This window comes from Rhineura floridana, chromosome 3 (genome assembly GCF_030035675.1).
Source record: "Rhineura floridana isolate rRhiFlo1 chromosome 3, rRhiFlo1.hap2, whole genome shotgun sequence".
Classification (NCBI taxonomy): Eukaryota; Metazoa; Chordata; class Lepidosauria; order Squamata; family Rhineuridae; genus Rhineura; species Rhineura floridana.
Window position 1 is genome coordinate 91,492,101 of NC_084482.1, and position 72,089 is coordinate 91,564,189.

A 72,089-nucleotide genomic window follows, 5' to 3' on the forward strand; every position below is an offset into this window, starting at 1 on the left:
TGTTGCAGTAATGTTAACAACAGGTGTTAGATGTTGTGGTGTATGTGATGCTGTCATACCACGACGCTGTGCCACCCTGGGCTCCTGCTGGGAGGAAGGGAGAGATATAAATAAAATACATAAATAAATAAATAAATAAATACTAAGCCCTCTTCATAATGTGTTATATGTGTGAAGGGATGCTCATGCGATGACTGGGGAGCAAGGCTGTGGTCCCACTTGCTGGATGTCTTGACTGGGATGTCTGCAGGGAGGAAACCTATGCATGAGCAGCTGCTTGCACAAAAGCTTCTATGAAATTGCAACCCCTGTGTGATCTGGAGTCCGGTTTCCATTGAAACCTACACATGAGCAGCTGTGCATTTGCAAACTTCTTCTCTCCACATCAACACATGGCCATCCAGGAGGGCAGGACCAGTGGCATGCTTGATGCTACAGGCAAACCAGCAGCATGGCCCCAGTCATCCATCCATCCATCCATCCATCCATCCATCCATCCATCCATCCATCCATCCATCCATCCATCCATCCATCCATCCATCCATCCATCTATCTATCTAATCTTCCACCCTTCCTCCTAGAAGGAGCCATGGGCAGCAAACAAAAACACTAAAAACATTCTAAAACAGCTTGAAAACAAAAGACTTTAAAATATATTAAAATAAAACAGCTTGAAAATATCTTTAAAAAAAAAAAGTTTTAAAAACATCTAAAAAAGTAATTCCAACACAGACACAGACTGAAGTAAGATCTCTACTTAAAAGGCTCGTTGAAAGAGGAAGGTCTTCAGTAGGCACTGAAAAGATAACAGAGATGGCGCCTGTCTAATATTTAAGGGGAGGGAATTTAAAAGCAAGTAAGAAGGAATTCAGAAGGGTAGGTGCCACGACATTAAAGCACTGCTTCACTGCTTCACACCCTCAAGGAAAGGGAATGCCAAATACACTGCTGTCCTGTACTGCTGCTTTGTTACTTTGCTGTTGGTTGTTTTGTGGTTTTATGCTGTGATTTCATGTAAATTGTACTTGACAAGTGTCTGTGACAGTTTTGTAACCCATCCTGGGACCACTTGGTGAAGGAAGGAAGCCGCCATGAGTTCCAGTTTTGGAAAAATGGTGGGGTATAAATAAAGATAGTAATAATAATAATAAGTACAAATAAATAAGTAAATGTGTGACTGGCATGTATGCTACGCCTACAGCTACTTATAGTATATCCCACCCCAGCCCATACTGCTCTAAGGAAGAAAGAGCATACAAAATCAAGTGTCTTTGATCATCACTTGCAATATGCTACATTTGTGGTGGTGTTACTACTATGTGTTTGGAGGAACTATTTCTCTTCATTTACTTTCATGGAATTTCATACTTATGATCAGTGAAGGGAGGGACGAGAGCATTGATGCTATTTCTGTGGTTGCATATGGCAACCCGGCTAGCCTACTTTTACTATTAATAGTACTGACATAGTGGAAGAGGTAACCACTGTTTGCATCTCCCCCCACTTTCTGCTAGAGACCAGAAATATAGAATGGTAAATATGGTAGAATAGTAGGGAGGATCTTTGGGTTGCAGCCTGGCAACCCTAACTATTTCTCTACTGCTTGTGACATTTGGTCCCCCTCACACACAGTGGGCCTTCGACTGAGCACCTATTTTGTTTGGCAAGGCATTAATGTTGTCACTCTAGGTTCAGTACTGAAGCAGGGCTGGAGAAAGAAGGAAAACGGATGTGCCTCTCACTGCCTTGACACCAATCCAAGGGAACTGTTTAATCAAAGTGAGCTGACATTGGCCTATTGAATCCTTATCAGGGCTGCTTAGTCATTTGTGTGCCATCATGTTTCAGTATTTGGGAGCAAAGTGTACATTCAGCCTGACATGAGCCGTTTCTATTCATTAGCATTTCCCTGACATTTGACTGACATCTCCATTTCACCATGGTAAACAAGTCACCTTCAGACTGAGGTGACAGTGACCTCTTCAGCACCCTGGAAGACCCAATGAGAAAATTTTGTCTGTGTTTTTCCCTGAGGGACAGTTGCTTCCTGGGTAGAAGTGGCATTTCCCCTCTCACTTTGGTTTCATGCCAATGCAAACAATAATCAAGATTACCCTTAAAGTTGACTGGATTAACTCTGAGCTGCTAAATATAGGGCTCAGGACTCTCAAAAGGGGAGGTTCAGAACTGTTGACATTTGAAATTATTCCAGACTAAAGCATCTGTCCTCCTTTTGTCTTAGGTCTGAGGGAAGGACCCTCTCTCTAAGTAACAGTCTGAATATAGCATAAATAGGTTTCAGCAGCTAGGAAGAGGAGGCTGCGTCCATTAGCAATGAACACGGAGGTGTTTTGTGCGCAGAGCAGCAGACTGGGGAGCATTTCTTTGTGAATGTTGACAGACATTACATGTGCAAATTCATATATGGTCATAAAACACTAATGCATTCTGCAGTAATGGTTCAGATCATGTTTCTGAGGTCCTCAGGGAGCCACTCCTGTGGGCTTCTGGAATAATTATTAAAGATACGGGTATGCCTATGCCAATATCATATTACTCCTGTCATTAGGACGGGGTTTGTTGGTTTATTTATTAAAATATTTATATACTGCTTTTCACTTTAAAAGCACCAAAGCAGTGTACAAGGATAAAATAACAATACAATAAATTACATTGAACAGTACAAACACACAATAAAAGAACAAGCAGAGGACAATTAAGCCAACATTAATGACCAGTAAAAGCTTGTGTAAATCAAAATGTTTTTAACTCCTGGCATAAAGCAATGAACACGGAGGTGTTTTGTGCGCAGAGCAGCAGACTGGGGAGCATTTCTTTGTGAATGTTGACAGACATTACATGTGCAAATTCATATATGGTCATCAAAGGTGCTTTCCATATCTCAGAAGAGAGACTGTTCCATAAGACAGATGCCACAGAGGATGCCACCACAGAGAATGTCCTCTCTCTGGTTGCCACTAGATGGGCAGATGCAGATATGATACTACCAGGAGGAGCTCCCCTGAAGATCTTAGTGAGCACTGCAAGCAGGTTCATATGGGAAAAGGCATTCTCTGAGATAATAAAACCTTCAACTGGACACATTGATCGCTTATTGGCAAGCAGTGCAGCTCCTTCAGGAGAGGTGTCACATGCATGTGGTAGGGTGCTACAATTAGCAGCCCAGCTGCAGCATTCTGCACTAGTTGCAGCTTGTGAATCAAGCCTATCAACAGGGCAGCACACATAAAATGTATCACACTGACCCAATCTTGAGGTTACCAACACATGGCTCAAGTTATCCCGACCCAGGAATGGTCATAATTGGCATACCAGCCAAAACAAAGTCACTCGTAGCCATTATGGTCATTCAGGTCTCCAGTGACAGTGATGGTTCCAGGAGCACCACGAACTATACACCTGTTCCTTCAAGAAGAGTGCAACCCTGTCCAGACAGGCAACTCATGTGATTCCTGGATCCAGGAACACTCAGTCACAGGGCCTCCATCTTGTTGGAATTCAGCTTTAGTTTATTGGTCTTCGTCCAGCCTAATACTGCATTGGTCTAGGGTCTGTACGGCCTCACCTGACTCAGATGAAACAGAGCTGATGACACTGTGCTCCAAATCCCCCAATGACCACTCCTGATGGCCTCATATAGATGTAGATCTATTGTTCAGCGTGAGCAGTAAGTGAGAACGGGAAACAAGCAGCAGATGTTACAAAGGCCTCTCCTTGATCTTTTGCTATCAGTGAAGAGCCATGGCGGGTCTCTTTTTAGGAACCTGGAACTTGGATGGTGATTGGTGTCCCAGAGACCACTCTCCTCCACTCAGGTGGTGGGATCAGAGTTTGTGCAAGAATTTGCAAGCATGTTTACATACAAGTGCGTGATGCTGTACATGGGTGAGATAATAGAACCAAGAGACCACACTGAGAGGCTGAGAATAAAAAAAAAAAGCCTGGATTCTGTTAGAAAGGTATAAATGTGTATAAATTGCTCTAAAGACCAGCGAGCTAAACAGGTACGTCTTCAGAAAACTTTGTTATTGTTATTAATTGTTTCAATAAGGTTCTTCAGTGTACAGAATTTGTTTTCATTCAGTCTTATTTATTCATACATGCAATAGCTCTGTGAGACAAGAGAGCTGAAGCAGAGCAAGCACTCGGCAGGAGGTAAACGTGGTCTGATAGGAGAGGAGGAAGATGGCCTCCATGGGGTGAGGAGCGTTCTTTGCCTTCTCCTCTAACAAATCATCAAAAGTCCGTCTAATAGCGGTCTAATAGCGGCCAACAGATTTCCTAATTTGCTGCTTGCTAGTTTGAAGTATTTCAAGGTCATCACAAGAGCTGGGCATTCTAACTTCTGTTTCCAGACAACAATAATTCCATGATTTACTGAATGGGACTCTGATAGCCACTCAGAGGGAGGTAAGGTACTCCCACCAAATGTTTATGTTTCTGCAGCTCTCAAGTCCTGCTTAAGACGAGAAAGTGCTTTTTATGTTGGTCGAAGCTTTCATTCATTTTTCTTCTCTACCATCAAAGAAATCCTGGAGTCTCTTTCTTTAAGAAGCCGTGCTAGCTATTTATCTGTCGACCTTCTTTCTTTAAAGCCACCTCCCCCAGAAAATGGTTTACACAAGGAAAATGTGTAAAGACCAGGGTATAGTGCTAGAAGGGGAAACAGGAATACCTGCAGGTGGTGTGAAGCAACTAAAAATTACTCATTTTTTCCCTCACACACGGAGGAGAGGAAATCCGATTCACTATCGCCCCCAGATGCAGGTCTAAGGCCTGAAGGCAATGCCCATTCAGTCAACCTGTCTCAAAATGCTGCCCCCAATATTGCTACCAATGAGATTCTGGATTGGTCTATAGACACAAAAGTTATGAATGGAACATTGGGCTTACCTCCTTTTTCCGCACAAAATCTGGCTCTGGAGTTGGAGCAGGCTGAAAATCTATCAAGTCCCCCCCACTGTACTTCCTCTGATGCCACAGCCCCCATTGAGATTAACCATGAGGCTTTGAGTTTACCATGTCTGTTAAATCCATTTTCAACTCGGCACTTACTAGCCACCCCTTTGGGAAATGCAGGCAAACACCTAGCTTATCACCCTGTTGATTTTCAACGGTTGAATTCTCAGCTGCTGGTAATCTCAAGAGAAATGGTCTGCGTTAAAAACTTTATTATGGAGGCTAATGGACTTTTAACGACTCTCACAGGGGAATTTAAAACATTGAATACGCTTCAGATGATGGGTGACTATGCAGGCAAGCACCCCTCAGTTCAGTCATGCGAACGCAGACCTAAATCTAAAGTGGCTCCAAATATGAAAAAATCTAAAAACATCAAAAAGTACAAGTTACCGAGGGCCAAAAAAATGAACTTCAGCTAACTTTTTAAAATCCTGGAGGAGTTATTAAAATCTAGGACCTTCCATAGGGAAGGTCCTGAGACGATGCCCTCAACCTCGAGCCTGCCAACTCCAGCTCGCGTGAGTTCTGCTCATGCACAGTGTCTAGAACGCCAGGATTGCCTGGAGCAGAACCCAATGGTCCTATCTCCCCCTAGCTTTCCAACCAAAGAGAAGCGTTGGATTCTAAAATACAGTCAAAATAAAATAGCTCTGCTAAACTACTCTGGGATTAATGTTAGAGTCTCTTGCCATGAGGAAACTACATGTCTTTACATTTTTACAGTCAATGAATCCGTTGCAGATTAAGGTATCGGACATTATCAAAGTGGATTGCCTTTACAGCGTTTCCACAAAATCAACGGTTCTGCTTACCTCCTGCGTGCAAACAGGCAACTACTGCTTATGCACGAAATATTTATTCAAAGACATTTTCATAACATAGCAAGCCCGCATCCGCTCTTTCAGAGCCAGACTTTATTAAACTCACCTCCAACTGCTTCCTCTGCTGATTTGGGGACAAAATCTTTGGTTAAGGATATGACTCTCTTGCCCACTAAGCCCTCAAAAAAGATTAGAACATCTGGCATGGTCCCTCCGCGATGCGACTCTACTGTCATAGGCGAAGTTGAGTTTAGCTCCCAACCTCCATCCTGTTAGCATGATACCTCCACCGAATCAAGAGTGCAGACCTATCATCGAAAACAAGGATGAACCCCTTAGCTTCTTTTGCGAAGAAGAGGAGGACCTCCTTACAAATTTTACCACTCTTCCGGTACATGCTCAACGGGATATTATTATTAGATTACAGAACCTTTCCATTTGTCTGCAGGACAGGATGTCCTCAGTTGCACCTTCTACTCATCCAAGGACGGAAACGCAAATTGTTACAGATGCGGAGGTCTCTCTCCAACTTGCCCATGAGGCACAGATCATGGTACCCATGGAGGACTCACCCCATCTTCAACATCTACACGCTGATACTGAGCATCCCTCTCCACCCCCGATTAGCATTCACCCAAACAAGGTGTTTTTGAACACCCACTCAATTCCATCTTGGACTGACGTAAGATTTTTGGAGAACGCTGAGCTGGGGTCCCCGTCTAGATGCCAAGCAATGGTCCCGTCATCTCCCTTAAAGCATCCTCTTTCCAATGTCTGCAGGCCAGCATATACCTGCGAAGCAATTATCCATCTTGGGGAAACGCAAAATCTGTCTCCTGCTTGGGACCTATCGTTGGCTCTCTCTCCACCTTGACTGCCTTTGCCTCGTTCCATTAGGGCTCAGACCCCTACCAAGGTAGTATCCTGAAATGTAGCAGGATGGTCATCTAAATTTGCAGACAGAGCCTTCAATGAATTCTGTACCCAATTCCAAATCATTTGCATTCAAGAATCCTGGGTCACCTTAACACCTTTCCCCTCACTCCCTGGTTATGCTGCCTACTCTCTCCCTGCTATCAAGTCAACCCATGGTGGTAGACCGCGAGGAGAGTTGGCTACCTTTATTTCGGTAGATCGGAATCCGTCACCCAGGTTATTGTGATGCCTTCCAGTAATATTTTAGTTACACAAATCTCCTGGCCAGCGAACTTAAAAATATTTGTGATAAATGTTTATGTCCCTCCTCAGAAAGCCAAGCATTCGGGTCCCTCGATTTGGCTAGATTTAGATCAGGTTTTGACTTTTCTCTACCAGACGTTTCAAGATCCTTTAATTCTGATGACTGGGGATTTTAATGCCAGACTGGGTTCAAACAACCTAGACATAGGCGGAAAATTGGGATTGCTCCCGGAAGATTTATCCTCTCTCCCCACCAGGAAATCAAAGGACCCAGTTATAAATTCAGCGGGTTGCTCCCTTTTTAACCTTATTTACAAATACAATTTTTTTATATGTAATGGATCCTCTATAAACCCGGCCACAGATTTACATACCTATTTAGACCCTAGAGGACAGAGTGTGATCGATTTTATGCTCCTCTCTCCGCCCTTAATTCCTTACATAGAGTCCTTTGCCGTGCTGGCTAGACCAGAGAGCGACCACATGCCCATTTACTCACTGTTTACTGTCCCCATGAGCCCCCCTTCCACCACATCCATACCCCCTGAGAAACTTTCTGCTCAGGGAGGTAAAAGGATCCGCTGGAATGGGCAGACTCAAGATGTTGTAAATGCTCTTTTAAACTCACCTGTGTTTTTAAAATTACGGGATCAACTCTTATCCTCGTCAGATCCTTTTAAGCATTACAATTCTATTATCACGAATCTAAGGCCCTTGTTGACTAGTACTCGATCCTCTTCTCCGAGGAACAAAGGCTGGTTTGATAACCAATGTGTAATACTTAAACGTAAGCTATTACGAGCTATAAGGAACCTAAGGCAGGATGATTCACAAGAAAAATTTAACACCTACATTCAGCTCTGTCGGTCTTATAAAAATCTCTTATGCACAAAAAAAGCTAACTATAATTGAAAGCAATGGATGGAGTTGGGCCTTGCCTCCCTGGAGAGAAATCTGGCCAGGTTTTGGGAACTAGTGACCAGAGGTATGAATGAGGATCACACTTTCCTCGATAACCAAATAATGTCGGACCAATGGTGTTCCCATTTCTCTGATCTTTTTAGACATGCTACGCTCCCCTATCAAATAGACTCTGAAATAAAACACCATCCATTACATTTCTGTCCTGAGTGGGATCCAGTTACACCACATGAAGTCGCCACTTTGGTCAACTCTCTGCCCCCAAAAAAGGCACCTGGTGAGGACATCTCCCAACAGAATTATTTAAATCTAATTCCAACTGGTGGGCTACTGCGCTGGCCAAAATGTTTACTTTTATCAACCACCATGGTAAAGTTCCTGGGGGCTGGGGGGTTAGCATAGTGATCCCTCTGCACAAAAGGGGCTCTAAGGCTGACCCAAAAAATTTTAGGCCGATTAGCCTCCTTGATGTAGCGGCCAAAATTTATGCTAAATACCTACTAGCCAAACTGGAACTCTGGGCCACCAAGAACACGATTATTGCGGAGGAGCAGGCAGGATTTGTCAGGGGAAAGTCCGCTATAGATCAATGTTTTGTATTATCTCATCTAATTCAGAAATACTCATTCTATAACAGAAAAGAGCTATTTGTCTCTTTCATTGATTTTACATCTGCTTTCAATCTTATAGATAGAGAGCGCCTTTGGCAAAAATTATCCATCACAAATATAGACAGACGGCTACTTTTTCTGTTACAAATGCTCCATACTGACACCTCTCTCAGGGTGAGGCTTGGTGCTAATGGACTCCTATCAGAAGCGATTCCCACCAATAGAGGGGTTCGACAGGGTTGTCTCCTGGCCCCGTTCCTTTTTAATTTTTACATCAATAATATCGTCCAGGAACTATCCGGTTTAAAGTACTTCCCCGCTTCAATCTTAAACGTTAAGCTCTCGGTGTTGCTTTATGCTGATGACTTAGCCCTGATTTCCACCACCCAAATTGACATGAGGAGACTATTAAGAAGTCTGGGTTTGTTTTGCTCTAAGGAACATCTACTAATTAACCATTCTAAAACAAAGGTGGTAGTATTTGGGAAAAAACAGGTAACCCATGCCTGGAAACGTAATGATAAGTCCATCAAACAACAACGTACTTTCCGTTACCTGGGACTCAATTTTAAATCTAATCTCTCCTGGAACTCCCACTTTGAATCAGTCACGCTGAAAGCCACCCACTCCTCCCAACTGCTTTGCCGTTTTTTTAAACTCAAAGGAGGTAGTTTGGTTCCCCCTGCCATAGAAGTTTTTCGTAAGAAAATAATCTCGCAGCTTCTTTATGGCGCAGAGATATGGGGTCACGCCAACATTGCCCCTCTAGAGAAAGTTCAAAATGCTTTCATCCGATTTATCCTGGCAATTCCTCGAGGCACGCCTGTATCTTTTCTAAGGTTAGAGACAGGCCTCTATCCTATAGAGTCCCTGGTTCATGCGGCTCTGGCCACGTATTGGCTAAGACTCGCATGCATGAGCGATGCCCGCCTCCCCAAAAAATGCTTTATTGAACAATCACAGACTTCTTCCTACATTACCTGGCTAAACCGGACTAAATCCATCATGGCCGTTTATGGGATTAACATAGATTTTCCACCCTCCCATCCCTCTATGCAGGCGAAACAACTACTGAAGGAAAGAATTTATCTGTACTCCAAAAGATGGGTCCTCTACTCTTCCACTAAATCGTCTCCCTCTTTCTGGTACCCCTTGTTCAAAACGACTTTTATCATGGAGCAATATCTTACTTTTTTATCTGCCCCCCTATTGAGAAGATCGTTCACGGCCTTGTGCCTCCAAACTATGCCTTCAGCTATGCTAGAAGGGAGATACAATAACACTCCAATTCTGGTCCGCGTTTGTATTTGCAAATCAGGAGAAGTTGAGGACATCATCCATTATCTATTGAGATGTCCCCTCTATAAAGAACCGAGGTTGAAATTTCTTCTCCCTATTATCCATTCCATGTCAAACAGGCCCCCCCTGGAACAAATATGTATCCTCCTAGTTGGCAGTGATGCCTTTCTAACGCAACAAGTGGCCAACTTTGCTTTGGCCGCAGGGAAAATTAGAGCCAAATATGCAAAACAATTAGTGGCGGCAAAGGAGTTGTCCTAACTTCCGATGCTTTTTAATCTTTTTATCCTGGGTTGGGAGGTGACCTTATTAACTGCCCTATGTCATGCCCCATCACACTTTTTAACGTTTATATATGTTCCTAGAATCTGTATTTGTATCTGTACTTGTATTTGCACTTTATTGCGGCGGCCTATGGCTTTGAGCAATTAAATTAAAGTTTCAAGTTTCAAGTGGTCTGATAGGAGCTGGGCCTTCTCTCTAAAGACAAGTTGATTGGATTGAGGTCCAGATCGAAGGACTAAGGGCAGGAATGGGGCACCTCAGGCCCCGGGACCAAATATAGCCCTCCAGACCTCTCTGCGTGGCTCTTGTGACTCTCCCCAGGCCACACCTTCACCTGAGCCACACTCCTCACCAGTCCTGTCTGAAAGTTTTTTGCTGGATGGAATATGCCTTGAACTCTGATCATGCTTGTTGCTTGCCTGGATGGAGAATAGAAAGGGATTTATTTATTTTATTTTATTTTATTTATATACCGCCCTAAGCCCGAAGAAATGTGTCCTTCAGGCTAAAAAATATCCCACCCCTGATATAGGGTGAAGTGAAACCACACTGGCCCTTTGAGTCACTTGGCAGCCAATGACTCATCTGGTGCAGGGTCTCTTTCTGGCCAGACGCATTGGGGGTGCCCAAGCACAGCAGGCCAGGAGCTCCCCCTTTGGGTCATGATAGAAAGAGGGAAAGGCACTTAGATCCAGCTGACAGAGCCACTGGGGCCTTGCATTGAGTATCATGGCTGGGCAGGGGGTTGACTTTCAGTCTCTTTCATCCAAATCAACCACACTATCCTGAGTTTGCTCTATGTACTTTGGGGGCCAAATCTGTAGCACTCATGTGCTAGAGTATTTTTAGTGTTTTTGTTTGCTGCACGAAATAAATAAATAAATAATGCAAAAGATGCTTTGAAATGTCATTGTAATTGCTTCAAATGAGATTGGGTTGTTGTGTTTTTACTACATACAGCACAACCTCAAATGATAATCGCTTAGTCACATGCCTGGAAGACAGATTACACTGAAATGAGCTCCCCCATTATCTAAAATCTTGCCTAAATGTAGGGCTTCTTCTCATATTTAGCTGCACAGAGCTTGCCCCCTTAGACTCATTCTCTGGGGAGGGAAAGTTCAAGGGTATCTGTTATCTGATTCCATGTACTGTTTCATAAACTATTTCCATGGTCAATGGATTAACCCACCAGCAGCCAGTTTCTAAAGCCACTATATACTTTAGCCTCAAGCTAAAGGGAGCTACTCTCTTCCTGGCCCATGGCAGCAATTTCCATTTATGGATAGGGATTGAAATGTCTGTCAATTTCAGGTCTCTCCAATCTGAAATTCAGTTCCCCACATTTCTGCAGCAACTTGCAATTTTTTTTAAAAAAATCCTCCTGAAAATTCAGCAATTTCTTCCAGTAAACAATTTTTTGTATGCCGTTTTGACTGCTGTACACATTTTTGCAAGCAATTTCTCCTAATATAATGCATTTTATGTTATTTTTACTGGTATGTTTATTTTTATGCACGCTTTCCCCTAATGTATACATTTTTGTAAACGTTGGTTGGAGAACTGCATTGCAAAAGTCAGATAAGTGTGAGTTTCGAAGGATGGCTGTGTTTTGGTTCTTGTATTGTTTCAAAGTGCAGATTTGATAGGTTTCAGCTTTAAATGCGAGCCAAATTGGATTTCTCCCCCATCCCTATTTATGGATGAGCAGTGGCTTCCTTGCATGTCCCCACAGCGCCTGGAGATGTCTAGCCTATCCTCTTAGGGTACTCTATGCCCAGGATTTAATTATTGGGATTCACTCCTTTCTGTTTTGATGAAGAGATAGACATTTGGCCTAAATAAAGGAAATCCTCCCTTCTGGGTGGTTTGACAGTAGTACAGTAAGCTTTGCTGTCCTGGGATGTGTTTCATTTGATGTTTGTTGTGGTAGAGATGGTGACTACAAGATATCCATCAATTGTTGCAATATATAAATCAATTGTTGAGAGATGGTCTTATTCCACTTTTAGTGTTAGGTCATGCTCTGTAAAAAAGCCTTATATCTCTTGAATAGTTCAAAGATGTGATACAGCGATCCAGAAAGAGATGATTCTACACTGGTATTTTGGAGCCAATGTTTCTTGTTTGCAGATTACTGTTTGCAGAAGTTTGGATCATTCAACACAGAGACATCTGTTTGAATGTTGATGCTGCGCCCCAATCTCTCTTTGTCTTTCCTTCCAAACTATGGAAGAATTATGGCACATGCCAACATCTGAGCTCTGTGATTCCTTCTCATACTACCATTTTCAGATGTTTGGGTTGAGATCTGAATTTGAATTTTGATGCTGAAGCTGAACCCTAAAAGCCTGCCTACTCACCAGCTGCCAAACTTTGGGAGATCTATGGCTCACATAAACATCTAACCCAAAAGCAGCCTTAGTGAAATTAATTTATTTGAAGCATTTTTAATCCCATGCTTCTTCAGCCAAAAAAGGCTCCTAGAGCAGCTTACAATGGTTAATAATAGTGTTATGAGTATGGGGGTTGGAATGGATGATCCCTGTGAGTCCCCTTCCAGCCTCTGAATTGGAATCCTGTGCCTTGGGGCTGGCTCTGCTGGCCAGATGAATTTCTTTTGTTAAGCTAATAGCGTGGCCAGGTAGTTAATGGGCCTATTAGGTGCCCAGCAACTGGTGAATGAGCCAGGAAGATCCTTTTGTCATTGAAACTCATCAGGAGAGCCTCCCCCCTTCCTGGCGGCTAGCAGAAGTTTGTGCTTTGACTGTTTTGAGAGTGTCTAGAGAAAGGCTGGGGACTGGAGGCAGGCAGAGAGGCTATCTCTCTGCACAATAGCTTTAGGATGCCTCCTGTGACACTGATGGAAAAGCTGGATATTGGACTGCTGATGCCTTGAACCCCTCCATCCTAAGCTCAGGTTGGAATGCGTGTAAATAAATAAACCATATTTCATAAAGACACCACAGTCTCTGCTGACCTTCTTCCCAAGGAAACCAAACCCTGGATGAGTGCAGGGACCTCGGAAATCTCACTGCTTGGAGATTGGGGAGGCACGCAACACTGGTGTTAGCAGTGGGACTGAGTTTCCTGGGAGAAGCATTGGGAGCAAGGTGTGCCTGAGTTAAAATGGAGGGAGAAATAGCAACCCTCCTGGAACATATGAGATTGATGTTCCATCAGCATAGGCAGGAGGACCGACAGCAAAGGTAAAGAAAGCATGAGGAGGACCAGCAACAAAGGCAACGAGAGTGCCAGGAGGAACAGGAGCACTGGCAACAAATGGGGGAGATCATTGGAAGCTTCCTGGGAGAGGAAAAGGAGACCCCATTTGAGGAGGTGAGAGCCCTGCCTGATCAGCCGCTACAAGGGGTCAAGAATGACCCAGGAGTCCAGTTGCAGAGCACCCAGACTGGGGTGGCTAAAGAGATCCAGAAAGTGGATGGGCAGCTGGAGGGTTTGGACTAAGGCGTTGCAGTCAGTAGCAGAGGAAGAAGAAGCAGCTTTGATTGTCCAGGAGCCTGCCAGGGGGGAAGACAGAAGAAAGCTGGAAGTAAAGCCCGAAGAGTTGAAGATGGGCAGGCTGGAAAATGAGGAGGAAGATGCCTCGGAAGAAAGTGGGGTAGAGGCTGGAGAAGAGATGCTGCTGACAGATTTCTCTGCTCCCATGTGTGCCTGCTGTTGAAGAAGTAGTACAGGAGGAAGAAAAGGCCTTGGAAAAAGGTGAACTAGAGGCTAGAGAAGAACAGCTGTTAATGGATTTCTTCACCTCTTCTGTGCCAGCTGTGGAAGAGAAAGTGCAGGAGGAAAAGTTGGAGGCATGTGTGCGAGAGGAGCTGCCAGCACCTGGAAAAGTGGCTATGCAAGAAAAAGTGTAGGAGGAGAAGCCTGAAGTGGAAGTGCAAGTCCAAGAGGAGCTACCAGCACCTGGAGAGATGGGTGAGATAAAAACCTCAAGTGACTTGGCCCCTTGGGTGCCCCATAATGGTCTTATAGGGTGGGATGCTGTTCCTTATAGGATGGGTGCAGTCCCAGAGCAAATTCCAGCAGTGAGAGGCACCAGTGGAGGGCAAGAGACACTGGGAGGGTTACCTGCCTCTGTTTGGGCCCATGATTTACACTGGAGATGGTGAGGGAGAACAGAGAAGATTTCTTTCTGCCAACCTGGGTGGGCTAGGCCAGCTAGTCCTGAAGAAGATGCCCCCAGATAAAGACTTGTGGCAGGACTTTGATTTGGAGTTTGGGGCAGGAGATGAAGTGGACTGGCTTAAAGACTTTTCCCAGGGCAGAGAATGGGAAGAAAATGGCTACAGCCTGCCGTGTGCTGATGAGGAAACAAATCTGTTCCTGGAGATGAGTCCCAAGACCTTGCAGGCAGCAGCAGGGATCAGCTTGGACTGGGAACTCCATGAAGCCCCAAGACAAAGGGCCATGTGGGCAAGCGCATGGTTTGGGGGTGGGGGTTATGCATATGGGACTGTGTACTGATCTGCTGTAGGAATTCTTCTGATGGTTTTAGTATTGCCTTGTGAAATGCTGTTGATTTGTGCTTTTTGCATGCTTGTGGGGATATGAGCTGTTTAATGATTTTTTAGAAATTATGCTGACAGGTTTCTGCAATAAGGTCTTAATGTTAAGATTTACTATTCTGTGATTGTTGGATTGTGGATGTGTTTTAAAATTTGCATATTTGTTTTAATGTTTTTAGTTACTGTAAACCGCCCAGAGAGCTTTGGCTATGAGGCGGTATATAAGTACAATGAATAAATAAATAAATATGTACAACTGTTTGGGGGAGCAAGGAAAAATGTGCATGTGGTTGAGGGCATGCTTAACCATGTCAGCAACTCAGTATCCTGGCCACTGCCAAGTTATGAGGACTGGGTAAGCTGTTTGGATGCAGAACTGTGACTGGGGACTCCAAGAAAGAAGAGGAAGCCTAAAGAGAGAGTAATTAATTGAAAACGTGCTGTAAGGGAATGGACTGTTTTTGTACTTGTGTGGGAATGCAACTGTATTTCTATAGCTATGCTTTTAATGATGTATATTTCAATGTCTTACTAACCTGTACCTGTTATTTCTTTGTAGGGAAAGCTGTTATTCTGTTGTTTGTTTGCAGGTCTGGGACAGTTCTTTGTCAGGGGAGAGGGTAGTGTTATGAGTATGGGGGTTGGAATGGATGATCCCTGTGAGTGAAGGAGGGAGGAGCAAGATGGCTTCTCAGCAAAGTCAACTAGGACCCAGCTTTCCTTCTTTCCCTCTGCTACACCCTGATGGACATTCTGAATGAAATGTCATTTTATATTTCAAATGAGAAGCCACACAGAGATGAATTCACCATCAAACCCCCTTTAATAGCCATATAGTTTTGCCACCTATCCTTTTACTTTTCCCTTTTGCACCTAATGTCAGTGACTTGCCCAGCAAATAAACATGCGCACATTACCACATGTGTAACTGATATGCTTCCTCCCCTCTCCTTGGCTTCAGGAGCTGAGAATTTTGGAGGAGGTCTCTCCCCCATGTTAGCCTGATCTTCTGGGTGAAAAGGAGGGTTGTTGGTCTTTAGTGTGTGAAAATATGTGTCATTTATTATGTTCTTCCCATGTACCAGTATGGGAGGTTAACAGGAACTTCCTGTGACAGATTCACGTTTTTTCCCATGGCCCTTGGTAGGATGGGTACTTGTTTAAGTTTCACCTTGTTTATATTTACTTGTTTAATGTTTCACCTCTGGGAGCAGCAGACACAACATTTCTCATTTGGCCTTCTTTAAAAAAATGAATTACAAGTTGATCAAAGGATTTATAGTGATTCCTGGTGTCCTCTAAATAGCCACAGAAGGGAGCTGCTGTTGGAGAAAATGAACAGCAAAATATTAATAGTTCCAAAAAAGCACAAGAACAAAAAGCCACCTGATGATGTGGGCACAATTCCAGAGTCAAAACTATACTTAGGCAACTTGTTGCCACAAGGTGAAAGATAATGGCATAAGTGAGAGACAAACTAGACATACACTAGATGTGTAGCATGCAGCTATGGATCTAGTTGGGGAATTCTTTACTTATTTACCAACACAGGAGGTTTGATTCTTCTTGGGAAGTTAATTTGCAAGGTGGGAGACTCATCTCCCTTCCCAGTACAATCAGAACAACCAGTACAATCAGAATAAGGCTAGGTGCCTTAAGAAAAAAGCCAGCATTGATTCCCTGCCAGTGGCCCCATATCTTTGCACTTTTCCTAGCTCACTTGTAAGGCAGCTGCATTTCTTCGCTTGTTTCCTTGCTGCAAAGTTGTCTAATATTTGTAATGCCCTCATGCTTTCTCTACAATATGATGCTATGAAACATGAAACATGAAACTGAAGAATGGCAGCTCTCCAGAAGTGGAATGGGAGCCAGACCTGGATTTGGATCATTTATTGGCCATCCCTGGTATAACAGATGGAAGGCCACACTCCAAGTTTACAGTCTGGGAGGCAAATTTGGAAGCCTACACAAACACCTTTATTCAAACTATCTTGATTATAAATGAGAGAAGGAATAACTTTTCTCTGGCATATAATACACTAAAAAGGCTGCATCCCTTCGGGTAAAAAGAACTGGCACCACTGTCCTTCTCCCCAGTCAAGTTCCTTATGATGCCACAGTGTTGCCCAGGAATTCCTGGGAGGCAGCACTCTCATGCTGCTCCTTGACGTTACAGGCTACAGGATTCTCTGCACCTTATAGCTGTTCTGTCTCCTATCACTGTTTTGTTCTGTCTCTGTCTACCACAGTAACTCCCAGAACTTGATCACAGCTTCTCCTGCCCAGATATACTTCACATACTCACAAAAGCACTTCCTTCTTCCTCATTAGCCCACCATTCCTTCTTTTCTCCCTCTGTCTGGCCTAACTGTCCGAAGTGTCACTTTCCCAACATTTAGATTCCCTTGACAACCGTTGCCAAGACTGCCCCAAACTGGCTCACCCTGAACTAGTTTGGATTTTACTTATCCCATTATCCCCACACAACCAGCCTTATGAAATATACTAGAACCAAACAGGAACATTAAACAAATATCTTGTCACAAAATTGCATGAATATGCATACCTCATCTGCCACACTCTTAGAAAGTGAAACCAATCAACAACTATAGGAAACCCAAATAACTCCAAGAAATGGAAGATTATCTGTCTGAGAGTACAGTCCATATGAATTAGGCCACAGTTGCATACCCACCTACCTATGAATAAGCCCAGAAAATACAATAGGATCTGTTGTGAATTGGGAGGAGGGGACCATCTTGTCTTTCTCCTGAGACAGCAAAATGTCTTGAGCCGGCCCTGGATATGTCCATAACCTCTGGACTGCTGGAAGCTTTAGTTTACACCTGCATAAACTGGCATACATACAGAATTGAACCAAGCCCCTGGAACATATATGCGGTTTGCAAATTTATGCCTCCCCCACCCCTCTTCAAGAGATGCAGGTGGTTTGCTGTTTGAAAAATTACCCCAAACTGTAGTCTGTTGCAGCTGCTCTGAAAATGCTAAAGGGACTGTTGCAGAGAGAGACACAGACTTTCCACACATGTAGGTCCAGTAAAGAAGCACACATCAACGGTCACAAAAGGCAGAATGCAATACATTCCGTCTCCCCTTCCATTTGTCTAAATAAGTTTATTTTTCTGGAAAGTCTGCTATAGCTGCTACATCATGATAACGGCATCTGCTGTTTCATGCTCATCATAATCAGAGCCCCCCTTGGGTTGCCAGGCAGCAAACTGATGGCTGGAACGCCCATTGGGAACCCATTACTCAAGTCATCCTGCAGACAGGATTATTCACATTCTGCCACTGATATTTACAGTCACAGCTGCTGAGATGGTGTTTGCAAATTTGTGCTGATTTGATTAGCTAGTTTGGTCGTCATCGCTCCTAAGAGCAGGATCTGGCCATAAAATTTCATTCTGCACGTGTGACTCCATTTAATGGTGTGTCGAAGGGATATTATGTTAATATCTTGCAGATGAACAAAGAGAATAGGAATATTGCAGGGGCCAGCAAGAGGCCATATGGTACAATCAAGAGCTTTCATTCCCTATAGTCCCAGATAATTTTATATTCCATGCAACCCTGAGGAAGACAGAGAACGACTGGTTCTTCCTCAACTGTACTGAGCTATGAATTTGACCATGTTTAATTACTAAGACTTCCTTGTTGCCTGCGTTGTTAATGTAATCTTTGTTTGCAGAGTCGTCACCATTCTGGATCATTTGGTGCATGGTCCTGAGTCCCAACCTGGAATCAAAACTGGCATTTCAAAAATAATGACTAAAGACCAGCATACACATGTGAGGATACTTTACCTTGAAAAGGGGCCTAAAATGCTATACTAAATAAATAAATTGATTGATATGGGTTTCCCCCTTCAAATTGCAAGCAGCAGACTGGCCCTATCCAAGCTGCCTACAGTCTACTGCTGTTCGCCTTTCAGCAGGGAGCTAAGGCCTATTCCACTCCCACCCCCCAAAAGGGGCATTTCTATGTGCCGCTATTCAAACTGGGTTTATGACTTCTGCTGTTTTTTTCATGCTGATTGTGATATTGTTTTTAAAAGTGATTTTTATCAATGGATAATTTTGGATTTATTGTTTTTTTAACTGTAATTGTATTGGTTTGCTTGAGTATGCTTTTTATAGAAAGGCAGACTAGAGATGTTCAAAGTAAATGAGTTTGAACAAAAAGTGGGGGGCCCACATGTCCAAGTCATATGCAGTGAGAGCTTTCACCCCAGAGAGGTTATATTTCTCTGACATATAAGCCATACGTCAGGCAGGCATGACTTTGGACTGCTCTAAAATAAGGCATCCTCCCCTCCCTTGGAAACCTGGAGCTAGAGTTGCATAAAAGAACTAAGACTCTACATTTGATTTAGGCTAAAATCTTCCTCATATCTTGGAGAAAGTCATAGAATCATAGAATAGTAGAAGGGACCTTTAAGGCCATTGAGTCCAATCCCCTTGCTCAATGCAGGAATCGGCTCTGGGATTGTTCATGAATTTCAGAAGATCAAAGCTCACAAAGTAGTATCAAAAATTGGTGGTGTGCTGGAGGGGGAGAGAAATTAGATTAGAATAATTCCCTTTTATTTATTTATGGACATATATCTAAATAGAACTGTCTGACCCACCAAATTAGGTTCAAAATATTGTGCTGTGAGTGCTTAGAAAATGCAATATCCACACAACAAGAATATAGTCTGGAAGAAAAAAAATGGGAAGACAGGTACACAGTAAATAAGTAAATAAATAAATTCATAATTATTACACAATGCACTGATCATGCAAAAGCATAAGTTATACAGTGTCTAAACAGCTTATGCCCATCAGGGTGATAAGAAAGCAGAGCTGTTACTTCCGCCTTTAGTAGCTGCCCTATTTCTGGGTTCTCGCCAGTCAAGCAGGTTGCTATGGCAACCGAGAAAGTCTGGTTCCTGGCAGTAGTTTTAGAGAGAGCTCTTTGCTCCTTTCCTCTGGTGCTTTGCTAGAGTAGCCAGATGCAAGAAGGGTGAGACCTTTCAAAACTGTGTCAAATAGGGAAATTTTTTTGGTAAATAAAACCTGAAGAATTTAAGTAGAGGGGTGCTGGTGCCAAAGCCTATGTTTACTGGGCACAATAGGCCCGCACATACTGAGGGACTTCCTGTTCTCTTTTCTGAAGGAAAATGCTCAATAAACATTAGAATTCTCCATTCAGCATGTGGGTTGTTCTGCATCTTGCAAGAGACCATTTCTGACATTTCTTACCCGGTAACTTGCACATTATATTTGATCTTTCACACGACACACAAGCTAGCTCCAGAATTCTAGTGGGATGCAGTGGACGTTTACTGCTAATTTCCGTGATAAATGATACCAGAAATAATCTGTTAGCAAGGCTGGGAACCTGGAAGATTGTAGGAGTTTTTCACTAGCTGCTGCTGCTCATGTGACAGGCATCCCAGCATGCAGTGTGTTCCTGCCCAGATGGTGGATGCTTACCCTGTTCTAGATGGGGTTACACTCCCCTTGAAGGAACAGGTTCATAGTCTTGGGGTTCTTTTCGATCCTTCCTTGTCTCTGGAGGTGCAAGTGGCCACGGTGGCAAGGAATGCATTCTACCACCTTCGGTTGGTAGCCCAGCTACGCCCCTATCTGGACAGGGATGACCTCGCCTCAGTTGTTCATGCTCTGGTAACTTCTAGGTTGGATTACTGTAATGCGCTCTACGTAGGGCTGCCCTTGAAGACAGTTCGGAAGCTTCAGCTAGTGCAAAACGCAGCAGCCAGACTGCTGACGAGGACCAGCCGATCAGCGCATATAACACCTGTTCTGGCCCGTTTGCACTGGCTACCTATTTGCTTCCGAGCCAGATTCAAGGTGCTGGTTTTGACCTATAAAGCCTTACACGGCGTGGGACCGCAGTATCTTGTGGAACGCCTCTCCCGCTATGAACCGACCCGGTCACTTCGCTCAGCGTCTAAGGCCCTCCTCCGGGTACCAACCCATCGGGAAGCCTGGAGGACAGTTACTCGATCTAGGGCCTTTTCTGTAGTGGCCCCCGAATTGTGGAATAGCCTCCCCGAAGAAATATGCCTGGCGCCGACGCTTCTATCTTTTCGGCGCCAGGTTAAGACCTGGCTATGCTCCCAGGCATTTTAAAGCGTTTAATGTTACAATTTTAAATCTCTTTGTTTCAGTTTATTTATTGTGATATTTTGTATTTCTGTACTTTTAATCTTTTGTACACCGCCCAGAGAGCTATTCGCTATGGGCGGTTTAAAAATGAAATAAAATAAATAAATAAAATAAATAAATAGTCGTGCGGGTTTTTTTTGCCTGATGAACGTTGTACCGGTATTCCAGCATCAGCACAAATAGCAGCAGCATTTCCCACACACACCCATCTTGATACAACTAAAACAATTTAAAAAGTCAGATCCTAAAGGGAGAGGGGTTGCATGGCGATGGGACGAAATCTTAGACCTCCTACACAGTGGGGAACAGTGTGCATGGGTGAGGGACAAAAACAAGCTGTGTGAAAGACAGTTGCGCGAAATGCCTCTAAATCGGCTGAAAAAGTACTGTTCCTTATTGCAAGAGGTACTGCAGTGTGAAAGGGATTTTAGAAATTGGGACAGAAGTGCTACCTTTTAAATCGTTAAACTAACGCAATCAGCCCCATATGTGAAAGCAGGCTAAGTGTGTGCTTTGCCTTGAAGGCTCCAGATTCAGTCCCTAGGCAAGGGGAGCACAGAAGCTTTTCCCTCAGACTGAGCTTCCATTATTGGAAATATACTGTGAACAGGATCCGGCCAAAGTTAAGCAATTTTAGACCCCACTCGTTTGGTCTGAGAGATCCCACTTAATGATTTAAAAGTCCTTAACTGTGGATGGACAGATTTACCAGCAATCAAGCCATAAATTCTAGTTGTTGATGAAACCTGTTCTATATACACACTCCAAGATCAGCAATACTAGTGATGGAGTGCAGGGATGCCAACAGGATTTCCTGGGTCCAGTACACTATATGTGGGTTAGGCCCTGCATCTCCCTCCCTGGGCAATCTATTAGCAAGAACTGCTGCTTATGTACATATAACATATATTAAGTTGGCCCAGTCTACTTTGGAGGGCTGTTGCAAACATAAAAGGAGAGGGGAGGGGAATGTACAAACCCCTGAGCTCCTGGGTAGAAAAGCAAGATACAAATGTATAATGCTATTTACAGATCCTATAGAGAAAGCCAGAAAAGCAGCCCCCTTGCTTTAATTGCAACATTTCATAGTCCTGAGATTTACAGCAAAATACAAAAAGTTTGCCGACACATTCCCTTGGAGTATCTGTTGAAGGACAATACAGATGGTGGGTGGGGCCACCACTTTTATTTCTTTTTCTGCCACATCTCTCTCTTTCCATCAACCCTTTTTTATCCCTCTTCTTCTTTCTGCCTGGTCCCTTTCCTCTCCTGTTTGGAATCCAATTTCATGGATTAATCCTCATGGAGTCTTTTCTACAATAAAAGAAAGAAAAGGCGTAGGAAGGTGGAGATTCATTTCAAAGCTCTCAGTTTCCTTCATTTCAAAAGTCTCAATTTCCATCTTATCAAAGCCCCACATTTTGAAAACAATTCCTCTGTGGCTTTTAAAAAAAGTTTCCCCTAGGAGTGAAATTCACTGTAACTTCTACATCACGCATAAACATTCACACATTTTTTATTGACAAGTAGATGGGTGGAAACGAAAACTTTGAAAAGCGCTAAGTTATAAAGAATGTTCTGTAAGTCACTAGAAGGAAATTACTACATGCTCCTCAAAGAAAGTTGGCACATTAAAAGGGGTAACGGTGGAAAGAATGAAGTGTGTGGTATAATACTTCAAGGGTGAAAGAAGATTCATTGGGGGGGGGGGGAGCTCACAGAGTGTCCCCAGATGCAGAATGAGCCTGTCTTTGCAAGTGAAATTATAGATATGCATACCAGCAAACTGAACACTGACTTAGGTTTCCTGCTCCCTCTATGCTTCAGGAAGGTTGTTTGATTAGATAGATAGATAGATAGATAGATAGATAGATAGATAGATAGATAGATAGATAGATAGATAGATAGATAGATAGATAGATAGATAGATATGAGGTAGAATATCCACTAAATCAGACTCAGTACATGATTTTAACTGAATCCGACAGTCCACTGGACCGGCACTGATTTCTTGCAGCGGGTCATGGCTGCAATCGGCACAGCTTTTTCCCCCTGAATTTCTACCCCCCCCTGATTTTACATAATTAACTTTGTAATTACAATCACTATCATCCATTAACTTCCATGGATTTACATTGTTGTTGTTATGTGCCTCCAAGTCAACTACGATTTATGGTGACCCTATGAATCAGCAACCTCCAAGAGCATCTGTCATGAACTGCCCTGTTCAGATCTTGTAAATTCACAGATTTACATAAGCATTTATGTTTAAAATTATGTAATTTTTTTCACTGCAAAAAACACACACCAGCAGATCGAATCAACAAGTGCAAAAGCAAATGGGAACAAAAAAAATGGTGGATTAGGATTGAACGATGGACTATCAGAATAGAAGCATATCAGAACTAGGCAGTGAACCCCATCCCTATAGATAGACAGTTTTGAAAGCAACAAACAGAACTTCACCCAAGCTTGCCCTGGATAAGGATTCCGTTAATCACCTAAAATATATATACACGTAATTGTGATTAACAAAACATGTAATTGTGATTAACAATTGTGATTATTGTACTACCAAGATGTTTCGGTTTCTGCTTTCACCAGCTGCTAACATACAAATGCAGTAATAGAGCTGTGAGGATGCAATGCTCAGAGGGGTTTCATTTGCAGAAGCTAAGTGATGTTTGTACTGTCCTCCAGGTTAAGGCCATGTGGTGCCAATGTGTCCACAGAGTATATCCAAAAGTTCTCTCTCTTAGTCAGTGCTGCTGGATCTGTTGGCATCTCTATAGCTGTTATAGAAAAGTCCAACAGACTGTGGCCCACAGTGTTGAAATGCTTTGCAACTGGTTACTCCACTTTTTTTTTGGTCAAGATTGGTGATTTGTGGTTTCTGAAGCATGTGCGTAGGTCAGTTGTAGTTTTTCCTGCATATTGGATATGACATTCTGGTTTTTTGCAGTCGATGACATAAATTATATTGCAGGACCTGCAGGTGATGTTCTCTTTGATGTAGTATGTTCTGCCTGTCCTAGTGCTTTTGACAGTAGCTGTCTCCATGAGGTACACACAGGTGATACAGCATTTGGAATGACGAGAGAGAGAGAGAGAGAGAGATTAAACACCACATGATCATTCAGACATTTGTCTACTTGTTGCCTAGTCCACTGAAATAAAGGAAACAATTAAAAAGAAGTGCACGCTGCTCCAGTAATTGGTCAGAAGGGTTCTTGGGACCATGGGAGACAGCCAATCAGTTCCTGCACAATGATCTCCTGGGGAAAGTTGTAGAACTGTTTCCACCACCATCATCCTGGAATAGGTGTGTTTGGATGGAATACACTGAGGGTGCTTCAAGATTGACCTCCCACCCCCCACCTTGCCTTGGAGTAGCTGGCTTTCTACAGAACTGGCTGGTGCTGCTCCCAGCTTGGGAGGCTGTTCTGCATAGGATTGTTTTTGTTTTCTGTTGTTTTAGTACCAGGATCAGACACTTTTTATTTCCTCCTCCTGCTTTCCAGCATTATCCATCACACGGAAGGGTGGGAGGAGGGGAGATCTCTGGGAAAAAGAACTGTCTTCAAACCAAGTTCCTCTTCTGCTTATCCACTCTGCACAGCTTGTTTGCCCATATGAAGCAATTCCCCAGTCTCACCCACATTAACATTTCCTGATAAGCCAGTGTGTTAATTTTGTGCTCCAGTGTTCTCTGCTCATGGGCATCTGCTGGCAAAGCGGCTGCCTTCTCTTCTGTTAAACAAGACCAAGCTACTGGGCCATCAGTATTGTCAGATCTCTCTTCTTTCCTGAGCAGGACAGGAAATTTCCCAGCCCTCCCTCCCCCAATGTGTGTGTGTGTACATTGTCTCCTATGTTCAAAATATTCATTAAATGCTTATTCCAAACATAAAAGACAGTTTAAAGCAACTCTTTGACATTCTATCAAGCTACACTGAATGAAACGCTACCCTTTATGCCTTCAGAAGACTAAATACTAAGCCATGCTATGATACTGGATGGGCATGAAGAATGTTTGCAAGGGAGAAGGAGAAAAGTGGCATTAGATAAATTGTTATAGTCCTGAATGTTTCCTTATTACTTTTGAATAAATATGCTTACGATTGCACCGCATGCTTAAGGCTATGCCCTTACTTTTTGTTCTGTAAAACAGTGATTTGGATTGATACTGAAACTGATTTTTGTGGGTTAAGATGACTGAGGAGGAGGAATGCAGGATAAGCAAATGACTTTAACCATATACTTTGTCACAGCAATGACAACATATGGATCTTCTGTGTGCATCGTTAATTTTGGGGAGGACCAGGTGCACACAACGGGGGATGGGGAAGCCATTTGGATGTTCTGCCTCGGGAGCAAAAATGTCTTGGGTTGGCTGTGCCTGAGATTCTCATATAAATCACGTAACTCTGGGACGTGAGTCTTTAAGAGGACAAACCAAGCATTACAAGAGCTGAAGAACAACAGAGAAGCGGTAAGTAAACAGAACACTCAGCATGCAACATGATCAGGATTATCCAATTTGGTATTTGTTGTGCTGTCCAAAATTTTGTTTATTTATGCATTTTGAATTAAAACCCATGCATATATTGGGTAAAACAACAGCATGCATTTCCCTGGTTCTGTTTCTGTCAATTTCATCCAGCCCAAGGACAATGATGAAGGGAACACCTTGTATTGAGGTTAAGCCAGATCACTGCCTAGTAGGGATAGTAGATCAGGTAAGAAGTTAATAAGGATATTTTCACACATTAGGCTTAGGGGGCATTTCTCCATGTCAGATTGTCTTTCTCCTCAAAAATCCCTGGAACTGTTTTTTGGGGAGGAGGCTAGGGGGGATCTAACAGAAAATTCTCACCACCACCCCCAGGTTATGTTTCCAGGGTTGTTTGAGGAAGCCATGACTGGTATGTGTTTGTAGTGTAGCTATGCTCTCAAATCAGGTCTGCCTTCAACTGGGCTTGTGATGAGAATGTAAAACCTACACTGGCCAGAATGTTCGTTCACATGGTATGTATATCACTCATCCATTTTCTCTCCTGCATGCACAACACCTGAACATTCCCTAATTCATAATTAAAATAGTCACACCTAGGTAGTTACAAATTACCACAACCAAGGAAATGATCCCCATCCCCCATGTGGCTTTAAGAAAGAAAGAAAGAAAGAAAGAAAGAAAGAAAGAAAGAAAGAAAGAAAGAAAGAAAGAAAAGCCCAGCCTCAATGCCAGGGAATTAACTATCTTAAATGAACATGTATTTTAATGAATTGACATATACAGTTGAGCATTGGTACTTCTTTTCTTTAGCACTCCTGTCTATATTGTGGTCTATGTCAATTTGTAGGATTCAAGTCTGCCACTTGGCAATAGGGTTAGCAGCTTCAAACTTATGTGATCTGTTTGTAGCTTTAAGTCAGGGCTTGAGAGCTAAATGTGGCCCTCCAGGCCTTTCTATCTGGCCCCTGGGACTCTGTCTACACAATGTTTCCATCTCTCACCAGACCTGCTTCGCTCCCTCCTTGAGTGCTTTTGCCAGGCAGAATGTGGTGTGTGTGTGTGTAAAAAACAACCTTGCCTGTGGAAAGCTAACATCTCAGGAAGGGGAATTCTAGATGGGCTCTCAGTGCTAAGGGAAAGACACAGGGTAGATGACTGAAAGCATTCTGTTCCAGTGAGGGCTGCTTCACTAGGACAAATGGGACACTGCCCCACCAACTTCAGCCTGTCTGTCATTCAGTCCCCACCTGCCTGGCTTCTTATAACCATATATATGCCTGTCATGGACTCTGACTCCACCTACTGTTGGTCTCTGCCTTACCAGTCCCAATGGACACCATCCGCTACTGTTCTATTATTTAATAAGACTTCTTTTGTGCTATGTATAAGGCTTTGTTCTGTCATTTCAGTCACTGGCTCAAAGTACTGTGACTAACTCAGTTGACTCTATGGCTGCTTCCATAAAGTCCTTCAGCATTGCTGAGGCATGGCTTTTCGGTAATTAGATAGACATTATTTTAAACTGGATATTCTGAAAGGAAGGGTTTAAAAACTCAGTCCAGGCCAGATTTTTGGAATGCAACTTCTTTTGTTGTACTATTACAACAAAAAGGGTGTGTGTGTGTGACAATAAAATGTCACTACTGCAAGCTGACACTAGGGCAATTGAGAGGCTATTCATAATTAATCCCACAAATGTGATCAGCAGTAAACAATAAAATAGGCAAGACCTGCAAGCAGTCAGCTTTTAATTAAAGGAACAGGAGCCCTGAAAAGCTTCAAACAGGGCTTTGCCTATCTGCATTGTTCAGGCTGGTGCTGCAATTGTGTTGCACTGTCAAAAAAGGACACAAATGAGGTCTGAAAAAACACAGGAACACCCCCCCCCCAATACTTGACTGCAGCAATTTGATGTGTTCTGGATCCTGTATTTTTTTAAAAACAAAAAAGAGTAAACAAAGGATAGTGATCCCAGAATTTAGGGCTAATGTGAAAGCAATTTAAGGAATGGAGGAGAGAATACGACTCAGGGATGTTTGGTTGTACCCTGTTTTGCATGTAATGTGTAGCTCTGCCCCCAAATGAAGATTCTGCTTTATCTGAGTACACTTGCACTATATAGATTATCGTTTATTAAGAATTCTTGGGGAATTATGTCTGGAGGGAGAGGAGGATCAATCTGTGGGAGCTATGCTGAACATTTAGAATGTTTGCAATGAAAAAGGCTTAAGGAGCATACTTAATTTCTGTGTCTTGGGCAGCCTTCTTCAAGGCAGTGTAGAATGTGGTTCTCTGCAGCTAGGCCAGATGCACAAAAAAATTTAAAAAATCAGAATGGGGCACTGGTGTTGTTTAGGATATACAAAAAGCTTTTGCTCAGCTCAGGTAATCCAGTTTCAGGCAAGAGAGAACCTCCTCCCCCGCTTCCTCTTCTTGTCCTTTTCTTTCTAAGGTCAAGCTAATAAATCAGCTCACATAGAGCAAATGCTGCACTCCACCACTGATCCACTGGAGGGTGTGTGACTGTGGGAGAGTGGGAGGCGGAGGAAGACAGCTCCCTGCAAGCTGGCACTGTCAGCAATCAGCTGACATTAAAACAAACACCCTCTATGCAAAGGGCAGGCTGAGCATTTGGTATTTGTAATTAAAGCTTCTGGCTTGCTCACATGAGTCACTCCCAGGGTTGCTTTACCAACCCAGCATGCATAACAACATCAAGTCTAAGGCAGCAAGACCCACTTTCACACAGCACTATTTTGTCCTACTTATCATTCAAACTAGTTTCTGAAACTGCAGTCAATGCATATTCCTCCTCTGCTGGTTATTCCGGTGTTTCTTCTCACAATTTGCGCAGGTTTAAATATATATTTGATCAAGTTCACAGCAGATTAGAACTCTGGAGATGGTAAATGCAAAGGCACAAAGTGGCCAGTCCATACATTTGGCCAGCACTCAGGTAGCTGCTGTCCATTCTTTACGTTTGTTTCACACACTATGCACAAATTCCAAACTTTAATGACTGCTGGAGATAGAGCAGGACAAATCTGTCAATTTCAGTTTCTTATTTTCTTAATCTTAAATTCAGTTTGCCACATTCCTGCATCAGTTTGATTTTTTAAAAAGTCTTTATGAATGTTTCTTAGCATTTTAATGCACATTTCTCCTAATATACACATTTTTGTATGCAGTTATGCATTTTGCAAGAAATTTTTCTAAATGTTATATATTTTTGTACATTATTTTCACTAACGTATGATGTTTTATGGATACATTCACCTGATGTGCAACTTTTTGTACACCTTTGGTTAAAAAATTACACCATAAAACTCAGGGAAGTCACCCATTCTCTGTGGCTTATATATCATGACAAAAGGCATTCCTGATGCACATTCCAGAAATTAACTTTCTTTGGCTGCACCAACCCTTGTAACAAAGGAACATATGAAGCTGCCTATACTGACTCAAACTCTTAATGGTCCATGAGCTCAGTATTATCTACACCGACTGGCAGCAGCTCTCTAGGTTTTCAGACAGGGAATTTCTCCTAGCCCTATCTGGAGATGCTGGGGACTGAGCCTTCCGTATGCAAAGCAGATGCTCTCCTACGGAGCAGCTATGGCCCTTCCTGTTCCTCTGCCTTTTCCCTTTTTTCATTGAATTGTGAGCAGCCATTCCCCATGCTTCTTTCACTAGCCACCTTTTTTTGTTTCAGTTAGAAATATTAGGCTGCTTGGCTTTGCTGTTCTAGGAGACCTTCTTCCTCCAGCTTAAAGGGCTTTGTGTTCTGTTTGAAAGGCATATTAATGAGCATGTGGCTATGTATACATCTAAAACGGCAGAATTGCTAGCACAGCCAGGATATGAACAACCTCCTCATTAAGCCCCTGCACTTTTAATGGAGGCACATAAAGAGATACCGACGTCACATCTCTGCCGCATACAAAGCCCTTCTCCGTGCTGCATAAATCATGTATGTCCACATAATCTATTATAGATTCACAAAGCAGTAATCGCTAATTATACCGAGGCATATTTAGTTTCCTACGGGATCTGCCTTGCAGATCTTCAGGCTCTGGCGTTAGCTCAATGCACATGCAGTCTGTCTGTAATTTAATGATGATTTAATTTTATGGCTCTTAGACTCCCCTTCTGCACCACAGTGTTAAGAAGTGCACACCTAGTGTAACTTAGGGGTCATCTGGAAAGCAGTATACTATACATGAATGGTGTGGGAACTAACATGGAAGAAAACCGAGTATCTTGCCATTTCCCCCACTCACCCCCATAACTTTCAGGGGTTTACAGCTCAATCATAAACATGTCTACTCACAAGTAAGTCCTATTGAATTCACTGGGGTTTACTCCCAGATAAGTGGGGTTAGGATTGCCGCCTAAATTCTGATGAAAGAACTCACAAAGGAATATAACATGAGCTCTGATGGCATAATATAGACATATGAGATGTTATAGAAAAACCAGAATTCCTATTATTTTAGTCACCTGAGGATGTGAAAAGTGAATCCCACACACATCTAAACAGAACGAAGTTTGCATGTTGCATGATGATAATTATGGCTGTTGTTGTTATATGCCTTCAAGTCGATTACGACTTATGGCAACCCTATGAATCAGCAACCTCCAATAGCATCTGTTATAAACCACCCTGTTCAGATCTTGTAAGTTCAGGTCTGTGGCTTCCTTCATGGAATCAATCCATCCCTTGTTTGGTCTTCCTCTTTTTCTACTCCTTTCTGCTTTTCCCAGCATTATGGTCTTTTCTAGTGAATCATGTCTTCTCATTATGTGTCCAAAGTATGATAACCTCAGTTTCATCATTTTAGCTTCTAGTGACAGTTCTGGTTTAATTTGTTCTAACACCCAATTATTTGTCTTTTTCACAGTCCATGGTATGTGCAAAGCTCTCCTCCAACACCACATTTCAAATGAGTTGATTTTTCTCATCTGCTTTTTTGACTGTCCAACTTTCACATCCATACACAGAGATCAGGAATATCATGGTCTGAATGATCCTGACTTTAGTGTTCAGTGATACATCTTTGCATTTCAGGACCTTTTCTAGTTCTCTCATAGCTACCCTCCCCATTCCTAGCCTTCTTCTGATTTCTTGACTATTGTCTCCATTTTGGTTAATGACTGTGCCAAGGTATTGATAATTGACAAGTTCAACTTTGTCAACCTTAAAGTTACATAAATCTTCTGTTGTTATTACTTTAGTCTTCTTGACGTTCAGCTGTAGTCCTGCTTTTGTGCTTTCCTCTTTAACTTCCATCAGCATTCGTTTCAAATCATTACTGATTTCTGCTAGTAGTATGGTATCGTCTGCATATCTAAAATTATTGCGGCCGCCACCCTTCCATGCAACCTTGATCCACTTGCCTGATATCAGCGGCATTTACACTCTGGCCCCTTCGCCGAGGCTTCTCTAAGAAGAACTGCTCCGTTAGTTTCATTTTTGAGAGGCTGGTTGTTCCGTCTCTCTCCTCGCTGGAACTGCTGGATGCTGGGGTTGGGGGAGATGCCGGTTTTTGATCTCCCACACTGGTTTTATGTCAGGGTGGGAAGACTTACATCAGGAACTCCTATCTCTAGTTACACCTCGGACCATACAGGCGAGATGCCTATTATTGAAACTGAGTTGCCTCTACCTTGTTGTTTAGTTATCATTTATTGTTAGTTTTTATTGTTTGCTTTCTGATATTCTGTTGTTTTATATGTTTTGTTATGTACATCGCTCAGAGTGGCTGGTAAATCCAGCTAGATGGGCGATTAATAAATCAAATAAAATAAATTAAAATAAATAAATAAAACTATTGCTTTTTCTCCCTCCAGTTTTCACACTGCCTTCATCTTGGTTCAATCCTGCTTTCCGTATATTTATTTATTTATTTATTGCACTTGTATACCACCCCATAGCTGAAGCTCTCTGGGTGGTTTACAGCAATCAAAAACATTAAAACAAATATACAATTTAAAACACATATTTTAAAACAATTTAAAACAAAAATTTAAAATTTAAAGCAATATAAAAACAATTTAAAACATATGCTAAAATGCCTGGAAGAAGAGGAAAGTCTTGTTCTGTTCTGTGTATAGATTAAACAAACAGGGTGATAAAACACACCCCTGTCTCACACCCTTTCCAATAGGGAACCAATCGGTTTCTCCATATTTTGTCCTTACAGTATTCTCTTGTCCAGAGTATAGGTTGCGCATCAGGACAATCAGATGCTGTGGCACCCCCATTTCTTTTAATGCATTCCATAGTTTTTCATGATCTACACAAAGGCTTTGCTGTAATCTATAAAGCACAGGGTGATTTCCTTCTGAAATTCCTTGGTCTGTTCTATTCTTCAACGTATGTTTGCGATATGACCTCTGATACCTCTTTTCTTTCTAAATCCAGCTTGGACATCTGACATTTCTCGCTCCATATATGGTAAGAGCCTTTGTTGTAGAATCTTGAGCATTACTTTACTTGCATGGGATATTAAGCAATAGTTCAATAATTACTTCCATTCCCTGGGATCTCCTTTCTTTGGAATTGGGATGTATATTGAACACTTCCAGTCTGTGGGTAATTGTTTTCTTTTCCATGTTTGTTGACAACTTTTTGTCAAAATTTGGACAGATTCTGTCTCAGTAGCTTGTAGCAACTCTATTGGTATGCCATCTGTTCCTGGTGATTTGTTTCTTCCAATTATTTTAAGAGCAGCTTTTACCTCACATTCTAAAATTTCTGGTTCTTCATCATATGGTTCCTCCATGAATGAATCTGTCATCCTTGCATCTCTTTTACAGAGTTCTTCAGTGTATTGCTTCCATTTTCCTTTTATTTATCTTGGTCAGTCAGTGTGTTCCCCTATAGATTATTCAGCATCACTACTCTTGGTTTAAATTTCTCTTTCATTTCTCTAATCTTTTCAAATAGGGCTCTTGTTCTACCCTTTTTGTTATCCTATTTCTATACAATTACCATTGTAATAGTTCTCATCGTCCATACACACTAGTCGCTGTATTGTTGCATTTAGTGTTCTAACCATGTTTCTATCTCCTCTTGCTTTTGCTTTCCTTCTCTCTTTAACCATTTTAAGAGTTTCTTCAGTCATCCATTGAGGTATTTTTCTCTTTTTAACTAGAGGTATTGTCTTTTTGCATTCTTCTCTGATAATGTCTCTGACTTCAATACATAGTTCTTCTGGTTCTCTGTCAACTAAGTTTAAAGCATCAGATCTGTTCCTTACTTGATCTTTGTGATGAATCATCGGAAACCCTAAAAAAGAGTCAGAGCAAAACATATAATAACTTAAGAGAACAACAGGATCAAAGTGTAAATGAAAATGAAAATTCTTTAACTGCTGGTAGAAAATAAATTAAGTGGGAGCTAATGCATGCTCTTGGGGAAGTAATGAAGAGCTTCCTCAGATAAAGCTTCTTTTTCAATACCTATAGTTTCTAATTGAGCATGTGCATTCATTCTTATGGGCAGAGCAATCCAAACTACTGGAAGCCAGCATAATCTATGTCACAGTACATTACGGGGAGAGACACACTTACTGTTCTGCCAGTTCAAGTGCATCTCCACCTCTCTTTTCTGAAAATGGGGGCACAAAATGCTAGTCAAATCCCACAACTTTTTACTGTAAAACCTGGTGGGATCAGCTTGAGTGTTGTTTTTTAATTCAGCTTCAAAGAGATTTCGCAACAGATCAACCCGTTGGCCCTCCAGGTGTGGCTAATGGAAATGCTTTGCTGTAGGTGACTTGTGTACTCGCAGGCTGTTAGTGTAATTTACCCCATTCCAAATTTCGTTCAGAGGGAAAAATGCCTTTAAAATAGTTTGACTTACATCACTCTTTTTTAGCTAGTGTAACTTCTGCTAGTTTGCTAGATCACATGACCCAGCTGAACAAGGTATGGAACAGGAGTAAGTCCTGTCCCCTGCTCTTCCCCCCTGTAATGCACCCTTTTTTAGGACTTGTCCCAACCTCTGCTCAGCTGGAGATCTGCCTATTCCAAACTTCCTCATCCCAGTGCATCTTGGGTTTGGATTGTTCCCTAACCTTAAAACCTAGTCTTTTTCTACACAGTTCTATTCATAATACCTACTTGGATATTCTGATATATTTTTAAAAGCCAGTCAAGATTATTTGGGAAGCTTTGTGAAATAAATAATATATTATGACTAATATGTATAATTCCAATGTTCAATGAGTTATGCAATCATCATTGCATGTGCCCTCATGGCTTTACTATGGCTGCGTCCTTCATCCCCAACAACAGTAAAGTCTAAGTACAAGTGTTAAGTGGGTTTCTTTGCATTTACGTATTTATTACATTTGTGTCCCACCTTTGCTCCAAGAAGTTTTCCCGCCCATTTTATCCGCACAACTCTGTGAGGTAGGTTAGGCTGAGAAATAGTGACTGGATCAAAGTTGCCCAGTGAGCTTCATGACTTAGTGGAGATGTGAATTCTGGTCTTCCTAGTCCTAATTGCTAACCATTACATCACACTGCATTTTCCAAACCTCCCCTCCTTCCATTATCTCCCTGTTGTCAAAGTGAAAATTCCCTTAGGGTATGACCTTTGGGTGGGGGAGTCCTTATGGTACCATGTAAAGTAACGTGTACAACTGATGCTATTGCATAAATTTAAAAGTATATACATAAAATAGGAAATTCGTATTTCTATTTTACTAATGAGAAACTGAGAATAGATGTCTACCCCCCCAGAGAATTAATAGCTGAAAACCCAGATCTACCAGCTTCAACCCAATATCCTGTCATTGAATCACAGCCAATAATGGAACTGATCTGCAAGAACTTAAAAAAAAAAAATTGAGACCACTGCTGAGAATTAGCACAGATTTGCAAAGATAAAATCAAGCCAAAACAACTAGGTTACATCTGCAGTCAGGCAACTTGTTCAGTATTTTAGTGGATCAATACAGAGAGTTAGATGAGACATGATGCTTGGTAAACTTGTGTTAAGGATTTACCTTTCAGAGATCTCTGGCAAACAAGGCCTTTGTAGTCCATTGTAAATCTGAATTTCTATATTTTTATTCCCCTTGATTTTCTCCTTATTTACCCCCCAAGAATGAGTTCACATATGCGTCTTTGACCTTTGGTGACAGCATCACATGATGCTCACATGTCAAATGACTATCAGAGATCAAGCAAACACCACAAAGATTTTGTATGACCTCGCATCACCTCAAACATGATTGAGGCAATTCACTCCACCAGTGTAGCGGCACCAGGTGACTTGATGTCCATGCAAGCCTGCATGAATCAATCCCGGTTCAGCAGAATATTATCCAGTCAGTCTTGGTAAAACTATAACAACCAGATTTGCAAACTATGCTCCTATTTTTGGCCTCTGACTAATCTGTGGATTCTGACATTTCACTCTGCAGAGTCTTGCCTCGCTACTTGCCTTGGTTTGTGTCCTACTTGAGGTATGACATCACAAGACTTGGCCATGAAATAAGATACATCAAATCAGAATCTGTAGTTTGGCACAGGCTGTTCAATTGTTTCATTCAGCAAATTCATCTGGTACATTTGGACATTTTGATGAGTAAACACCCACGGCAGTGTTGACAATATATATATTATTGACAATATATATATATATATACCCACGGCAGTGTTGACAATATATATATTATTGACAATATATATATATTGACAATATATATATTATATATATATAATATATATATATGGGCAGGGCTGCTAGGGGGTGGCCAGGTCAGACCCTGGTCGAGGGCCCCTATGGCCCAGAGGGGCCCCTCACTCCTGGTCTGTGATCCATGGCAGCTCACAGGCACCTCCCCCCCAAACAGTCAGTGTGGTCTTCAATAAGCCAGCACACATGCCTCACCTTCCTCTCTCATCCCTGTGATGGCACATGCCTGCCATCAACCAAGATGGTGGTGGAGGCTTCCCTAAGGGGCTGATGCCTTTGCCACCATCTTGGTTGATGGCAGGCATGCGTGCACAAGGGCGCTAAAGGTAGGTGGGAGGTGAGGGCGGGTTTATTAGCCCCGTGCCACTTGTATGGAAGGGTTGGGCTATGGCACCATGGGCCTGGGACAGGTTAGTGTCCGAGGGCTCAGGCATGCCTGGCGCCAGCCTTGGAAATGGGGAAAAATTAAAGAAAGAAGCACAACACCCAAATATGTACAATAGTATACATTCTTAGGCTTGTGTTAAATAGGCTGTCCCCTCATTGTTGAATGGTTGTTCTCTGCTTTAATATAGTAAAATAATATTTATTTGAACTAATGCCTTAATGTATTAAAGAAAACATACAGTGAAATCTGCAGAACTAATTTTGCCTTGTAAGGAGCGGGGTGATCATGATACTAGCTGGCATTGATGTGGCAGATGAGAAGGCTACAGAGTTCTGTTGAATACCTTGAACTAAAGAGCTTCTGTCTAAAAGGGGCCAAGAATCAGTGCACCAAAGTATCAGTCACTACACAGAGCATCAAGGAGAGAATGTACTCCATTATGTGTTTTCCACAGCCTGCTCTGCCAAAGACTCCTTTAAGGAACACTGGGCATCACATAGTACCTCAGTTGTTCCTTCCTGCTCCACCTGCTGACATCAGGATCCCTTTCAAGAAAGAAAGAAAGAAAGAAAGAAAGAAAGAAAGAAAGAAAGAAAGAAAGAAAGAAAGAAAGAAAGAAAGAAAGAAAGAAAGAAAGAAAGAAACTGACTCTTCCTCTCACCTCACCCTGTGCCACATCCTCCGTTGCTCAGTAACGGGTGTGCATGTGTGGAGTTTTGAAGAGAAGGAAAGGCAAGTCAGGAGACTTTTACTGCGTGAAATGCATCTTGTTTTTTAGTGCTTTGGCCGTGTGCAGAGTGGAGCACAAGTAAGTAAGACATACAGTGAGGGCAGTTCAGATACTTACACAATGACATGTAAAGCTCATTGTCACTTTTGGAAGCTTATATACACAAGCGGGCCCTACCCATTGGGATCCTGATTGCTTGCCCCTTGTCCTGGCCTTAGTTCTCTCTGCCTGATGATTCAGCAGTTTCCCTTCTCAGTAGTATTTTAAGCTATGCATACCATCCCTTTTCCCAAGCCCAACAAAACTGCTAAGCCAGGGTGTGTGTTGTGTGTGAAGCATGCCTGGTAGCAGGGCTGTGGAGTCGGTATGCCAAACCTTCGACTCCGACTCCTCTATTTTTCTACTGTCCGACTCCAACTCCGACTCCTTCATAAACGGCAAATGTATATTAACTAGTAATAACAAATTTACTGTAGTAAAATGGTAGCACAAGGCATTTCATCACCACCATGTAAATCATCAGGCTAGATTGATAGAACATAAAATATATTTTTGAACAAGAAAACTTGCCTAAATTCCTATGAAAGTTTTTATTTTGAAGTCAGAGTCAGTACATTTCTCCACAGCCCTGCCTGGTAGGCAGTTGTGCCATCATCACCTGCCTGGTTTATCAGAGCACAGAGTATCAGCTGCAAATACATTTTTCCTGAGGCCCGTGCAAGGAATTCCAGTGTTTGAATCTTTTGCACTTTGGTCCCTTGTGGCCCACTCTGGCTTTTATACTAGCAATGCCAGATCTCCGGCAAACGGCCGGAGACTCCAGCCCTGCCCTTGCTTTTCTCACCTCTGGCAAAATTGCCCCCATGTTGTTTAATCTCCTGTTTTTGGCTGGAGTCTCTGGTTTTTGGGGGGCCCCTCCGGCTCCCCGGCTAGCACCCCTTAATCTTAAACTTTTCTAGTTCTCTCATAGCTACCCTCCCCATTCCTAGCCTTCTTCTGATTTCTTGACTATTGTCTCCATTTTGGTTAATGACTGTGCCAAGGTATTGATAATTGACAAGTTCAACTTTGTCAACCTTAAAGTTACATAAATCTTCTGTTGTTATTACTTTAGTCTTCTTGACGTTCAGCTGTAGTCCTGCTTTTGTGCTTTCCTCTTTAACTTCCATCAGCATTCGTTTCAAATCATTACTGATTTCTGCTAGTAGTATGGTATCGTCTGCATATCTAAAATTATTGCGGCCGCCACCCTTCCATGCAACCTTGATCCACTTGCCTGATATCAGCGGCATTTACACTCTGGCCCCTTCGCCGAGGCTTCTCTAAGAAGAACTGCTCCGTTAGTTTCATTTTTGAGAGGCTGGTTGTTCCGTCTCTCTCCTCGCTGGAACTGCTGGATGCTGGGGTTGGGGGAGATGCTGGTTTTTGATCTCCCACACTGGTTTTATGTCAGGGTGGGAAGACTTACATCAGGAACTCCTATCTCTAGTTACACCTCGGACCATACAGGCGAGATGCCTATTATTGAAACTGAGTTGCCTCTACCTTGTTGTTTAGTTATCATTTATTGTTAGTTTTTATTGTTTGCTTTCTGATATTCTGTTGTTTTATATGTTTTGTTATGTACATCGCTCAGAGTGGCTGGTAAATCCAGCTAGATGGGCGATTAATAAATCAAATAAAATAAATTAAAATAAATAAATAAAATTATTGCTTTTTCTCCCTCCAGTTTTCACACTGCCTTCATCTTGGTTCAATCCTGCTTTCCGTATATTTATTTATTTATTTATTGCACTTGTATACCACCCCATAGCTGAAGCTCTCTGGGCGGTTTACAGCAATCAAAAACATTAAAACAAATATACAATTTAAAACACATATTTTAAAACAATTTAAAACAAAAATTTAAAATTTAAAGCAATATAAAAACAATTTAAAACATATGCTAAAATGCCTGGAAGAAGAGGAAAGTCTTGTTCTGTTCTGTGTATAGATTAAACAAACAGGGTGATAAAACACACCCCTGTCTCACACCCTTTCCAATAGGGAACCAATCGGTTTCTCCATATTTTGTCCTTACAGTATTCTCTTGTCCAGAGTATAGGTTGCGCATCAGGACAATCAGATGCTGTGGCACCCCCATTTCTTTTAATGCATTCCATAGTTTTTCATGATCTACACAAAGGCTTTGCTGTAATCTATAAAGCACAGGGTGATTTCCTTCTGAAATTCCTTGGTATGTTCTATTCTTCAACGTATGTTTGCGATATGACCTCTGATACCTCTTTTCTTTCTAAATCCAGCTTGGACATCTGACATTTCTCGCTCCATATATGGTAAGAGCCTTTGTTGTAGAATCTTGAGCATTACTTTACTTGCATGGGATATTAAGCAATAGTTCAATAATTACTTCCATTCCCTGGGATCTCCTTTCTTTGGAATTGGGATGTATATTGAACACTTCCAGTCTGTGGGTAATTGTTTTCTTTTCCATGTTTGTTGACAACTTTTTGTCAAAATTTGGACAGATTCTGTCTCAGTAGCTTGTAGCAACTCTATTGGTATGCCATCTGTTCCTGGTGATTTATTTCTTCCAAGTATTTTAAGAGCAGCTTTTACCTCACATTCTAAAATTTCTGGTTCTTCATCATATGGTTCCTCCATGAATGAATCTGTCATCCTTGCATCTCTTTTACAGAGTTCTTCAGTGTATTGCTTCCATTTTCCTTTTATTTATCTTGGTCAGTCAGTGTGTTCCCCTATAGATTATTCAGCATCACTACTCTTGGTTTAAATTTCTCTTTCATTTCTCTAATCTTTTCAAATAGGGCTCTTGTTCTACCCTTTTTGTTATCCTATTTCTATACAATTACCATTGTAATAGTTCTCATCGTCCATACACACTAGTCGCTGTATTGTTGCATTTAGGGTTCTAACCATGTTTCTATCTCCTCTTGCTTTTGCTTTCCTTCTCTCTTTAACCATTTTAAGAGTTTCTTCAGTCATCCATTGAGGTATTTTTCTCTTTTTAACTAGAGGTATTGTCTTTTTACATTCTTCTCTGATAATGTCTCTGACTTCAATACATAGTTCTTCTGGTTCTCTGTCAACTAAGTTTAAAGCATCAGATCTGTTCCTTACTTGATCTTTGTGATGAATCATCGGAAACCCTAAAAAAGAGTCAGAGCAAAACATATAATAACTTAAGAGAACAACAGGATCAAAGTGTAAATGAAAATGAAAATTCTTTAACTGCTGGTAGAAAATAAATTAAGTGGGAGCTAATGCATGCTCTTGGGGAAGTAATGAAGAGCTTCCTCAGATAAAGCTTCTTTTTCAATACCTATAGTTTCTAATTGAGCATGTGCATTCATTCTTATGGGCAGAGCAATCCAAACTACTGGAAGCCAGCATAATCTATGTCACAGTACATTACGGGGAGAGACACACTTACTGTTCTGCCAGTTCAAGTGCATCTCCACCTCTCTTTTCTGAAAATGGGGGCACAAAATGCTAGTCAAATCCCACAACTTTTTACTGTAAAACCTGGTGGGATCAGCTTGAGTGTTGTTTTTTAATTCAGCTTCAAAGAGATTTCGCAACAGATCAACCCGTTGGCCCTCCAGGTGTGGCTAATGGAAATGCTTTGCTGTAGGTGACTTGTGTACTCGCAGGCTGTTAGTGTAATTTACCCCATTCCAAATTTCGTTCAGAGGGAAAAATGCCTTTAAAATAGTTTGACTTACATCACTCTTTTTTAGCTAGTGTAACTTCTGCTGGTTTGCTAGATCACATGACCCAGCTGAACAAGGTATGGAACAGGAGTAAGTCCTGTCCCCTGCTCTTCCCCCCTGTAATGCACCCTTTTTTAGGACTTGTCCCAACCTCTGCTCAGCTGGAGATCTGCCTATTCCAAACTTCCTCATCCCAGTGCATCTTGGGTTTGGATTGTTCCCTAACCTTAAAACCTAGTCTTTTTCTACACAGTTCTATTCATAATACCTACTTGGATATTCTGATATATTTTTAAAAGCCAGTCAAGATTATTTGGGAAGCTTTGTGAAATAAATAATATATTATGACTAATATGTGTAATTCCAATGTTCAATGAGTTATGCAATCATCATTGCATGTGCCCTCATGGCTTTACTATGGCTGCGTCCTTCATCCCCAACAACAGTAAAGTCTAAGTACAAGTGTTAAGTGGGTTTCTTTGCATTTACGTATTTATTACATTTGTGTCCCACCTTTGCTCCAAGAAGTTTTCCCGCCCATTTTATCCGCACAACTCTGTGAGGTAGGTTAGGCTGAGAAATAGTGACTGGATCAAAGTTGCCCAGTGAGCTTCATGACTTAGTGGAGATGTGAATTCTGGTCTTCCTAGTCCTAATTGCTAACCATTACATCACACTGCATTTTCCAAACCTCCCCTCCTTCCATTATCTCCCTGTTGTCAAAGTGAAAATTCCCTTAGGGTATGACCTTTGGGTGGGGGAGTCCTTATGGTACCATGTAAAGTAACGTGTACAACTGATGCTATTGCATAAATTTAAAAGTATATACATAAAATAGGAAATTCGTATTTCTATTTTACTAATGAGAAACTGAGAATAGATGTCTACCCCCCCAGAGAATTAATAGCTGAAAACCCAGATCTACCAGCTTCAACCCAATATCCTGTCATTGAATCACAGCCAATAATGGAACTGATCTGCAAGAACTTAAAAAAAAAAAATTGAGACCACTGCTGAGAATTAGCACAGATTTGCAAAGATAAAATCAAGCCAAAACAACTAGGTTACATCTGCAGTCAGGCAACTTGTTCAGTATTTTAGTGGATCAATACAGAGAGTTAGATGAGACATGATGCTTGGTAAACTTGTGTTAAGGATTTACCTTTCAGAGATCTCTGGCAAACAAGGCCTTTGTAGTCCATTGTAAATCTGAATTTCTATATTTTTATTCCCCTTGATTTTCTCCTTATTTACCCCCCAAGAATGAGTTCACATATGCGTCTTTGACCTTTGGTGACAGCATCACATGATGCTCACATGTCAAATGACTATCAGAGATCAAGCAAACACCACAAAGATTTTGTATGACCTCGCATCACCTCAAACATGATTGAGGCAATTCACTCCACCAGTGTAGCGGCACCAGGTGACTTGATGTCCATGCAAGCCTGCATGAATCAATCCCGGTTCAGCAGAATATTATCCAGTCAGTCTTGGTAAAACTATAACAACCAGATTTGCAAACTATGCTCCTATTTTTGGCCTCTGACTAATCTGTGGATTCTGACATTTCACTCTGCAGAGTCTTGCCTCGCTACTTGCCTTGGTTTGTGTCCTACTTGAGGTATGACATCACAAGACTTGGCCATGAAATAAGATACATCAAATCAGAATCTGTAGTTTGGCACAGGCTGTTCAATTGTTTCATTCAGCAAATTCATCTGGTACATTTGGACATTTTGATGAGTAAACACCCACGGCAGTGTTGACAATATATATATTATTGACAATATATATATATATATACCCACGGCAGTGTTGACAATATATATATTATTGACAATATATATATATTGACAATATATATATTATATATATATAATATATATATATGGGCAGGGCTGCTAGGGGGTGGCCAGGTCAGACCCTGGTCGAGGGCCCCTATGGCCCAGAGGGGCCCCTCACTCCTGGTCTGTGATCCATGGCAGCTCACAGGCACCTCCCCCCCAAACAGTCAGTGTGGTCTTCAATAAGCCAGCACACATGCCTCACCTTCCTCTCTCATCCCTGTGATGGCACATGCCTGCCATCAACCAAGATGGTGGTGGAGGCTTCCCTAAGGGGCTGATGCCTTTGCCACCATCTTGGTTGATGGCAGGCATGCGTGCACAAGGGCGCTAAAGGTAGGTGGGAGGTGAGGGCGGGTTTATTAGCCCCGTGCCACTTGTATGGAAGGGTTGGGCTATGGCACCATGGGCCTGGGACAGGTTAGTGTCCGAGGGCTCAGGCATGCCTGGCGCCAGCCTTGGAAATGGGGAAAAATTAAAGAAAGAAGCACAACACCCAAATATGTACAATAGTATACATTCTTAGGCTTGTGTTAAATAGGCTGTCCCCTCATTGTTGAATGGTTGTTCTCTGCTTTAATATAGTAAAATAATATTTATTTGAACTAATGCCTTAATGTATTAAAGAAAACATACAGTGAAATCTGCAGAACTAATTTTGCCTTGTAAGGAGCGGGGTGATCATGATACTAGCTGGCATTGATGTGGCAGATGAGAAGGCTACAGAGTTCTGTTGAATACCTTGAACTAAAGAGCTTCTGTCTAAAAGGGGCCAAGAATCAGTGCACCAAAGTATCAGTCACTACACAGAGCATCAAGGAGAGAATGTACTCCATTATGTGTTTTCCACAGCCTGCTCTGCCAAAGACTCCTTTAAGGAACACTGGGCATCACATAGTACCTCAGTTGTTCCTTCCTGCTCCACCTGCTGACATCAGGATCCCTTTCAAGAAAGAAAGAAAGAAAGAAAGAAAGAAAGAAAGAAAGAAAGAAAGAAAGAAAGAAAGAAAGAAAGAAAGAAAGAAAGAAAGAAAGAAAGAAAGAAAGAAAGAAAGAAAGAAAGAAAGAAAGAAAGAAAGAAAGAAAGAAACTGACTCTTCCTCTCACCTCACCCTGTGCCACATCCTCCGTTGCTCAGTAACGGGTGTGCATGTGTGGAGTTTTGAAGAGAAGGAAAGGCAAGTCAGGAGACTTTTACTGCGTGAAATGCATCTTGTTTTTTAGTGCTTTGGCCGTGTGCAGAGTGGAGCACAAGTAAGTAAGACATACAGTGAAGGCAGTTCAGATACTTACACAATGACATGTAAAGCTCATTGTCACTTTTGGAAGCTTATATACACAAGCGGGCCCTACCCATTGGGATCCTGATTGCTTGCCCCTTGTCCTGGCCTTAGTTCTCTCTGCCTGATGATTCAGCAGTTTCCCTTCTCAGTAGTATTTTAAGCTATGCATACCATCCCTTTTCCCAAGCCCAACAAAACTGCTAAGCCAGGGTGTGTGTTGTGTGTGAAGCATGCCTGGTAGCAGGGCTGTGGAGTCGGTATGCCAAACCTTCGACTCCGACTCCTCTATTTTTCTACTGTCCGACTCCAACTCCGACTCCTTCATAAATGGCAAATGTATATTAACTAGTAATAACAAATTTACTGTAGTAAAATGGTAGCACAAGGCATTTCATCACCACCATGTAAATCATCAGGCTAGATTGATAGAACATAAAATATATTTTTGAACAAGAAAACTTGCCTAAATTCCTATGAAAGTTTTTATTTTGAAGTCAGAGTCAGTACATTTCTCCACAGCCCTGCCTGGTAGGCAGTTGTGCCATCATCACCTGCCTGGTTTATCAGAGCACAGAGTATCAGCTGCAAATACATTTTTCCTGAGGCCCGTGCAAGGAATTCCAGTGTTTGAATCTTTTGCACTTTGGTCCCTTGTGGCCCACTCTGGCTTTTATACTAGCAATGCCAGATCTCCGGCAAACGGCCGGAGACTCCAGCCCTGCCCTTGCTTTTCTCACCTCTGGCAAAATTGCCCCCATGTTGTTTAATCACCTGTTTTTGGCTGGAGTCTCTGGTTTTTGGGGGCCCCCTCCGGCTCCCCGGCTAGCACCCCTTAATCTCCAGACTCTCAGGTTCAATTTAAAAAAAAATTAAGTTTCTAGGTGGTCTGGTTCCCGAGGTATACACCAAAACATCAAAAAAAACCCTGCACAACTGTTTTTTTACAGATCTTTAGAACAATTCCTTGCTCTGGCTACAACTCCCATCAGCCTAATCCAGTGGCCATGCTGCCTGGGGCTGATGGGAGTTGTAGTTTAAAAAAGTAACTTTTCAAAGCTCTGGCTGTAACCCCGCCCTTTCAGGATTGTAGCCAATGAAGCCAGGGTTGTGACTTGTCGATCCAGGCATGCCTAGGCTTAATTTCAACATCAGAAAATGGTGGCTTTAAGATTTTTGCAGTCTGCGTAAGTAATATGGCTTAACGGTTTTTTTCCTCTTCTGTCCAAGAGTCAGACCCTGGGCTATGAAATATGAAAGTATTTAATTCAATATCTGCTTTTCTGGGAGTAAAGCAATTCTAATAATCCCATGTACCTGGAGTAAACCCCATTGAACTCCATTAGGACTTACTTTTGAGTAGACACGGTAAGGATTGTGCTGTAAATTAATGGGACTGTTGAGTAAACATAGCGCAGACTTGTGTTTGTGTTGTAAATCTTTCTCTCCCCCTCCAACCCTATTTTTAAAGAAATTAGGCAGGGTTTATCACATTTTTTTTTTATGTAGGAAACTACTACTGATTTTTTAAAAAAATGAATGTTTATTTATTTATTTTTATTTATTTATTATTTGATTTATATCCCGCCCTTCCTCCCAGTAGGAGCCCAGGGCGGCAAACAAAAGCACTAAAAACACTTTAAAAATCATAAAAACAGACTTTAAAATATATTAAAACAAAACATTTTTAAAAACATTTTTAAAACCTTTAAAAACATTTTTTTTAAAAGAAAAGGTTTAAAAACATATTAAAAAGTAATTCCAACACAGACGCAGACTGGGATAAGGTCTCAACTTAAAAGACTTGTTAAAAGAACAAGTTCCTTATCACTTGAGGGTACAATGTTCCCTGGTTGAGTAAGCCCCATTGAATACATTGGGACTTGCTTCTGAGTAAACAAACATAGGATTGCACTATTAATAGGGTTGCCATATTCCAGTTACACAAATCCGGGCAGGTTAATTTGCATATTATGTAAAGTATTTCATATTATGCAAATTATTTGCATATTATTTGCATATTATGCAAATATTTGCATATTAATATTTGGATTGTCCAGTTGTTTTGTTTTTGTGCCTAGGAATTACCACCAAAACCTGTGGAAAGATGTGAGAAATCTTTTTTTTTAAAGCAACATTTTCAGCCTTAAATGCCTAGACTCTAGTTTCCAACACTATGGAGTATTTATTGATTGATTAAGAGAATTTATATCCTGCCCTTTTGCTGTTAAAAACAGCTCAGCACAGCTTACAAATATAATAAAAACAATAAAAATACACAATCAATATAAAAACATAATAAAAACACAAAATAGCAACAAACATAAAGTAAGTCAGGGCAGCAGTACGGTTAACCATATACAATATATTTCAAAGATGTGGTGGGTGGAGAAAAACAAGAAGCCAAAACGTTAGGAAAAGGAGTCTTTCACACCACATACTCAGTTCTAAATACTGTTGCAGCAAGTTTTACAAGTACCTCCAGTATTCCACTGGTGCAGGCACTCAGACATTCAAAGTATCTGTATGTTTCTTAGGTTTTATAAAAGCAGAGCTTTGCTTAACTCAAAATTTCTTCTCCCTTTGATCAACCACATCTACATAGGTTCCACCTCCATACTCAAAATGAAACTGGGCCTGGAAGTGTGCAACAACCCCACACATACCTTGCTAATTAGATTACCAATGCCAGGATGTCTGTCTTATCGACTACTCTCCTGCTCCCGCCCCCCCCCCTGGGCATCATGAAAGACCCAGTCCTGGGCTCAGAAAGAAAATAAATATCTGGTCCTCTTCAAAGTATTGATAAGCCTCTTGTTTTAATTGAAATAATAATTATAAATTCTTGTTCTTATCACTAATGGGAGTTAATTATCTTGCATATGCTGCTGTTGCTTCTATGGCTGTAACAGAGTGAGGTTAAAGATAAGTGAAATGCAAATAGGAAAAAAAAACACAGAAGGCAGTAACACTTTCCTAAATGTAATACCATACCAACCACAACAAGATTCCTATGAGTAAGGCAAAAAACTAAGCATCTCACAACCAGTCAGGATTCCTAACCAAAAACCAAAAATATGATAAATGAAGAAATATTTATATAAGCATGACTATCAAATATATTTATTATTTACACAAACTGTAAAGATATTTATAGTGCAATCCTAGGTTTATTTATTCAGAAGCAAGTCCCAGTGTATTCAGTGGGGCTTACTCAAACAGGGACAGAAATGCAACCTCAAGTGATAAGCAACTTCATTCACACAGCCCAAAATTCCGAATCATGCCACTTTACGCTGTTTTGAAACTGTTTATATTTGTTTTTATGGTTATTGGATTTTAAATGACTTTATTTCTTGTTGTGAGCTGCCTTGGTTTCCAACAACCCTACCTCACAGGGGTGTTGGAAAGACTCCATACACACACACGCACACACTGCAGATGTATAAATACATACAGCCCATATAATAGTTTATTGTCAAACCAGTTGGTCATTGCAGAAAAATCAGTGTTAGTTTAAAAAAAATCAGTATTACTTTCCTACAGAATAAAAACTGTAATACCTAAGTAAGCCCTGCCTACTTGCTTTAAAATAGGACTGGAGAAGGGAGCAGAAAGAGTTAGAACACAAACACAATTCTTTTTTACATTCACTCCAAAGTCCCATTGATTTTGAGCACATTCATAACCATGTCTACTCAAAAGTAAGTCCTACTGAATTCAATGGGATTTACTCTGAGCATATGGGATTAGCATTGCTTTTACAAAAAGCAAGCTTTGGGAAGGTTTTCAAAACACTGCCCAAGATCTGACTCCAGCACACAAGAGGAAAAAAAACTGAAAAGTATATACTTACCCAATTTATGAGATTTTCAGATAAACAGTGGGTGAAACCACCATTTTGTTTTCTAGACACTGCCTCAGGTCAATGAAACTGAAACACAATCCCTGATTGGCTGCAATCCTGAACGGACGGGGTTAAAGCTAGGAAGTGCTGTAAAGTACTGTTTAAAGAAAGATTTAACGGGGGGGTGGCTGACGTTTTTATGCATATCTCGAGAACCAGACCACCTAGAAACTTAATTTTTTAAAAAAATTAAAGCTGAGAATCCGGGCCACCTAAGGGGCTAGCCGGGCGCCGGGTGGCATGCATAGAATCCGGGTAAAACCCGGCTAACCGGGCAATATGGCAACCCTAACTATTAATATCTTTACAGGTTGTATAAATAATAAACATATTTGATAGTCATACTTATATAAATATTTTCATAGGATCATAGAATAGTAGAGTTGCAAGGGGCCTATAAGGCCATCAAGTCCAACCCCCTGCTCAATGCAGGAATCCAAATCAAAGCATTCCCAACAGATGGCTGTCCAGCTGCCTCTTGAATGCCTCCAGTGTTGGAGAGCCCACTACCTCTCTAGTAATTGGTTCCATTGTCATATGGCTCTAACAGTTAGGAAGCTTTTCCTGATGTCCAGTAGAAATCTGGCTTCTTGCAACTTGAGCCCATTATTCTGTGTCTTGCACTCTGGGACAATCGAGAATAGATCCCGGCCCTCCTCTGTGTGGCAACCTTTCAAGTACTTGAAGAGTGCTATCATATCTCCCCTCAGTCTTCTCTTCTCCAGGCTAAACATGCCCAATTCTTTCAGTCTCTTCTCATAGGGCTTTGTTTCCCGTCCCCTGATCATCCTTGTTGCCCTCCTCTGAACCTGTTCCAGTTTGTCTGCATCCTTCTTGAAGTGCAGAGACCAGAACTGGAAGCAGCACTCAAGATGAGGCCTAACCAGTCCTGAATAGAGGGGAACTAATACTTCACATGATTTGGAGACTATACTTCTGTTAATGCAGCCTAATATAGCATTTGCCTTTTTTGCAGCCACATCACACTGTTGGCTTATATTCAGCTTGTGATCAATGACAATTCCAAGATCCTTCTCACATGTCGTATGGCTGAGCCAAGTATCCCACATCTTATAACTGTGCATTTGGTTTCTTTTTCCTAAGTGTAGTACTTTGCATTTATCCCTGTTGAATTTCATTCTGTTGTTTTCAGCCCAATGCTCCAGCCTATCATGGTCCCTTTGAATTTTGTTTCTGTCTTCCACGGTATTAGCTATGCCCCCCAACTTTGTATCATCTGCAAATTTGATAAGCATGCTCTGTACCTCCTCATCCAAGTCATTAATAAAAATGTTGAAGAGCACTGGGCCCAGGACCGAGCCCTGTGGTACCCCACTCGTTACTTCCGCCCAGTTTTGTCATGCTATGTCCCTATAAGTATCCGATTTCATACTATAGTTGTACAATACTTCCTTTACATTTTGAGTATGCCTTGGGGTAGTCATGGTTCTCCCTTGTTTTCATCTTGAGGGGCAGATAGGCTGAGAGATGGTGAGTAGCCCATGGTCACCCACTACAGTTTATAGCTCATTTCCATTTTGAAAAATTAATTAAAACAATTTACATGCAGGCAAAATTTATTAAGTGGATTCACACAATATGTTTAAAGCATATCCAACTCACATTTAAAGCGCATGACTTCCCCTACAGAATTCTGGGAAGTGTCATTTCCCCCTCACAGTTATAGTTCTCACCACTCTTAACAAACTGCAGTTCCCATGATTCTGTAGTGGGATTAATGTGCTTCAAATGAGTGTTGAATGTGCTTTAAATTAATGGTGTGGATCTGCCCTAGGTATTATGTTCATTCAAGAGTGAATGGAAAAGAACAATTTTAAATGATACTTCTTACTCTTACTCATTTCTCAGACCTCTTTCTGAAGGGTCAAATCTGTAAAAAAGTTTGGAGCAGCCACGTTAAAAGATAAGGGCAGGGTATTCCAGGCAGGGGGTTGCCAACCCTGCTTGGATATGGATGTCTTTGCAGAAGAACCCTAGTCATGGTTTACCAACAGCACAATCCAAACTATATCTATGGGGCTTAATCCCTTAGTAAGTGTGTTTAGAACTGCAGCCTTCAGGAGCCTCCATCTTTACTCCCCAAAGCTCCCATCTAACATCTCCACAACACTAGGCTCCTTTGTCCCTGCAGTGGCCTTCTGGTGACTGCCCTGGCCTGAAGGCACTTAACCCTTCTTGCTGAAAGCAAGTAGGCTAGATTAAATGTTCCCTACCCAGGCTCCATCTTTTAGCTAAGATTTCTATCTTAATTTCCAATCAGATATTTTTTTTAATTGTATGCTCCAAGCAACTGTGATTGATGCTTAATGTATCATGCTTAATGACATCACTAGGGCCCGCCCCGTGACATCACTAGGGCCCGCCCTTCAAATCTCAGGTTTTGGGATGCTTCTGACCTGGCAACCCTATTTTATACTGTGTTTATGTATATTGATATTGTTTATGTATTTTGCTTTGTAAATTAATTTGATATTTTTATTGTACCTTGTGTATTCTATTGTAAACTGCTTTGAGATCTTTCAGACAGTAAGTGGTCTATAAATGGAAATATAAATAAATAAATAAATAAAAGAAACGCAGATGTACAGGGCCCTGCTAGCAGATGGAGCACAAGTGCTCTCAAATACAGCCTGGTTTATCACATTTTGAAGTGATACACATTACATTTAAAGACACCCCTCCACAAGATCATTAAATCCAGAGTCTAAAATTACCTAACTGCACCACTGCTAAAGTGCTAATGGGCAGCTACACAACTGGATACAGTAATGTCAGGAAGGACAGCATACCAACCTACTGGTGTTCCACCCATTTCTGCAGGTAGTTTTATTGGGAATGTTTGGGGTGCTGGCTGCTCAATGTCCTGTCCAAGGGCTGGCATGAGTGAACTAGAGGTTTGCATGTAGCAAAAAGAATGGGCTCAAGGATGGTGCAGGATTTTGGACCCTGCATTAAAAGAAGATTCGCTCTATTGGAGGAGCCATTGATCTTACCACATATAACTCTGGATGTTTTAAAGGCATATGGTTTTACTCTACCTCTCTTCCTCCTCTCAAGTGATTCAACACTCTCTCCATGCATCTGGCCACTGGCCAAAACATACAGTGCCATGCCTGAAAGCCTTGAGCATTCCCAGCTCTGTTTGAACTGCCAGGGGCCTGCTTTGTACTGCCTATCTCAGCTGCACAAACTCCATTGAAGCTCCCTGTTGGAAATAAGTCAACCCATCATTGGAACAATAGCAAAATCTATCTCAGATGAGATCATCTCCTTGGGACAGAGCAAACAGTTAATCTCCTAGCTGCTTAACCATTGTGTCAACAGAAAGGGCTGACTTGCAACATGAAATGAATTTGACTTTGGCAACATGATCTTTGCCATTCCTTCCCCTTCCCCCTTCCCCCTCCCCCATTATCTACAGCAATGTAAAGTTATTAGAATTGTGTTTGTTTCTGTCTTTTGTGGCAATGACCGCTGGGGGAGTGTCAAAGACATGGGGAGAGGCTTGCCTACTCTGATGCACTGCTGTCCATCAACAGAGCAATTGAGAGGAGATATTTGAAACGAGGGTTGCTATAGCTATCCTGCACATACAGGAAACATAATACTTCATGTCTCAGCAGTGCTGCTGTCAGAATATTTTTTGCTATCTATTCACTGCACAGAGAGAGGGGGGGAGAAGAAATTCAATAGATGAGTGCAGGATACACATCCCTACATCAATAAAATTTAAAGCAAATGTGTCTACTGCTCCCATAAAACCATGCTAGAACGTCCCATTTTGTCTGGCTTTCAGTGACTAGAGCTAAGTAAGGGGCTGGGTTTTAAACATGTTTTGTTTTAGTCTATGTAAAATCTGTAAGACATCATTTTATAACAAAGGAGGTCATAGTTTACTGGATATGTTCCCAGGTTCAGTCTCTTCCAGTGAAAAACGAATCCCAAATTGCAGAGACGAGAAACACTTTTGCCTGAGAGCTTGGAGACAGTCACTACTCCCAGTCTATCATTCTTACATGTCTGTTTGTTCCGTTGGGACAGTCAGCTTAGACATTTAAATAAATATGTATGAATATTTGCTACGTCTGTATGATAACCAACAACCACACACTTATGAATATTCACTGAAAGTTGTACAACACCCCATTGTAAGAAAACTGCAGGACACTGTACTACTATTACAATGGGGCATTGTACCCTGAAGAGCAGAATGTAACCAGAGACTATATGCCATGCCACTTGTTGCCCTGAATTTCTTAACAAACATTTTAAGTCCCTTGATGTTTTCTCATGTTTATTTTTAGCCTCTGAAACAATTAAATATGCTGCTTTATTTATTTATTTACTTACTTACTTACTACATTTATACCCCACCTTTCTTTCACCATGGAACCCAAGGCGACATAAATGTGGTTCCCAGGCAGTCTCCTGTTTTCCTATTTATTTTCTAGGCTTGACACCTTTTTCCCCAATAGAAAATGTTGTATTTGTTGAATTTCTGCCTGTCATGCAACTGTTAAAAGTTCAGAACTCTAGTCAGGAAAAATATCTTTAATTTATTCTTTTGAACTCTACTCACAAGTTTTGCCTATGCATTGACACATTTCATCTTCACTAACGTTTCCTAACAGTGACCCCCCCCCCATCCTCCCTGTTTGCCTCAAATGGATTTGGAATAAGCAGACCTGTTTTCCCCAAAGTCTGAATAGGTTATCCTGAGCCAACTGAGTTAATTGGTCTGCAGTGTATCCCCAGTCCGTCAGAGAAAACCATATTTCCCTGCATACTTGGTCCCTGGTTTCCTGCCATAACAATGCTGGCCAGACAGTAGGACAGGAATAGCCAACATGGTGTCATCCAGATGTTATTGGACCACAACACGCATCATCCTTAACCACTGGCCATGCTGAGAGGGACTGAGGAGAGGCGTAGGCACAACATTAGCTACCCCTGCACTAGGAGAAAGCAGGAAAAAGAGATTTACTCACCTCCCCTGGAGCACCAGCAAGGTTAAGAGATCAGCTGGAGGATGGAAATGTATTTATTTTAAAAATGTATACTCTGCCATTGTAATATACATGTATTGCACATAAAACCACAATATAACAATCACAAATTAAAAGTATACTAACAATATCAGCAAACTCAAGAAGAGCAGGTGCAACTGATAAAACACAGATTCCTACCAAAAACAAGTCAGTCTAATGAACTGAAAAATCTTCACAAATCAGCAAAAAGTAACTAAAGAAAACAGAAATCTAAAACTCATGGAGCAAGGTGTTCCATAATACCTGGTCAGCCATTGAGAAGGCCTTATTTCTTGTCCTGATGGACTTCACTTCCACCACAAGTGGGATACAGAGGAGGGCCACACTGCTATACCTGAACAAGTGGGTATAGTGAAGGCAGCTCCCCCAAGTATCAAGCCATGTAAGTAAAGAACCAACTCACATAAGAACCAGCTCTCCCAAGATCAGTTCAAAGTGCTGGTTTTGACCTAGAAAGTCCCCAATAGCAATACCTCAAATACAGCCTTTTCCCATATGAGTCCATCTCATTAAATCTAATAAATAATAATAAATAATAAATATCTGGACCTCAAGATCAACATCTGAGGCCCATCTCTATGTGCCCCCTCCCTAGAGACAAGAGAATGGGCCTTTTCTGTGGTCAAGTCCCATTTATTGACTCCTTTCCCCAGGGAAGCTCGCCTGGCATCAACAATGTCAACTTGGTGCCAGGAAATACATACCTTTTGTGGATGTTGAGCATGTTTGGTTACCTTTGTCTTTAAGTGATTAGTTTAATAAATATTTTGTTACAATTATATTTATGCGTGTTTACTTTAGTTCTGTGTTTTTACTTTATACTTTATCTCTTAAGGAATCTTTTTGTTGTGGGAAGTGATGAACAAATTTAGTCAACTAAACTAAACCAAAACACTTTGAATTGTGTCTAGGAAAAAAAAGGTAAACCAAGCTCTTTCATGACTTAGATTCTACGGAGGAGATGTGGTTGCAATGCTCACTTTGTATCTGAGGTAAGTTTTGAGAGTTGTCAAAATCCGAGCCTGGGGATTACAAACTTCGGTAGCATCTCTACGTCCTAAACAATATTATTGGCCAAAAAAGCTGTCCAGAGCTCACCTTATATTAAAACAAAACAGACATAGATAAAACAAGGCCTCAGCTACTTTGCAAATTAAGGCTGCAATTCCAAACACACTTGCTAGGGAGGAAGCCCTCACTGACCATCATGGGTCTAAGTAAACACGCATGGATTGTATTGTACGTCAGATAAATTTCATTTGAGCTTCTAGACAGCTTAAATTTCAGATCTTTTACTTATTTGTGTGTTATATTTGCTGCCCAATAACATAAAGCTCTGGGCATCTCCCAGACATAAAATGATAAAATATTGAAAATTTCATTTAGAAAATTGCAGCATAAAAATTTCCAGCAGAAAGAGATGTAAAACCAGATTCACAGTATAACTAAAACTGCACAGTATACTGGGGATCAGCAACATTTTTGGAACAGGGGTCACATTTCAAAAATTGAGAGAGTGTTGAGGGTGCCAGGCACAAAATGGCTGCCATGGGGGGCTTGGCATAACATAACATGGCTGGATATCAGCTCCTGCACAGCACAACACATGCCTAAGCCTCTTTCCGAACTTTTCACATTTTGCATTTTCCATTTGGGAATAGATTCATTAACAGCTAGCCACACTTACTGTGCAATAATATTTGCAGAACAAAACTTCTGGGGAGTACCTGATCTCAGACTTTTAGATCCATCACAGGGAAGGATATCCTGGTTGTTAAGTAAAAAGGAAGGGCAAACTACAGAGATTCCAAGGACTACTAGAAAACAGAACAGAAGCAGGAAAAGTGCACTGAACAGGAGAGGGAAAACAGAAGTTCCTTAGGTCCCCAGGGTTTCCTATTGCCTGATGTCCAAACAACTCCCTTATCAATGACAGCTCTGACTTCACTCATCGGCTAAAACATTGACAGGTAGGAGCCACCAGACTGGTTCATTTCACAGAAATCACTAAAAAGGTGCCTGTACATTTTGCTTCATAACTTTTTCTAAGAGACCTTACAGGCTTTTTTTAAAAAAAATGAAAGTCCAGAGTCTGGGGCACCTGCCTGTGGGCACTAGTGGAGGCCTTTGCGGGTGCTGGGTTCACAAATACAATCTAGTTATCACACTGTGCAGACATGCCCAGCAGCAGCTGGTGGCCAGGTTGGGCACCAGCTGAGGGCCGGTGGCTGGCTGAAGGCCCCTGTCACTAGCCAAGGCCTCCTGCTGCAAGCCGAGGGCCCCTGCAGCTAAGAGTGTGGCACTCCTACTCCACAATCCCTGCCAGGATCAGGTCGTGGGCTGCAACTGGGTATTGGTGTGGATTGTGGAGCAGGAGCTCCATTCTCCCAGCAGACAATACCCCTGCACTCGCATGCTCCAGTTGCTTCAAATCAGTGCACATGCCTGCCATCACCAAAGATGGCAGCAGGGGTGTCAACACCCCCCCCGCTGCCATCTTGGGTGGTGGCAGACATGCTCGCTGATATGCAAGGTGGTGCAACTGAGGTGGAGGTGTATTTAAGTGTGTGTGAGCATGCACGCACAGGCACAGGCATGCACAGGCACACATACACAGGGGGGAGGCAGGGCCCCGCAATGGGCTGGTGTCTAGAAGATTCAGAATAAAAAAAACTCAGAAGACTTAAGTTTATTGTGCTGACTTGAAACATGACAGTATGCAACATCTTGAAGGGTTACCTTTTGACACAGATTAAGGAATACAATGTGGAGGAATGCAAATTACAAATACATCCTGGGGTCTTTTTTTGCTTTGCTTTCAGAATGGGTCATGGAATGGTGAATTCAAGGGCAGGAGTAGAAACCAAATCTATCTCTGTTTTGAATTTTCAAAAATTTTTGTAGATGTGTCACTGGGAAGTTAGAAGTGGAAAACTCAACCAGTCTCCCTTTGACACTTGCATTCTATTTTTAAAGTACTTCATCCTATCTATAGGAGCTACATTGGCAACCAAGACTGCAAATACACACTACGGTACAGGAAACACTCACCACTTTTATTGGAAATCTATAGCAAAGTACTCCCTGTGTTTGTTTTTTAAAAATGTGTGCAGTGGTATTGGGTTTCGGTTGTTGTTGCTGTGATATCTTCCTAAAATCATTTTTACCAGCCCTATTAAAAACGAGAACCTCTGAGTATTTCAGGGCATTTTCAAAAGATCCAGTTCTTTTCTTTTTTTCAGATGGAGGGAGCACAGTGCTCAGACAGATCAATAGGGGAGTTTACCTTTCTCAGATTTCTCCTCCATTCTGTCTCACAGACCTTTGTTGGCATTTATCCTATTAAACCTTTAGTACTATTTGGAGAGAGAGAGAGAGAGAGAGAGAGAGAGAGAGAGAGTGTTTAAATACCACAAATGAATTATTTACCAGAAAAAAATTCTGGCAGGCTTGAAATATTACGAGGCACCAAGTAAAGTGTGGTCTTATAAATTGTTCACATGCTCAGAAACACAATAATAAAGTTAGGGATGGACAGACCTATCTGTTTCTGCCCTATGCTGGTTTAGTTTGATTATAAAACTGGCTCTATTTTGTCCAGGAAATCCTTAGAAATCCACCCAGTTTTACAAACAACCAAAAGTACTTCCGAGGTGGTCCAAGGGCTGCCTCTTTCTTTAACCTTTTACAGCTGCGTAGAGCAACTAATACCTCCTCCTTTTTTTAAAAAAAAAAACTGTTTTAAAATGGTCCTAGGAAGTTATTGTTCATCACAACATGCAGTCCTATTCTGGGAAAGATGGCTGCTTCCATGTACCAATGGGGGCCGCCATCTTTTTTCCCTGTACAATGTCCTTGTGAAAACAAGCATTTGGCCTGTAGATGGAACCATGTTACTCTGATATTATGTTATTATCATTGCTTAGTTACCAATTTGTATCCAAACTCACTTCAAAGTGCCAATTATTATCTTAAAAAACCCAAAATGATCTGGGACCAGGAAACTTTTAAGAACCACCTTCTCTCATGTGAACCTGCTTGAACCTTAAAGCCACCATTAGAGGTGCTGTTCTCTATCCCATTTGCTATGACAGGTGGGGGCATAAGTGACAGGGCTTTTAGTAAAGATCAGCCTCTTATACAATATAGAAGCTTTGTATTGTTTTGTAGAGGGAACATTATTTGGGCTGAGAGCTGCATTACCCTGGTGGAAAGCTGCTGGGGGCTGTATTCCAGAAGTGGGCAAGGCCAGACAGACACAATCCCAAAGACTTAGCACACCCACACAGTGCATTTCCAAATCACGTGAAGTACTAGTTCCCATCTATTCGGCACTGGTTAGGCCTCATCTTGAATACTGCACCCAGTTCTGGACACCACACTTTAAGAAGGATGCAGACAAACTGGAACAGGTTGCGAGGATGGCAACAAGGATGATCAGGGGACTGGAAAAAGCCCTGTGAGGAGAGACTGAAAGAACTGGGCATGTTTAGCCTTGACAAGAGAAAACTGATGTTGAGCCCCAGCTGTCTCATGAGGCCCAGCGAGGGGGTAGGCATGAGTTTCAGGTTCCCCAGCAGTCAGAAGGCGCGGAGGATCCAGTAGTTGTTGAGTCTCCTCAAGACCTTGGGGAAGGGAGCGAATTTGACGTCATGCCAATTCCCATGGACGGCGCTGCCTCCGAAGAGGACGGCGTGCAGCCCCCATACATGCCAGAAGAGCAGTTGGGCGATGTTTCGGAGCGCACATTGACTCCCCCTTTACCAAGCGGCTCTCGGGATGCTTCAAACGCGTCTCTGCCCCCTGACCTTGAGCCTGTTGCTAAGGAGCCGGTTCTTTCAGATGAGCATGCCCCCCTTCACCTCGCTCTCGACGCCAAGAGAAACGGACAGGGCAGAGGCAGGATTTGCGAAGGAGTCAGAGATTACGATCCCAGACTTTTCCTACTTAAGACTGCAGCTCTCAGGTTTGGGTGCTGAGTCAACTTACTCCATACACTGCAGAGCATGTGTAGAGTTTAGTTAGGGAATTGTAGTGAGTTAGCACTGGAACTTCTATGAAGCGAACTGCCTTTGATGTATCCATTACTTTAATAAAACAAGAATTGCATTCACCTTCGTCTCCGACTCGTGGGTCTCGCCCTGAGCAGGACAACTAAGGGGAGATATGACAGCATTCTTCAAGTTCTTGAAAGGTTGTCACACAAAGGAGGGCCAGAATCTCTTCTTGATCATTCCAGAGTGAGGTCATAGAATAATGGGCTCAAATTATAGGAAGCCAGATTTCGACTGGCAGCAATATTTTCTCAAAAGGGGAAGATATGATCATAGTAGGTATTAAAGTATTCCATGGGTGAGTGCATAGAAAAAAGCAGTTTTTGGGAACAGCCTGGGCCAGCTGCTTCTGTTATGGGACCACAGGAACATTGCTGAGTGACTGCAGAGGTTTGGGGAAAGACAGTTTGGTCTAATACCTCATCCCTCCAGCAATGAACACTACTGCAAGGAACCGACCAGATTGACCCCAGCCATCAGACAGAGGATAAGTAACTAATGGTGAGAACAAGGACACTCTGGCTCTTGTCACCAGCCAGAGAACCTAGAATAACTTAGTGGTTGTGCTACCCTCATCCCAAGAAGGACTCCAGAAAGGGAAGATCAGCTCAGAACTGACAATATAAATACCCATCCACAATTCATTACTTCATTCCAGCATTGTCAAACTGGTTACCTTTTTCCATCTTTGCTCTTCCCTTGGGCACTTCGTTTTTTTAAAATGGGAAGCCTAAGGTCAGGGCCAACATCACAGTGACACTTAGGTACAATGCTGATCAGCATGGTATTGAATGCTAATTACTGTGAGCTGTTTGGGGGTGGGATACATTTTGTCTGAAAAGCCATATACACATATTTAACACAGAAAACAAACAATATGACACTGTCCTCAGATAAATATTGGCTTCTTGTCGGCTCCACATCGCACTCACTAGTTTTGACTTGCAGTCTTATGAGTGGAGCCATCTCAGCTTGAGCTATACCAGTGGAAGCAATGGCCCACAGTGAAGATATATAGTCCTGTTACAGCTGTGAAAAAAAGTGTGTGGGGTAGTACTGTCAACTTTCTGGAGTAGGTTCAGCACGTGCCCTGTGCCACAAAGGGGGGGGGGAGTACTTTGCCAGCAAAGAATGGGATATTCCGTTTAAGCAGCCGTCTTTTCCCAGAAGATGCTTCACTCTGTCTTGCATTGCTTCTGCCCTTTGTGCAAAGAGATCCCATCCTGATTTCACATTTCTCCTTTACTCCTTTGTTTTTAAAGCAAATTTGGCAGAGGGTGAGAGCTGCTGTTTAGATAGTTCTGGAGACAGAACTCCCCTTGATATTTTTTTAAAAAAACCCTTTCTTGGTATTAGAAATAAATTCAGCAGACAATGTTTGGATTGAGATGAAAATCTGGATCAGGCTAGAAGGCTGAGGCTCATAACTCAAGGCTGTACCAGAACAAAGAGTCAGGTGAGGGAAAAAACAAAACAAAACCATCAGCAATCTGCCCTCATAAGATTTTTTTTAATAGTAGGATTCTTCTATGAGTTACAGAAGTCATAAAATCTCCCTGTAGTCAGGTGTTGTGTGCCAGAGCCTCTAGGCACACGCTACAGGGAGAAGGGTATCACACGTTCTCCAGCCAAGTAATTTTCACAGAGATGCATATACTTGGGTAAAGTATGCACACAAGTACATATATTACTGAAAATAACATAGAAAAATGCATTACATTGGGTAACATAACATTGGTTTACAAAAATGTATATATTAGGGAAACTTACATAAAAATGTGTATATTAGGAGAAATTCAAACTTAAAATGCTGGTGAATTTTCATGAGCACTTTCTTTTAAATCACAAACTGATGTAGAAATGTAGAGATGCGAAGAGTGGAACAATGAGAAACCGAGAAACCAAAATGGACAGATTCACTCATCCCTTGCTGCAGCCCAGCCTGGTAGGGTGTGCCTGCTTCATGCCTCCTGCTGCAGAGTTTGCTCTGCAGTGAAAGACCAGCTGGAGCATTGTCTGGCTTCCCGGCTTCGGTTTTGGGCTACTATAAAGGTAAAACGTAACTGCACTGGGCCCTGGCACAGCTCTACGAAGAAAAGCCCATCCACTCATGTCTCACCAACTTCCTTCTGCAAAGGCAGGGAAGCTTTAACCTTGGTAACCAGGAAGTCCCCCCCTCCACCCTTTCTCCCAGCCCTGGCCACAGCTGATGCTGTTTGTCCTCTTCTTGTTTGTGATTGCTGAGCAATGTGACAGCTGTGAGAGAGGCTGGAACTGGAACTGTTTCTTCAAGGTGGGTCCAGCTGAGAGTTCTCTGATGCTTCTCTTTCATTGAGAGCCAGGTTTCTCTTCTTGAGAAACACTGAGGTGAGAATGGAGCCAGCTAGTGGCCATCTACCCACCCCTCTCCCGGTAATATCAGAAGAAAGTAATGTTTTGTTTCAAAACTGAAAAATTATTCATCTCTCCTACTTAGGGATGGGTGAGAATTTTGATTCAGTTCGTATTTCAAGCTGAGTCTATCAAAGTTGCACTTTCCTAAACAATTTGAGAACCAAAACACAACCATCCTTCAAAATTTGCACTTATTAGAATTTTGCAATGTAGTTCGCCAACCAAACAATGTTTACCAAAAATGCATATATTAGGGGAAAGTGTGCATTAAAATGAATATACGAGTGAAAATAACATACAAAAATGCTTTATATGACAAGAAATTGCTAGCAAAAATGTGTACGTTAGTCAAAACTGCATACAAAAATGTGTTTATTAGGAGAATAGTTCACATGGACCTGATAGTTTATTTTCTAAGACTAAAATCTGTAAGTTCATTATCCAGACTGTCTATATTTCATGCGCAACCATTGCTTTTGGTTTGATTTTGGGCCCTAGATTATGATAATGATAATGATTTTTTATTTCATTTATCAATCACTTCCCATGAGGCATCCCAAACCAATTCACAATATAATAACATATATAAAACTGTTCAATATATAAAAACAGTTAAAACAATTGCATATATAAAGACATTTTTAAAGAACAATTATAAATATAAAACCTGTTTAAAATAACGGCAGCATATACTGTACATAAAATCAATTCAAATCCAAACACACCGGACACATTCGTTCTCTAAATACAGTATAAATATGTATATTGACTTCAATTACAACCTTTTCATACACACAAGAGCCATATGCTTCAAGTCTTGGAAGATGGAGCTCAGTATAGTTGTGTTTTACATTATACCAGATGTCATTTTTCATCGATAAAAAGTATAAATACATTTGAAAACAGGAAAGCCCTGATAAAGAATTTTGGGAATTCTTAACTTTGGCATGTAACATCCAAATTGTAAATACTATCAAAGATAAACATATGTTTATATTTATAAATCTGCATTTTGTTTGTTTGTTTATAACCCCCAAACAAATGGCTAAATCTGGGTGATATATGCCAGAATTACATAGAAATTCAGCAGCAACTGAAACACAGTGAGACACCAGGTACAACATTCAACAGCTAAGCTGGAGATGGACCATAAATGTTAAGAGAGTTGTACATGGTTTGAGAGAGGTATTGCTTCCCAAGGTGCACACATTTTCTTTTGTTTCACTGCTGCCTCTAAACCAGTTTTTTTTTTGCAAAAGGCAAGTGGGGCCGAGTGTACAAAACACACCAAGAACAGCAATCCTTCTTTCAAACTGTCTTTGCTCACTGAGAAAAACAAACCGCAATTGTCTATGCAACCTAGATACAGCGGGAGAGGAGTGATATGCACATTTACATTATAGCTTGGAAATTTCAAACAAGGGGATGATTTATGCATTTTTCCCACGGTGTACTTGTGGATTACTGGCATATTGTGAGTTTGGGAATGATTCAGTCTGTGCTGAAGTAGTCATCTGATTGTCTCACCACGTGCCTAACAAAGCACCAATAAATTCATAACAAGAGCCCTATTCAGACACAAATATGTATGGCTTAAATGAATGATGGAGATGAGGGAGAGATTGTATGAGCATGTTACCTCCATCCCCATACCCCTTAGTCTTCTGGAAGCTTTCCACTTCAGACATTTGCCCTCCAACTCATGAAGGGTGACTGGAACAAAAATGAGAGAAGGTAGCATGCTGGTCCCCGTTTTCTCTCCTTGCCTCATGTGGTCAGTTAAGCCACTTATGAATGCCTGAATATGGCTAAGGTCAGTTGGTGTTTCATGAAGGCTGAAATGTGCCCAAGGCCACGATCCAGTCTACATTTACTTAGACTGGAGTTGAACTATACAGCTGTCAATTGACCCAGAAAAACAAAAACTGCCCTGGGTAGGCTTTTTATATTGGGGCTGCTTGCCAGATGATCAAGTGGCAAGGCCACTCCCCACCGCACCAGGAATGGTTTCCTTCAACCTCTTCAGACCCAGAAACCACCATGAGCCTTTAATCTGAAACAAGATGCTCCATTTTAAATGTTTTAACATGTTCTCATAGAATCATAGAATAGTAGAGTTGGAAGGGGCCTATAAGGCCATCAAGTCCAACCCCCTGCTCAATGCAGGAATCCAAATCAAAGCATTCCCAACAGATGGCTGTCCAGCTGCCTCTTGAATGCCTCCAGTGTCGGAGAGCCCACTACCTCTCTAGGTAATTGGTTCCATTGTCGTATGGCTCTAACAGTTAGGAACTTTTTTCTAATGTCCAGTCGAAATCTGGCTTCCTGCAACTTCAGCCCATTATTCCGTGTCCTGCACTCTGGGATGATCGAGAAGAGATCCCGGCCCTCCTCTTTGTGACAACCTATCATGTACATGAAGAGTGCTATCATATCTCCCCTCAGTCTTCTCTTCTCCAGGCTAAATGTGCCCAGTTATTTCAGTCTCTCCTCATAGGGCTTGGTTTCTAGTCCCCTGATCATCCTTGTTGCCCTCCTCTGAACCTGTTCCAGTTTGTCTGCATCCTTATTCAAGTGCGGAGACCAGAACTGGATGCAGTATTCAAGATGAGGCCTAACCAGTGCTGAACAGAGGGGGACTAATACTTCATGCGATTTGGAAACTATATTTCTGTTAATGCAGCCTAATATAGCATTTGCCTTTTTTGCAGCCACATCACACTGTTGACTCATATTCAGCTTGTGATCAACGACAATTCCAAGATCCTTCTCACATGTCATATGGCTGAGCCAAGTATCCCGCATCTTATAACTGTGCATTTGGTTTCTTTTTCCTAAGTGTAGAACTTTGCACTTATCCCTGTTGAATTTCATTCTATTATTTTCAGCCCAATGCTCCAGCCTATCAAGGTCCCTTTGAATTTTGTTTCTGTCTTCCACAGTATTAGCTATGCCCCCCAACTTTGTATCATCTGCAAATTTGATAAGCATGCTCTGTACCTCCTCATCCAAGTCATTAATAAAAACGTTGAAGAGCACTGGGCCCAGGACCGAGCTCTGTGGTACACCACTCGTTACTTCTGCCCAGTTTGAGAAGGAACCATTGATAAGCACTCTTTGAGTATGATTCTGGAGCTAGCTGCGAATCCACCTGATAGTTGTTCCATCCAGCCCACATTTAGCTAGCTTGCTAATCAGAATATCATGGGGCACTTTGTCAAAGACTTTGCTGAAGTCGAGATATATTATGTCCACAGCATTCGTACAGTCTACAAGGGAGGTTACCTGATCAAAAAATGAGATAAGATTAGTTTGGCAGGATTTGTTCTTCATAAATCTGTGTGGCTCCTAGTAATCACTGCATTGTTTTCAAGGTGCTTACAGATTGACTGCTTTATAATCTGCTCCAGAGTTTTTCCAGGGATTGATGTTAGGCTGACTGGTCTGTAGTTCCCCGGTTCCTCCTTTTTGCCTTTTTTGAAGACAGGGACAACATTAGCTGTCCTCCAGTCATCCGGCACTTCACCAGTCCTCCATGATTTCACAAAGATAATAGACAGCGGTTCTGAGAGTTCTTCAGCCAATTCCTTCAAAACTCTAGGATGCAGTTTATTGGGCCCTTCCAATTTGAACTCATTCAAAGTGATTCGGTATTCCTTGACCATTTGTCTATCAAGCTCAAGCTCCAATCCTGCCCCTTTTACTTCATGTTTCCCAGGAGGATCATAGACCCTTCTCCTCTCGCTCCTCTTGCAGCCCGCTTATTTACATAGTGAACATACTAATTTCTCACTCATTCCTTTGCCTTAAGGAACTCTGTGTGTGTGTGTGTGTGAGTGAGTGAGAGAGAGAGAGAAAGAGAGAGAGAGTAGGGACAGGGGATAGAGACAGTGATCTCTAATAAAGACTTTTTCATGCTCACATCAAATTCACAGGCGTCTGGAGTTTGGGGGAGCAATGACAATTAAATCAGTACAGAACTGTTTCAAAATTTTTAATGTAGACATGTCTTCTCTACTTCTACTTCTCTCCCTTCACCCTATATTCCTATGACTTTTTTTTTAAAGCCAATGTTATGTTGGTGCCACTGCTGCAACCCATCTTAAATCAGGCCACACCACCCACTTGTGGGTCCCAACCCACTCAGTGAAATCCAGTGCCTAAGAATAGAGAGCTTTTGTGCTTGGGTCTATGCCTGGACACCCCACCCCTAAACCACTGCATTCTGGCCCCCAGCTCCACTCCAAGATCTGTTCTGAGCTCTGCCTCCAGGCCTATTTGGGTTCCATCATATTTTATTTCAAGAACTGGCAACCCAACATTAAACCTGAGTCAGACCTGTACATACTTAGGATCAGGCTGCACAACTGCCACCTCTCTGCCCTCTCCCCTTGTAGGAGCAGCAACAAAAGAAAACTGATATGTTGACTAATGTAGTGACTTCTCCATGCCGGATTGGATGCAGGAGTTGTGAGGGAAGGCTATCTCGCTCAAACATTTGGGTGCCTCTGAATATGCACTTTCTCCCTGCCTCTCCAGCCCCCTCAGAATTTCTAGCTGTCTTGAGTTTGATAACAGAGAGCATCATAAACCATGGTATTCTGTGATTCCCTGTGATCACTAAATATCTGTGCAATTGCAGCTAGGCTTGAGGTTTAGTTGATACAGTGGAACATTATTGTTCTGTTGGCCTTGTTCTGAATCAGGCACACCAGCAAGCAGCCATATGAGTCACACACACATACACACATAACTTTGCTGCCTGCCAGATTTTCACGGTGTTTTTCTCCTCCCACCCCCCCTCTACGTTTTTTCCTCCATGAGAGGGAAGATTATGTCCTTGCATGTCCTCTGGCTTCATTAATTTTTGTCTGGACAAAGGCAAAATTATTCAAGTAGATCTCTTTATTTATGAAAAGAATTGAATTTGTTCATTAAACCTGGAACATAATAGACAGCCATATAAAACATCAAGGATTCAAAATAAAATACAAATATTCAGTCTGATCAAGCACAATACAGCTGCTGGTGCACAAATAATATTGCATGTGTTGGTTTTCAGGAGCACAGGCTCACTTTCTCTCACACAGAGAATGGATGTTTTATTTTTATTGGATGTTTTATTATGTTTACCAATACACAGTAGTGCAGTGGCAAATTCAAAAGTGTAGGGTCACTTCATGTTATTCACAGCCATGCCCCCCCCCTTTTTTGCTCCTGGGTTTAGAATGAGATCCTTGTTAATGCCATCTCCCACAACAACAGATATCTCTAGCAGCCAATAAACATGAAAGAGGAGAATGTTAGCTACTTAGAAGAGTCTTCTAAGTGGCTAATTCACCACCTTTCCCTCTGATTGGCCCCAGTCAGTAGGAAAGGACAAAGGAGAATGTTAGAAGACTCTTCACAGTGGCTAACACACTCCTCTTTCATGCTGATTGGCTCATAGGATCATGGACACATGGGGGACCTGCTCCCAAAAACATAAAGGGTCTGAGACCCCCTGAGACCCTGGACAACTGCATCTGTGCCAATACAGCAGCTCATAGAACAGAGTATATGGTTCTCAATCTTGGCTATGGCCTGTGTGACAGGGCTGAGACAAAATGGCAAGCCACGCACAGTGCAACAAAGGAATGGGTTGCATTGACACTACTTCATCTTCTTTTTAGAGTAATAAGAGGTACTTGGCTCTCCCCTTCTTGTCAAACATTGCATTGGGTGTAAGGTGCTATCCTCTTAAGTTGGAGTTGGGGAAACTGCGGCCTTCCATATATCATTGGACTCTAACTCCCATCAACCCCAACCAGCATGGCTAGAACTCAGAGATTATGGGAGTTGTAATCCAACAACATCTGGAGGGCTGCAGGTTCTTCAGAACTGCTGTAAATCAATTCCTTCTGAAAGGACACACACAGTATTTGTGCATGGTGCAAGGGGACAGGATCTCTTTGTGTCAGTTCTAAAACCCTGTAATAAATTATAGGAGAGATGGAGTTTACCTAGAGCTTTACATTGCTTTATATCCAGCCAGTTGGGGTGCTTCCCAGTGTTGCCAGATCTATAATGTTGTTTAAAAATGTATACTTAATTTGCATAACATATTAATAATTTTTCATAAGGCACAAAGGTGTGGGGTAGGGCAGTACAACTAATGACTAGGTTGACAAACTATCAGAGCCATCATCTGAAAAAGACAATGTAGCAGCCATCATTTTATGAATGCAGTATAAATATTTATTTGTTTGCAGATCTGGTGACAATAGCATTCTCATCACTCATTTCTCTTCAAGTGGTGGGATGCATAGAGTTCCCATGCTGGGAACCAGCAGGATGATAACTCCAAAGATTCTGTGATGGGAGGTCCTAGAAAATACAGGAGGCCTGATATTCTAAGTGGTGTGGTGGCCAGGGTAATCGAAGTATGACACTCCCATTGAAAAATGGACACTTTGAGTGTACTAAGAGACATTTACATAATGACAGAGAAAACTATTTAAATGCAAATAGCCCAATAAGATGATTGGAAATTCTGCAGCCGCTCTAGCAGCTTGGTGTGATGTAAAGACAAGGGTGGGTAAACAAATGCATACTCCATATGAGAGTCCATTTATTGCAGGTATTGTTTTATTTCTTTGGCAGTTCTTCTTCCAAAAAAAGAAAAGAAACGTGCAGCATCTTAAATTATTGCAAACAAAACATCCATCTGCATTGTAAACCCGTTTAATAAATCCACCCACAGCCATGTGTAAAGTACCTATTTATCAAATGCTTTTAGCTGGTATTGTAATTTTAGGTGCTGTGGAAACAGAGACAATATCTGCCTCCTACTTACCTTTCCATATTGCTTCCCACTTCCTATTATGCAGCTGGGGACACCTCAATTTCAAATTATTGAGGCAAGTGTGACATTTGATTGGTATCCTGATAATGCAAATGCCTGTGTGAATATATGGGGGTGGGGTGAGGGTGATTAATCTAAAAATACAGATCTTGTGTGAAGCCAATAATCTCAAAGTGTCTGGTGTAGAATTATAAGAGGTTTATCTATAAGACATAAGCAGCAGAGTACTTACACCTCAGTACTGGCACTTTCATTCTTTTTGGCCAAATAATTCTACAGTTGCTGTTGCATTGTTGCAGGGGATCCAAGCATCAAGGTCATACATGTCAGCTATAACAGTAAAGATAGGAACAAAGGAGAATGAGTGCACCCACATACCTGCTCCTCCTCCTCTACCATGAAAGAAGTAGCAACATCAAGTAATCAATGAACTGAGGCTTAGAGTCAAAACAGTCCATGAGTGAGCATTCACTTGTTCTAACCTGGGCAGTTTTAAGAGTCATTTAGATTAGGGTATGTGTGGGTTCTCCAAAGCATTTTAAGGACTAAGAATAGCCATACTGAGGGGTCACCAGGGTGGTGCCCTCCAGCTGTTTTGGACTACAGTTCCCATCATCCCTAACTATTACCCATGGTAGCTGGGATGGATGACGGTTGTCCATAACATCTGAAGGACACCAGCTTGGCTACCCCTCACCTTCAGTGTGTACATGTAACTCTCATTAATGAGTTGGTTTAGCCCAGTAGGGAGGAATCACTCAATGGAGAGCTAGGAGAGGACTGAAGCTTGTTCTGCCAGAGAGTGGGATAATATTCCTGGGCTCTTATCACCTTGTATAAGATAAACTGAAATGATGTGTGTACATGGTAAATTTGCAAGTGGATGGGGAATCAATCCTTGTATATCTGAACTGGTATTATTTGTTGTAATTGTGTTATGATTGCAGAACTATATCCTTCAAGCCACAAATTATTGGTTTGCTATTTGTTGTAGCTGTCCTGTAACTTTGTGACTAAAGCCGTTTGCAAAGAAGCAGCTCTAAAGTGTCCAGCACCTTGGTCAGTGGTGACTGGTGCCCATTGGAACTGGTGGGATGGAAAGCAGGGAGCTCAACAGTAGGTGGAGCCAGAGCCAATGGCAGGCAGAGCCAACTAATTCTAGTTGTGTCCCCATCCTCCTCGCCACTGAGCTCTAAAATGGCAACACTGTGACAAAGGAGGAGGAAGTTGACAGGTAATGCAACTGGTTGTAAGTAAGAAGGCAGGCAGGTGGGGGGGTTGGCTAAGGGTAGACTGAGGTTGGTGGGGCAGTGTCCCATTCACCCTTATGGACCAGCCTCCACTGACCTTGGTGGATTAAAGGAAAATTAGACTAGCTGACTACAAAGTTTGGAAGCAAGAATTGACTCATTTTCTCTTTGGACTCAGAGGGACTATTGCATTGCTCATGTATAAAACAAATTACTTCTGCATTTAGCTCTTTGTGGGCAGTTGTATTGTTTTGCATAATTAAGGTTCCAACTAAAGAACGCTGGTTCACCTTAACTATTTTTAAGTTTTACTCCATCTGTCCCATAGGACCCACACACAGATTCTCTCTCTCTCTCTCTCTCTCTCTCTCTCTCTCTCTCTATCTCTCTCTCTCACACACACACACACACACACACACACAATGTATTTATTTAAAGCTTTTGTGTACTGCTTACTGTGACAAGTGACCTCAAAGCAGTTTACACATATCAGTCAAAAACAATAAAAGTTCAAATAATAAAATACAGTTAAAGCGTCAACAATAAAACTTTTATAATCAACACAAGAGTATCAAAGGAGTCAAAGGCGAAAAATAATCCAGGGCAGACTTAACCTCCAAAAGCTTGAGAGAACAATAACGTTTTCACCATGCGGTGAAATTCCATCGATGTTGTGGCCATCCATGCCTCTAGGGGGAGCTTATTATCTGGCTGGTACGCTCCGGACAGTCGACAGAACAGTTCTATTATGTCCTACCCTTTAAGGCTTAAACAAAACAATTTTCTTAGCTTCCTCAGTTTTTTGAGGAACTAAATTGCAACACCTTTCCAGGTTTAGTCTCGTGGTGGTTTATGGACCTTTTCCAAAATAAAATGTTAAGGTTTCAGCTACACTAGCAATGAAAAGGGCCTTTGAAGGTCACAAATCAGTTTTGCAATATGTTTTTCTTTAAAGAGATTTTAATTTCACCATTTAGGAAGCAGGTGGGGAGGACAGGCTCATCTGGTAAAGATTCAGCTTTTGTGATCAGCTTCCACAGTGTCAATTACCTGTTTGGGAGAGATGAGGGATGAAGCAGAATCCAGATACCCCTTCTCCATGTCCAAGGAATCAAAAGACCCTCATCCACAGCAGTATGTGTATAGTCCATTTCTCTGTGAGAATCAATGGATTGAGGCCATGGTACAGACAAGTCCTGTTCATTATACCATTAATAGCATTGTGATGACTATGGATAAAAGGACACTGAGAAGGGCAAGCCCTTCTTATTGTGTAATCAGGTTACCGATTTCAAAAGAATGCCAGGTAACTTTGCTGACTGTTCATATTTCAGTCATGTTAAGAGATGTTTCCAGTTTACTCAATTGACATGCTGGAATGGATCCCATCATCACAGACACATGGTCTAGTACAGTGGTTCCCAACCTGGGGGCATGACCCCTAGGGGGGCCATGAAGTAATCTGGGGGGCCCCTGCAAACAGTAAAGAAACAAACTTTTTATTTATTTATAAAAAGTCTTCCCTTCCTGGATGCTGTCTGCTCCCCACTGCCGCTGCAGAAAACACCTCTGCCTTTCTCCAAACAAGAGGGGAGGACTTTTGCTGAAGCTGCAGAGTGTTTTTCAGGTACACTGAGGGCAGGCGTCTGCTATAAAACATGTGGCAGACACCGAAGGAGGCTGAGGGCGGAGCTGCCAGGAAGAAGAAAGTGGAAATGGACTGCCTTCATGTCAATCCTGACTTACGGCGACCCTATGAATAGGATTTTCATGGTAAGCGGTATTCAGAGGGGGATTACCATTGCTTTCCTCTGAGAGGCAGTGACTGGCCCAAGGTCACCCAGTGAGCTTCATGGTTGTGTGGGAATTCGAACCCTGGTCTTCCAGGTCGTAGAGGGGATTACTATTGTCGACTCCCGTCTCCTTGCACTGCCATTGCTGACGATGCCCTTGCTCAGAACGAGAGGAAGGGTTTTTCATGAAGCAAAAAGAAGCAAGGTTGCAAAGAAAGGCTGTTTGGCCCCTTCCTTCCTGGCAGCCGGCCTGCCTGCCTTTCTTGGCTCCTGCTCCGCTGTCACCTCCTTTTAAAAATTATTCTTATTTGAGAGGGTGCCCAGATCTCATGTTCAGCCCAGAGAGAGCCAAGAAGCAGTGAGGAAGTGCAGGACTTGCTCACCCTCCATTTCAGAGGCTAAGTGTATGTGCCAGTGTCCCTCCTTTCTCTCCAAGACTTTGCAGCAGTTAAGGGTTTCCCCACTCCCACGTGCCTGAATGCATGCACGCCTGCAGGTGCTTGCAGGAGGGGCAGGTGTGTGTGTGCGCATGCGCGCTCTGATCTGTCTTCTGCTCCTCTTTCATTCTCCAAGTGTACGCTAACCAAGTCATCAGTCCTGTTGATCATCCCAAGGCCTAACCCCCCTCCTCAATCTGTGCACCTTGTTGTCTGCAGTGCACAATCTAGCATCCCCATCACCAACACATGCTTCTTGATTATTATTTAAAAGAAAAAGAAAAAAAGTTCAGCAGGTTGGCTGAGGATGGAATCCTGGTAGTGCAGCTGAAATTTATTTATTATTGCATTTATATCCCACCTTTCCTGCAAGTTGCTCAAGGTGGTGTACATGGTTTCCCTCTTTCCATTTTATCCTTACACCAACCCTGTGAGATAGATCAGGCTGAGATACTGTCTGGTCCAAGGTCACCCAGTGGGCTTCATGGCTGGGTGAGGATTTGAACCTGGATCTTAGCCCAACACTGTGGCCCACTGGTGTTGGGAGACAGGGCTGTACATCTTCCGGCTGTGGGCGGGTGGTAGGAGGGGGATACCAATTTGACTGGATCTTTGCATTAAGAAAAGAAAGCAACACCTCCCTATCTGCAGGGAGCTTTTAATGGAAAGGGATATTTGGAAATATGATTTTGCCACACACCATTTTTTCAATTAACAGAGACTAAAATTACAATTAGCATGGGAGGTGGTCATGAACTGTTTTGAGCTTTCAAAGGGGGTTCCATACTCATAAAGGTTGGGAACCACTGATCTAGTACATCAAATGGCTGATACTCATCTATTCACTCCAAATATAATGAATAGGATTCAGTGCAGCCACTGTAAATATCTGGGGAAATTGTTTTTGACTACACAAAGCTACCAGTCTTTCTAAAATAACACAGTATGTTATCATTTTGGGGGGGAAAGTGGGGGAAATAGGCAGCTTTTTAGCTTCTCATAGAAATATGTCCATATATATATTTGATACTGTAAAGGGGAAAAAATAAACTCTCTCAACTAAACTAGCACTTGCACCAGTTTTTGTTGTCAAAACCCTGGAAAATGGTGAACAGCAGTTGAAAGCCCTTTAAGGGCAGTGACCAAAAATAGATTTGCAATGCCATTTCTCCATGGGAGCCCCTGGGAAATTCAGCTGGGTAAACAACAGAAGCTTAAGGTGAGACCTAAATAAAGCCATTGCTGGAACAATGTTCTATAGACTGAAAACTGATGTGAAGTTTGTGTGTCCCCCACCAACCCTGCTCTCAGATGCCTCTGTGTTCAGTGTAAAAAAACAGGATGCAGGCTATACACATCCTGCCAAATTTGTTTTTGCATGGTGGCCATTTTGACATCAACACAACATGCATACACTTCCATTTTACATATGCAGCATTTGGCTGGTCTATGACCGAAATAAATTCATTCATTCATATGCAGCACACCTGGCAGTGGAAGCACAGCAACAGGCTGTGGCAATAGGTTTGCAGAGGCACTGACATTTGATGCAGAGTGATCTGTTATCTCAGCTTCTGGATAACAATCAGTCAGGACCAAAAGGGAAGATTAAACTGATCAGAATAAAGTGGGCAACACAGTTCAAAGCCAGAGGGAGAATTCTAGCTTCAAGTAGGTGTGTAAAGATCTGTTCAGATTTCTAACAGTAATATTAAGTAGCCATATACCCAAATCCATAAGCATAAATTTCATGTTAATAATTTACTGAACACAGTAAACCACTTAAAGCTTTTTATTATTAAGCTGTAAATAAATTCTGTTAAATAAATAAATAATAGTCATGTTTAAAAGGTAAAGGTGTCCCCGCACTTATAGTGCGAGTCGTTTCCGACTCTTAGGGTGACGTCTTGCGACGTTTACTAGGCAGACCGTATATATGAGGTGGGATTGCCAGGTCCTTCCCCGGCCTTTCTTTACCCCCCAGCATATGCTTAGTCCACATTTATTTATTATAAAAATAAAATACATTACAAACTGCGCAGAAATGTGGTGAAAGTTTGGGAAGAGAAGATGAGAGAAACTGAAACTGGCTGATTCATTCATCTCTCTATAATATGATACTTTGCACAATTGCTTGCCCACATTGTGGGAGGCAGCACATGTGGAGAGTCAGCAGGCATCCTCGCTGTGAACTTTCAGACATCTCTCGAATATCTTTTATGCTAGTTGGCCCATTCAGTTGTTGAAATTTTCTCAAGATAAAAACAAGATCTTGTATCTTTTTATAGTATCTTGTGTTTTATTGTATCCGC